The sequence below is a fragment of the Stenella coeruleoalba genome (genome assembly GCF_951394435.1).
Source record: "Stenella coeruleoalba genome assembly, chromosome: 4".
Lineage (NCBI taxonomy): Eukaryota > Metazoa > Chordata > Mammalia > Artiodactyla > Delphinidae > Stenella > Stenella coeruleoalba.
This window is the reverse complement of record NC_137149.1, coordinates 22787100-22859188: the sequence shown is the minus strand read 5'-3', so window position 1 is coordinate 22859188 and position 72089 is coordinate 22787100. Positions and strand designations below refer to the sequence as shown.

The 72089-nt window shown below is 36.4% G+C and overlaps 1 long non-coding RNA gene and 1 pseudogene across 2 annotated transcripts; one reads left to right on the top strand and one right to left on the bottom strand.

Moving 5' to 3' along the window:
• Nucleotides 1-19819: 19819 nt before the first annotated feature.
• On the top strand, nucleotides 19820-20946 carry LOC307185886 (SKA complex subunit 1-like; annotated as a pseudogene). Its single transcript has 2 exons — nucleotides 19820-20283; nucleotides 20672-20946. The product of its transcript is annotated as an SKA complex subunit 1-like (transcript).
• A 12432-nt stretch (nucleotides 20947-33378) lies between these two features.
• On the bottom strand, nucleotides 33379-43386 carry LOC307185639. Its single transcript, XR_013828129.1, has 4 exons — nucleotides 43218-43386; nucleotides 40661-40753; nucleotides 39560-39664; nucleotides 33379-33404 (listed from the first exon to the last, which is right to left on the bottom strand). It is a non-coding gene; the product is annotated as an uncharacterized lncRNA (long non-coding RNA).
• Nucleotides 43387-72089: the final 28703 nt, after the last annotated feature.

Sequence of the window (72089 nt, the reverse complement as noted above, 5' to 3'; positions counted from 1 at the left end):
GCTAATGATTCAGATTCCTAGAACACTGCCTTTTACCTCACCACCAACCAAAATGGAAGAAAATCACACACTCTGCAGTCCCCACCCCAAATTTTGCCTATAAAGCTTCTTCCCCACAAACCATTGGGGTGTTCGGGGTTTTTTTGAGCAGAAGCCACCTGTTCTCCTTTCTCAGCCCTGCAGTAAACCTTTCTCTGCTCCAGACTCCGATGTTTCAGTTTGTTTTGTCTCACTGTGCGTTGGGCACACGAACTTGTGTTCAGTAACAGTCCCTTATATAAAATGGCATAGTATTTGCATATAACCTGTGTAAATCCTCTCATATACTTTAAATCATCTCTAGATTACTTATAACACCTAACACAATATAATGCTGTGTAAATAGCAGTAAGTACAATGTAATGCTATATATAGTTGTAAGTGCAATGTAAATACCATGTAAATAGTTGCTAGCATGTGGAAAATTCAAATTTTGTTTTTTGAAATTTTCTGGAATTTATTTTTTAATATTTTCTATCCACAGCCAGTTAAATCCACTGTGGATATGGAGGGCCAACTGAAGTTTAAAAAATTAAATTATTAAATATTAATATTAAAATATTAATATTAAAAATATTAATAGAGCCTTTTTCTTCTGGCCAAGATGGAACTCGATTTACCCTTGCTGGGGGGGAAGAAATTTTCCTCTACCCTTCTAGGTTCTTCTGGATGATCTAGAATTAAAATTGACAGGAGACAGAGTAAAAGGAGAAAAATCACACAAAATTTAATAACATCTATACATGGGAGAGACCCAGGAATACTGGGTAGCTCACCAAAATGGCCAAAGCCCTCACCTTAAATACCAACCTCAGCTAAAGACAGAAGAGGATGTTGAGGGTGGGGAGAGTCAATTATGGGAAGTAACCAGGAAAAGCACAGTAAACAAAGGTAAGATTGTGATACAGGTTTAAGTCATGGCCTTCTCCAGTGATTAGAGTTTCTAGAGATTTGTTCATCCTCTCCTTTGAGATATGGCAGCGGAAACACCCTTACAAAGGGAGATTTCTCTTACAAATATAAATGTTTCACAACTCCTACTTGTTTTTCAGAGTTTTTCCCAAGTCTGCTGTATCTTAGAATAATAACTATGCCAGAGAGACATATTTTAGGGTGGCAGATTCTGATCCTCTACACCCTTCTACCTAAAACAAATAAAAAACAAGCAAAAATACCTGAAAAAACAACTTTCAAGGAAATGGACTCAGGCAATAAGAACAATGATCCCTGAGAGAAAGAAAACAACAGAGGCGAGCACCAAGATTGCCTAAATTTACTGCCTGAAGAAAATTTCCACGTTGAGTACAAGGAGGGGGAAACCAAAAATGGAAAAGACAGAAGTTTAGGGGAGTCAAAGCAGCTACAGTTCATAAGACAGAGCATCAGAGAGCAGAGAACAGCACAGAGAGGGAATACCAGAGGTCTGCAGAGGGCCGTTCTCAAGTCTTGGCTGAGTATTGCTCAGCACATACACTTAAAGAAATCACCTTATACTGGGAAAAGAACCACTGGAAAGGATAAGAGGGAACAAAGAACATTACTTGGAGATTGCACAAAGCTAAAAATATTTCCTACTCTCACCAGCCAGAGTAGAACTTAACTGATGGACTTAGGGAAGAGTACTTAGAAGGGTTTTATCTCAGTAGGGGGAAAATTAGACTAAATATTGTTCTGGGCTGCCTAACAAAGCTTAGAGTAAGACCTTAAAGGATAAAAGTTTTTATTCCAGAAATACAAGCTTTGTTTAAAACTTTAAAAGCAATCAAATGTAATTTATTAACACACTAAAGAAGGAAAACCATATGATCTTGTCAATAGATGCAGAAAAAGCGTTTGACAAAATCCAATATCTACTTCTTATAAGAACTCTAAACAAACTAAGAAAAGAAATTCCCCAACTTGATAAACAATATAATTTTTTAAAAAGTACAGCTAATATACTTAATGGTGAAAGACTGAATGCTTTCCCCCTAAGATTTGGAACAAGGCAACACCTCCAGTATCACCACTTTGATTCAGCTGTTCTAGGGCCCTAATTAGTGCACTAAATCAAGAAAATGAAATAAAAGTCAGACAGATTAGAAAGCAAAATAAAACTTTTACTCTCTGATAACATGATTGTCTATATAAAACAGCTACGGAATCTACAAAATGCTACAAGAACTAATAAGTTAATTTAGAAAGTTATGGAATACAAGATCAATATAAAAATCTATTGTATATCTATATAATAACAATAAATAATCAGAAATTTAAATTTTTAAATTTTCATTTACAAAGAATCAAAACTGATAAAAGACTGAGATAATTCTGACAAAAGCTATGTAAAATATGTGCACTGAAAACTACAAAGCTTTGCTGACAGAAATTAAAGAAGCCAGGAATAAACTGAAAAATATACTGTGTCCAAATTGATCAAAAGACTCAATTTTGTTAAGCTGTTACTCTCCTCAAAACTGAACTATAGATTCAAAGCAGTCCCAATCATAACCTCTGCAGGCTTTTCTTTGTAGAAATGACAAGCTGATTCTGAAATTCATATGGAAATGCAAAGGACCAAGAACAGCCAAAACAACTTTGAAAAAGAACAAAAAATTTGGAAGATTCACACTACCTTACTTCAAGACTCATTTTAAAGCTACAGTAATGAATATGATAGTGCTAAGATAAAGAGACTAATTGAACAGAAATGAGATTCCAGAAATATATTCAAACATATATTAACAATTGATTTTTGGCAGAGGCCACTCAATGGAGAAAGAATAGTGTTTTCAACAAAAAGTACTAGAAAAAAAAACCCATTACCATATGCAAAAACATAAAATGAAATTTAACCCATACTACACACCATGTACAAAAATGAACTCAAAGTGAGCCAGGGACCTATATGTACAGCCTAAAACTATAAACTTCTAGGAGAAAAGCAAAAGTATAACTTATTTTAAAAACTAATACACTTCATAAAAATGCAGGACTGTTTTTCTTTGAAAGATACTGTTAAAAGAATGAAAGGACAAGTCACAGACCAGAGAAAATATTTGCAAATCAAATACCTAATAAAGGACTTGTATTGACAATATATATAAGGAACCCTCTATGACCACATAATAAGAAAACAAACAACCTAATAAAAACTGAGCAAAATATTTGAAAAGATACTTCCCCAAAAATGATACACAGATAGAAAATAAGCACATGAAAAGATATTTGACATCATTATTCATTAGGTAAATGCAAATTAAAACCACAATGATATACCACTATGCATCTATTAAAATAGCTAAAATTAAAAGGACTGACCATACCAAGTGTTGGCAAGAATGTGGATCAACTGGGACTCTAATACACCGTATATTGGGAAATAAAATGGTGCAGTCACATTGGAAAATAATTTGTCAGTGTCTTAAAAATTCAAGTATACAACTACCACATGACCTAGCCACTCCTCTCCTAGGTCTCTCCTCAAGAGAAATGAAAACATATGTCAAACTTTATGTATTCTTATATTTAAGATGTGCCTCTTATAACTATTTCTTTAGTATGGTTTGATAACTTTCATCTTTCAATTGAAATATTTATTCCATTTTGCTTTAATATTACTGCTGATATAGTTCTGTTTAAATTTTCATGTAGTAACAGTCAAAACCTGGAAGCAATCCACAACCCAAATGCCTATGAACAGGGTGAATGGATAAAAAATTATTACATATACTACTCAGTGACAAAGAGATACTTCCAACAGCATGGATGAATCTGAAAATAATCATGCTGAATGAAAGAAGCCAGACAAAAAAGGATACATGTTGAGTAATTATATAAATTTCTAGAAAATGTTAATTAAATCTATAGTGACAGAAAGCAGATTGGTGGATGTCTGGGAAGGACTAGAATAAGAAGGAGGGATTATATGGGGCAGGAGAAAACTTTTGGGGGTGACAGTATGTTCGTTTTCTTTATTGTGGTACACACACAGGTATAAACATATTTCAAAATATTTAAAATTGTACACTTTCTATGCAGTTTATTGTACGGCAATTATAACTTAATAAAGTCATCAAAAAATTTTAAATGCTAAGCGTTAGAATTACATTCTATGTTTCAGTACTACAGAAAGTATAATTTTAAATAGCATATTTCTATATGTTTGAAATGAAAAAATTTCTGAGTTTTTATTTAGACTATACCTCTATATCTTGACTAACTAGAAAGATTTTATGCTAAGAATTAACAATAAACTTAGTAAATAAAGCCCTCTCAATCAAGTTTCAACCTAAAGCAAAGTTTTAGAAGATACCTTCCAAATTTTAAAAAAAAGTGTCTCTAACTGCAATTTGAGGCTGAAAATCACTCAAGTTGAAAATACCATAATTGTAATCATATTGTCCAAGTATATTTTCATCCCGAGGGAGAAGATAATGATCAGCCTGTGAAAGATGTTCATTCCCGTCACTTGGTCCACACTTGGTCCACTTTCTCTTGCTGTCCAGCAAGAGAAATATCATTTCTATCAACAGCTAAATATCATTCCCATCTACACCTGACACACAAAGCTGTATCATTTATTTTAAAAACACACAATTGCTTGATAATATCGGTTACATCCTCATCAGGTAGTTCTCATTTGCTCAGAGTAGTACTGAGTGGAAAGTCATAGCAACCTACCAATTATTACAAATAAAATACTGAAACAGGGGTCAGCTATCATTACCTATGCCCTCCAAAATGTGAAATGAGTATACTGAATACCTTTTGTTTTACTCTTCTGAATCATCACCTCCAATCTTAGAAACATCCTCTGTAATGTGGGTAGAGGTCAAGAAATTGAATGACTAATGCAGATGATGATAGTGTTCTTACATTTCTAAGATCGAGCAGGTTACTATGATTTTTAAGGTAGTAGTTAGCACTTAAGCTTTCAGCAACACTTTTCTATGAGTGGTCTCATAAAGGTGTCTTTGTGTCCTACATAATACTTTCTAACTCAGTGTGATTTAAAACAAAAAAACTCATGATAAAATTTTTTAATCACTTCTTTCAACTTTTAACATAATTGATATCATTTTTCCTTTCGTTTGCATTTCTATTTTCAGGAATGGATGTAGATAGATGGTTGAAGAAAAATCAAGGTCCTAAAATTTAGGCTATTTTCATCTAAAAATATTATCAATTGAGTTACAGTGAGTCTGAGGACAAACACAGTACACTAACATTAAGGTCACTGACCTAAGCCAAACTGTACTTTTCTCAAAATGTTTAGCACATTTGGAGCTTTCTTTACTAACACTAATAGTAATTGAAGTTATCTATGCAGAATTGACTAGATTGAGAAGAGAGTAACATTGAGTTCAGGACCTGAAGACAACATGTGGTTTCATTTTAGAGTACGATATTTTTAGACTATTTGAGAGAAATTCACATGCAAAGACCATTTGTGCAGGCTCAGAGAACAAAAAACTTAGGAGGGCTAGTGGAGTTAGGCAACACAATCCACTAAATATCTTCCCTATGTCCTAGACAGACCTACCATGCAACCCACTGACAAGGTTTGAGAAATGTCTACAAGTCACGAACTATTCAGGGACATTTAACACAAAATCTAGGCACACCTCTAGTTTGTACAGAGTTTAGAAAGTCAGTGGGAAACAAGTTAACCAAATTAACTATGGGGAGGGGGGTGCCCCATGGAAGGCTGAAATAAGAGAAGATGGCAAGTCTCCCTGTGAAGGCTCCTGGGGATGAAGAGAAAGAGGAGACCTGACTGAGCACCGGCCTTGATACCAGTGCGAACACTGACAAATGTACAGTGTGACACTAGGCTATGCTCAGCATCCTTGGCAAGGGGAGATGCCATGAAGGAATAAACCAAGACAGGAGGCCAGTACTGCAAGGTGCCTAACAGGTATCTGGGCAACATGTAAACGTGCATGGGAATTCTTAAAAATATTTTAAGAGGAGATCCTGAGAAAAGTCTAGAACTGCTGCCAATTAAATAGGTGAGGATAACTCAGATAAACAAGATTTGAGACGTTGCTGTAAAGTAGACACACTTATTAACAATAAAGGTAAAGCTGGAGGTGTATCAAATTATTTGGCTACGACCAGAAAAAAATGCACATGTTGTATGTTTTACAGAAGAAAATCTAAACACTTCACATGAATGTTTTAGCTGGGATTTATTGTGTCCATGGGAATTAGACGTTGCTCTAAAGTAGACACACTTATTAACAATAAAGGTAAAGCTGGAGGTGTATCAAATTATTTGGCTATGACCAGAAAAAAATGCACATGTTGTATGTTTTACAGAAGAAAATCTAAACACTTCACATGAATGTTTTAGCTGGGATTTATTGTGTCCATGGGAATTAGACGTTGAGGGAAAAAAATACCCCACAAAACTCTTTTTCTGTTGAAAAGGGCATACTGAAATGAAAGAAGTTGCCCAAGAGTTCCAGGTCCTTTGTAACTGCAACCTAATATCTCTATTAGATTGTGCTAGGCTATCCACCTGATTAATTGATTGTACTTTTACTTTGAATGAACTTTTCATAGTTTATTTCTTCTGAAAGCTACAATGTGGTGAATCGTATATGTGAAAGAATTTTGAAATCCTAAGGTGTGATAGATACAAAAAGTATCATTACTGACAAATAAAGAGTCTAATAGCAGGGCACTATGACTTATGCAGATTTTCTGGCTAGTAAAGTTTTGTTTAGTTTTTTTGGGGGGCAATAAAAATATTAATAATTTATGAGACTGCAAAATACAGTCAGAAAAAATATACCACCATTATTCTGATTCACTACTGCTCGAAATCAAAGCAGTGCAGCCTCTATTTATAAAAAAAACAGATAACTGATATAGTTTGTATTTTGTCAAGATTCATCAGTATTAATTTGAAAAGATTATATGCTGAAAACAATCTACATAGGGATTTTTTAAGAATAAAATATTTACTAGAAAATACTCTTATTTTTAAGCACAGCATAATTATGGATAAATTAAGCTGAATAAAATGATGATGTATAGTATTTTTCTGAGGTGTTTTAGCAGGAAATACTCGTGTTTCCAGTATTGTCCATTTGCTGACTATCTTTAGATAGTCATAATTTTTCAACAACACTTTTTGGTAATTGAATGAAACTATAAAATGGAAATCTGAAATCTTGTCACTGTACAACAAAGCTTTGGTTTATGATAAACAGCAGATTTGGGTTTCATTCAAAGAAGAGATGGAAGGAGAAAATATTTTGATTGTGTTGGTTTCACTAAGCATACGAATATTTCATTGAATACCTAGTAGTGTACACATAATCTCTACCATTAAATTTACTTTACACAGTATAAAATGTTATCATTCCCCCAGTCCTAATCACTTGACTAGATATACCTGGTTGACCTTTGGAGTTTTTTAAATTTTGGTTTGCTTTTCCCATCCCTACATATTAGGTACACATTATGCCCATAAAGGAGAAGAAAATTTAAAACTTACAAACTTCCACGCACAATTCTAGTCTTTGTGTTTGGCCTGAGAAAAAATTAACAGATACGTGATGAGTAATAATAAAAATAGCAAATCACACCTGAGAACACTGACTGATACGAATAAGCTGACTGCCAGCCTAATTGATGATAGGACTTTTTCTCAGTGCAAGTTTATCTTTTAATTTTTTTTTGAAGATAGCAAGCTGTGCTTAGGATCAGCTCTAATAAACCACCTTGTCAGCAGTCAGCTCTGCAAAGGATTAAGGACAAGCTGAAGTGTTCCAAGGGAAGGAAACAGCATGCCACTTCTCAGCAGCATATCAATCTTTGGGGACCTGTTCTCCATCAGCAGGTCTAAGATTGATTAGATCTTCAAACTATGTGTAATCAGTTGTGAGAGGCAGGCTTTACCAAGGCAGAGTAAGGAAGTATATATTGAAATTTAGGAAGGTAAGAAAAATGAAATGCAAAATATTATAGGAACTGTTAAAATTAATATATTCATATCCAGGCCTTATAAGTTTCATCTAATATGCCAATACTTAACATGCCACCAAATGCAAACTCCATAAGATCGGAGATTTTTGTCTACTTTGCTTACTACTGAGATGGAGAGGTGGAGAGGTAGAGGTCTTTTCTCAGAAATGCAGAAATAATCACATGATTTGACCTCAATGACATTGTGAGTACATTTACATATAAATTTCAAGAATAATTCAGAAATGCACATATACACCCCTTCAACAGCCAATTCTAATTATTGTGTATTCTGTATTTGTGAATTTGTCTACCCACTAAAATTTATCTATAACCCCAAAATAAATACTTGCAGCACTTTCATAGACATGTGTAGAGCTGTAAAATTTTGTCTTGACTGACCTGCTTGTTCCCAGCTGAGATCAAACAAGGTGACACTTCCATCTTGTTTCAGATCTCATATATAAACAAATATCTTTTTCATGGCTTATTTAGAACCACATTTTGGGGGGGATTGTACGTTTTGTTGAAGAGTTCTCTGTTTAAAATGACCGTAAAGCATAGTGCTGAAGTACTATATAGTGTTCCTAAGTGCAAGAAGGCTGTGATGTGCCTTACAGAGAAAATATATGTGTTGGATAAGCTTCATTCAGGCATGAATGATAGCACTGTAACCATGAGTTCAATGTTAATGAATCAACAATATAGAGCATTCAGAGAAAGGAAGAAAAAATTTGCCCATTTGTATGTAAAATGCTCCAGAAAGTGCTAAAATAACATCTATAGTGTGTGATGAAGCTATGGAAAAGCAGCTAAATATGTGGATTCATGAGATGATGACTAAATTAAAAAAAAAAAAAAAAAAGAACACATAGTGGACAGTACTGTTGTGAGGCTCAAAGCCAAAGAAAATCATAGTCATGTTACCCAGGAAAATGGTAAATCCTTCTCTGCTACTGCTGGCTGTCTCACATTTCAAGTGGTGATATGGTAAGGAAAATGTTAAATTTGCAAGCAAAACAGGTTCAGATCAGGAGATTGGCAGAAGAAATTTTAAAACATCTGCTAAGTGATCTACAGAAGAGTAGATTTTCAAAGCTGATGAGACTTACAAGGATTTTGGCAAATTAACCCGTATAACACAAATGGCTTCCAAAGCCTCTGGCTTTAAATCATTCAAAAAACATGGAATTAATTATTTGTAAGAAATGTATATTAAATAAGGTATCTATAAACAGAAGCACACATAAAACAAGGATATATGTTGTTTGGTTGATAAAAATTTTGTGACCAGAGGCTCACAGGAGCCTAACCCTCTGTTTCCCCTAAGGACAATAGTTTCATGCTGGCTAATTCAATGTTCATGAAAATTTTATAGAACTTAACTACCATAAATAACTAGAATTGACTCTGTGTGTGTATAGATATATATACATACATATCTACAACTGATACTATATGTAATTGTATACTATATATGTAGTGTCTGTGTGTGTGTCTTTATATATATAAAGAGATTATAATGAGGAATCTCAGTAAACAAGAGATTATTATACAAAATTAGCTGAGAATTCCCAAGATCTGTGGTTGGCAAGCTAGAGGCCCAGGAGAGCCAGTGGCATAAGTTCTAGTCCAAACAAAGGAGAAGACTGATGTCCCAGCTGAGGAGTAAGGCCAGAGAAGTTCCCTCTGACTCATCTTTCTTGTTCTATTCAGTTTTCAACTAATTGGATGAGGAACATCCACATTAGGAAGGGCAATCTGCTTTACTAAATCCACTGATTCAAATGTTAATCTCATCCAAAAGCTCTCTCACAGACACACACAAAATAATGTTCGACCACATGTCTGGGGACCCTGTGGCCCAGTCAAATTGACACATAAAATTAACCATCACAGATGTCCATGCCTAATACCTGGGACCTATGAATATGTTGCCTTACATGGAAAAACAGACTGTGCAGATATGATTAACTTAAGGATCTTGAGATGAGGAAATTACCTTGGATAATACAGGTGGAGTGAATGTAATCACAAGGGTCTTTATAAGAGAGAGGCAAGAGAGTCAGAGTCAGGAAAGATGGGACAGCAGAAGCAGAGGTCAGAGTGATGTAGCCACAAGTCAAGAAATGTGGACAGTGTGTAAAAGCTGGTAAGGACAAGGAATGGATTCTTCCCTAGAATCTCTAGAAGGGTCACTGCTCTGCTGACACCTTTATTTTAGTTCCATAAGACCCATTTTGGACTTCTGACTTCCAGAACTGTAAAATAATAAATGTGTGCTGTGTTAAGCCACTAAATTTGTGGTAATTTGTTATAGCAGCCATAGGAAACTAATAGTTGCATTTGACACAAACTCAAAGGCAGACGGGGAAGCTGGAAGGCTTTATAGTGAACAAAAAGGCTTTAGTTATATTTTGAGTAAAGGCTGTTGGCATGGGAAAGATGGAGGTAGGATGACTCAAAATGGGGCCTCTTATGTGATTGTTAGGGAATGTATTTGGCCCTCTGGCTGATCCTGACTTGGAAACAGGGAAGCTGGCACTCACTGGCAAAGTCCCGATTGCTCTGGGCTGATTATTGCAGAGGTTGTGTTTTGGCTCCTGGACTAGTTGCTGTAGAAATTGTTGGTCAAGGCTCCATTATACTTTTGATTATGAAAAGGTTTCCTCTGTAACCTCAAGAAATAGACCCTCTGGTATGCACTGTATATTACAATGTCACTGTTTCTGATGAGAAGTAAGCACCTATTGCTTTTCCATTGAAGGTAACATCTTTTTTATCTGGTTGCCTCTCATATTTTTTCTTCTGTTTTCTTTTTATCCTTCATCTTCACATGTCTGACATGATGTCTCTAAGTGCGGTTAAATTTGTATTTACCTTGCTTCAGGTTCACTAAGTTTTTTGGATATGTGGGTTAATATCTTTCAAAAATTTGGGGAAGTTTTCAGTTTTTATGTGATCAAATTACCTGTTTCTCTCTTCTGGAACTTCAATTACCCACATGTTAGATCCTCTGATGTTGTCCTACAGCCTCTAATGCTCTGATTTTCCTTCCTATTTATTTGCCTTCAAGTTTTATGAATGGATCCACTAGAAAAAAGAAAATCCAAATGGACAACTAACATATGAAAAAGTGTTCAACCTCATAAACAGCAGAGAAATGTAAACTGAAAGCAAAATTAGATTCCATTATACACCACCAGAATGGCTAAAATTTAAAAGGACACAAAATATCAACTCTTAGTTTTGATGTATAACAAACAAACTACCTTGATCCTGTATAATGCCAAGACTTCTCTTTGAGAACTGGATCCCAGTCTCTTATATGTTTCCAGCAATTGTCACTACTGCATGGTTTTTTTCCATCTCTACTGGATCATACTAATTATAAAGCAAACCCAAACCAAAATTCTTCTCTTAATCCTAAATCCCTCTCTGGTAACTACCTCACTTCTGTGCTTGCATTTACACTCCCTTGATGATATCATTTGGCATCATGGCTTTAAATATATCTGTATCTTGATGACTCACAAACATACTTCTAATTCTGATCTATCTTCTAAACTCCAAATTCATACATCTATCTCCATTCTGCATGGATGTCTTATAGACATCTGAAACTTAAACTCCTGATATCCACACAATCCTGAAAAAAAAACTTCTTTTGGTAGTAAATGGCAACTTCATCTATCCAACTGCTTAGTCCAAACACCTTGGAATGGTCCCTGACTCCTCTCTCATACCTCAGAGCTATCTTTCCAAAAAGAAAAAAAAAAAAAAAATGACAGCTTTACCTTAAAAATACATCTAAAATTAAGATCACTTCTTATCACCTCTAGTCTTTCTATCCCATGTCAAGTGATAACTGTTCACTCTGTTTTACACCTTACATTCCTATAGTCTGTTTACAACACAGCATGTAGAATGATCTTTTTAATACTTAAGATTCTGTCACTCTGCTTAAACTCTCCAATGACTTCCCATTGATTTCAGAATAAAAGCCAAAGTTCTCATAACTTCCCATAAATCTCTAATGATCTCATCCTCATCTCTCTGACTCCACCTCCTGTACTCTCTTTATGTCCTTCATGAGCATTAAGAATTTTATTGTATAAACCAAAACCACACAAATTTTATTATCCTGAAGTAATATCAGACAAGGGAAAAAAGCATTATTCTAATAAAAAATAGTGAAGAATTTCAATTATATATATATTTTTACTACTTTTTAAAAATAAGAAATAAGTTGTTATTGGCCTATATTTAATCTTGATGGTAAAAATTAAAACATTATAAAATGAATTAGCTCTTCATTATTTATTATATCTCTAAGCATCTCTCTGATGTGATTTAAATATAAAATCAGGGGCTTCCCTGGTGGCACAGTGGTTAAGCATCCGCTTGCCAATGCAGGGAACACGGGTTCAAACCCTGGTCCAGGAAGATCCCACATATCGCAGAGCAGCTAAGCTCGTGCACCACAACTACTGAGCCTGCGCTCTAGAGCCCGCAAGCCACAACTACTGAGCCCACGTGCCACAACTACTAAAGCCTGAGTGCCTAGAGCCTGTGCTCCGCAACAAGAGAAGCCACCGCAATGAGAAGCCCGCACACCGCAATGAAGAGTAGCCCCCGCTCGCCACAACTAGAGAAAGCCCACGTGCAACAACAAAGACCCAACGCAGACAAAAATAAATAAATAAAATAAATTAAATATATATATATATAATAATAATAAATAAATATAAAATCAGGTCTGAGACTGAAATCTTGCATCTTTAAGTGAACACTGAAATCTTCTTTTACAATATTCTCAAGTACTTAACCATATGCTATTTTATAAGGATTATAAATAATATTCACCAAGAGTCAAGATTATGTTTTCACTAATATCTGTGGGTAGAATATATAAATTGTTCTATTGGAGTGATTTCTCCATTAAAATAAAAGAATTCTAGTGATAGTATTTATAGTATTTCCTCTTAAATCAACTTGTAGAAAATGTTGCCATCTCTCAATGTCTCTTGTATGGGATCTTAACAATAGAGTGTTCATTATTCTATACTGAAATAAAAAGGTATGTGTGAAATAATAAGAAATATATACAGTGGTCCTTCCCCCAGTTCCTAACACAGAGTCCTGTAAAATCCTGGTCATCTCCTGAGTGACAGGGGTACTAAAAGCATCTTTTGTTCTAACATTTGGTCTTTTAAACTCAGTTCCTGATAAAATAACTTCTAAGGCCCTTGGAATCTCCAGAGTGATAAGTGTCTTTTTGCACACTAAGGAGATGTGTGGTGACTGGGGGTCCCTGTGTAGTTTGGAGATGGGGGATGGTCACCAGAAAGACCAAGCCATGATTAGAAGCTTAAAACTTTCAGCCCCAACTCCCATCCTCCACGGAGGGGAGAGAGGCTGGAGACTGAGTTAATAATCGATTATGCCTACATGATAAAGCCTCCACAAAAATTCCTAAATTATGAGGTTCAGAGAACCTGCAAGTTGATGAACAGACCCACGTTTCTGGAGGGTAGAACACTCTGCTCCAAAGGAACAGAAGCTGTGCTTAGGACCCTTCCAGACCTTGTCCTATGTACCTCTTCATCTGACTGCTCATCTGTATATTTTATTATATCCTTTGTAGTAAACCTGTAAACAGAAGTGTTTCCCTGAGTTCTGTGAGCAATTATAGCAAATTATCAAACCTGAGAAGGGGACTATGGGAATCCCTGATCTGCAGCCAAGTTGGACGCAGTGTAGATAACCTGGGGATGCACCACGTATGATTGGCATCTGAAGTGAGGTGTAGTCTTGTAGGACTGATCCCTCAACCTGTGGGATCTGCACTAACTCTAGGTAGTTAATGTAAGAAGTGCTTGGTGTGGAAAACCATACATTTGATGTCAGAAATGTTGTGACTAGTAGAGAAATAGTTTTCCTTTCAGTGTGATTATAAGATTTCAGTAGTGAAATTGATATATTTTTAATTTATTCAACTACTTTCTTATGGAGCAACTACTGTGAGCCAGACACCACACTCTACTCTGCACACACAGCAGTATGGCAAATAGACACAGGAACTGTCCTATCAGAGCTTACAGCAGAGAATGGTCTTACCCTTTTGTAACGTTCACATTGCTGATCCCGCCAATAGAAAAATCTGAAATATAGAAATATTATACTGAGAATTTCAACTAAGAAAGACATACCACATCTTATCCATCTAAGTTGTACTCCATGATTAGCACAGTACCTAGCGTGTGTTAGGCCCTCAGTGACTGTAAGACGAGGAAATTATATTTCTTAAGGGGAGATATATTGTCTTGTTTTATACCTCAACCACCTAGCAATTTACTTTTAAATTCAGACTCCTGTAACAGATCAAACACATATTATTATTGCCCAAACCCCACTGACAACCAACTTTACCATTCCTACTTAAACTTTCATTTTATTACTTTACCACATTTGACAAATAATGTCACTATTAGTAAGGAGAAAGAGGGAAAATGATATTTCTTGAGCACTTGCTCTGGGTCAGACACTATGTAAAAACTCCATGTGCATTATGTCATTCAATCATCATAACATCACAGTGAAATAATCACTTTTACTCCCCATTCTACAGATGGGGAACTAATGATGGTAAGTAGTGAACCCAGATTCTCAGGCTTTAAAGCTTGTACTTTTAAACACTACAATGTCTAATCCTAATATTCATTATTTACACATTCTTTTTAAGACATATTATTTTCCTTCAGTAAAGCTAGTCTCCTCAATTAGATGAATCATAGGTCCCAGTTTTCCTAGTTTCACCACTGTTATGCTTGTTACCTGGCTTAATTATTAATAGTGCCCCCTTTTACTTTCAAAGGTATCTGAGTGTGGATGATAAATCATATGGTCTCCTTAACTCTTATTTCATCTACACCTGAGTAACCAGTCCTCATTATTGTTTTGCCCAAGTGGAGCAACTTCTCCAGAGAATGACATTTAGAAGATCCTCTTTATCTCTTCACCAAGTCTCTTTCTTCACCTTTTTCAGAGAAGAGCTTGACTAAAGTTTTCATAGAGATGTCTTTGATTAACAATGCAGCATGATGGCATTTTTCTTACTTGTAAATCTCTCAGTTATCTAAAATAAGACTCTTGATTTATTAAGCAGCATTTTAAAATTGTTTGCCTTAGTACAACTTTTACATTTTATATGATCTGATCCTGGACAGTATGCTGCACTGTTTTGTTTGTTCATTTATTACCAGCATTATCTTTTTCTGGGGACGCATTTAAGTCAGTTAAAATAAAAGATGTAGGCAAAGTAGGTTAGAAAAGGAAAATCTGGAGCAAAGAGAAAGAAAAATGTAAATATGGTAAGAGCAATTGTCAAAATACTATTGCTGCTGTGGCAAATTATCACAAACTTAGTGACTTAAGATAACACAAATCTATTCCTATACAGTTCTAGAGATCAGAAGTCCATCACAGGTCTCATTCTGCTAAGAGACAACTACCAAAGTGTAACATAGACCTAAACGGAATTCCAGGAGGAGAAAAAAAGAACGAAAAGAAGAAATACTTGAGGAATCATGACAGAATATTCCAAAATTAATGTTAGACACCAAACTAAAAGATTAAAAAGAATCTACACCTAGGCATATATTCCAACTGCAAAAGAGCAAAGATAAAGAAAACATCTTGAAAGAAGCCAGAGGATAAGACATGTTATCTATACAAGAGTAAAGATAATAAGTACACCGGACTTCTGCAAAACAATGCCAAGAAAGGAGAGTTGAGTGAAATACTTAAAGCATAAGGAAAAGAACAAAGCAAAACAAAACATTTACCTAGAATTCCTTACCCTACAAAATTACCCTTTGAAAGTGAAGGAGAAATAGACTTTCTCAGACAAATGAAAATTAAGGGTATTTGTTGCCTGTAGACCTGCCTTGAAAGAAATGTGAAAGGAAGTTCTTCACAGAGAAGGAAAATGATATAGATCAGAAACCTGAATCTACATAAAGACAAAAAGAGCACTGGAGAAGGAATCAGTAAAGATATAAAAAAATTAAAACTTGTACTTCTCTTATTCTTAATTGATCTAACATTTGTTTAAAATAATAATAGCAACAAAGTATTCAAATATATATATACATACATATATGTGTGTGTGTGTGTGTATATATATATATATATATATATATATATATATATATATATATATATATATATGCACCTGTCTGCTTATGTGTAAGTAAATGAGTGACAGCAATAAAATAAGGGACAGGAGGGAAGAATTAAGATTATTTTGTTATTATAGGGCACTCACACTATCTGTGAGGTGGTTGTATAATACTATCAGAAAGTATACTTGGATTAGTTGTAAATTATTGCAAATTCTGGGCAACCACTGAAAAAATTTTTTTTCAAGTATAACTAATATGCTAAGGAAGAAGAGAAAATGAGATCATGTAAAAGTCTCAATTAAAACCACAAATGGCAGAAAAAGAGTGAAAGACAAAAATAGGGTCAAAGAATAAGGGCAATGAATAGAAAACAGTAACAAATATGGTAGATAATACTCCAATTATAGCAATACTCATTTTAAACATCAGTAGTCTCATCATATTGATTAAAAGACAGAGATTGTCTTTTAAGTGGAACAAAAACCAAGACCCAAATATATGTTGTCTATAGGAAACCCACTTTAAAAGTGAAGACACATAAAGATGAACAGTATATCAATGAGAAAGATATACCATGCTCCTACTAATCAAAAGAAAGCAGTAGCAGCTATGTTAATTTCAGACAGAGCAGACTTCAGAGCAAGAAAACTTGTCAGGGATAAACAGGGGCATTATGTAATGAAAAAGTGGTCAGTTCCTCAAGAAGACATAACAACTGTTAATGTGTTTGCACCTAACCAGAGAGTATCAAAATATGTGAGGCAAAAACTGATAAATTGCAAGGAGAAACAGATGATTCTGCCACGAGAGTTGGAGACTTCAACACCCCTCTATCAGAAAGGGACATATTGAGCAGGCAGAAAACCAGTGAGGACTTAGTTGAACTAAGTTGATATCACCATCAATCAACTCGATATAATTGACATTTACTGACTATTTCATCCAACCACAGCAGAACAGACATTCTTCTCAAACTCACTTGAGACCACATTCTGGACCATAAAACCCACCTTAACAAGTTTAAAAGAACAGAAATTATACAATGTCTGCTTTCAAATCACAATGGAATTATGCTAGAAATCAATAACAGAATAATAGCTGGAAAATCCCAGAATAGTTGGGGGTTGGACAACACACTTCTAAATAATACATGAGTCAAATAAGAAATCTCAAGAGAAATTTTAAAAATATTTTGAACAAAATGAAAATGGAAACACAACTTACTGTGAGATGCAAGGAAAGCAGAGCTTAGAGAGAAATGCATAGCATTGAATACATATACTAAGAAAGAAGACAGATCTAAAATCAGTAATCTAAGCTTCCACCTTAGGAAACTAAAAACCATTTAAAATAAAGAATAAAAATTAGAACAGAAACCAATAAAATTGAAAACAGGACATCAACAGAGAAAAGTCAACACAAACAAAGGCTAGTTCTTTGAAAAGATTAATAACTTTGATGAGACCTAGCCAGGATAACTAAGAGGAAAAGAGAGAAGATACAAATTACTAATATTGGAAATGAAAAAGGAGTCATCACTAGAGGTCCCATGGACATTAAAAGAATAATAAAAAGTATGAACAGCTCTGGCTCAAATATTTGATAACACAGATTAAATGGACCGATTCCTTGAAAGAAACAATCTGTCAATACTCACAAAAGAAAAAGTAAACAACAGGAGAAGACAAGACATAGACCAGGAGAACATATTTGCAGAAGATTTATCTGACAAAGGACTATTATCCAAAATATACAAAGAACTCTTAAAATTCAGCAATAAGGACTTCCCTGGTGGCGCAGTGGTTGAGAGTTCGCCTGCCGATGCAGGGGACACGGGTTCGTGCCCCGGTCCGGGAAGATCCCACATGCCGCAGAGCAGCTGGGCCCGTGAGCCATGGCCGCTGAGCCTGCGCATCCGGAGCCTGTGCTCCGCAACGGGAGAGGCCACAACAGTGAGAGGCCCGCGTACCGCAAAAAAAAAAAAAAAAATCAGCAATAAGAAAAACAACTAAATTAAACAATAGCCCCAAAATCTGAGCAGACATTTCACCAAAGGCAATATACAGGTGACAAAATAGCATATGAAAAGATGTTTAACATTATATGTCATTAAGAATTTATAAATTAAAACAATGAGATACCACTACACAACTATTAGAATGGCAAAAGTTTAGAAGATTAACACCACCAAATGCTGGCAAGTGTATGGAGCAACAGGAACTCCCATTCATTGCTAATGGGAATGCATAATTGTACAGCCACTTTGGTAAACACTTTGGCAGTTTTTCAAAGCTAAACATAATGGTGTGTCAATGTAGTTCATTGACTGTAACAAGTGTACCACTCTGGTATGTGATTTTGATAGTGGGGAGGCTGTTGTGCATGTGGGGACAAAGGATATACAGGAAATCTCTGTGTCTTCCACTCAATTTCTCTGTGAACCTAAAACTACCCTAAAAAATAGTCTATTAAAAGATTAAAGAAAAATAAATTTTAAAGAAAAGATTTCCGTGTTTGCTATAGATAGAAGTAATGTATCTGGATTAATTAATAGAATGTTTTAGCTTTCACATTTTCATTACTTAAATTTTCAGTATCTACACACTATTCTATAAAATAATAATTAAAAATAAGCATTGCTTCTGATTTTCATGATATTAGACTCTGCATTATTCATTATTTTTAGATACCTAGAATTTTATAAGATAAAAAATAACTAAGTAGGCATAATATATAAGAATAATTGTAGTAGCAATATAGGAGTAGGAGATTAAGAGGTACAAATTATTATGTATAAAATAAGCTACAAGGATATGTTGTACAACAAGGGGGGGATATAAAAAATATTTTATAATAACTATAAATGGAGTATAACCTTTAAAAATTGTGAATCACTATATTATACACCTATAACTTATATAATTTTAAAAATTTAAATAACTGAGTCAAAATAAAGATAGTAAAGGACTAAGGGGATATATAGGTCTCACCTCCCCCATCCCCCCAAAATCAGAATTTGCCAAAAAAGCACATTTTCTTCTATATACTCTTAGAGGATATTCTAGAACGTTCTCCAAAACCATAGAAGGACTTAAATAAATATTTTATTCATTAAATGCACATTGGGATTCACAAGTAAAAGAAATGTCATTGCTCCTGAAGACAACATGTCTAGATAAATACTGATGCCCCATCCCAGAAAAGTATAAGATCCATTATCAATTAATTATTAAGGACCTGCCTACCATGTGCTCACCTATCATAAACACTGAGTGTGATATAAAGACAAGACATGGCCCTGTTATCTTTCAGGGAAAGGGAAGAAATAAAGAAGGCTTTAATATGGAGATCGTATATGAATTGCAGAATGGGTGAAACAGGGAGCACAGATTTATTAATTTAAATATAATTGTTTATTTTGAAAAAGAGGCGGAAACGCGCGCGACCCCTGAGCAGTCTGCCTGGGGCGCTGATGTGCGCTTGCTCTGCACCGAGTCCCAGGGGCAGTTTGAATTTCGCTCCCTGAGTTAGGTCTCCTGATCCTGGGCTTGCGGCACAGACTGGAGGGGTCTCGGCACCTCGTGACTCCACTGAGTGGGCGCTTTGCTCCTGGACCCGCCCTAGAGGCTTAAAGGATGGCCTCCTCATTTCTGGTACAATTATGCTCTCATATTAATGAAAAGATTGGAAATATTTAAAAAAAAACCGTCATTGAGAAATTGTGGACTGTATTAAAATAGGAGATGAGATCATTGCAGTAAATGAACTTCTAAATAAATTGGAATTGGAAATTCAGTATCAAGAACAAACCAACAATTCACTCAAGGAACTCTTTAAACCTCTTGGAGAAGATTGTAAAGATGTGGAACATCTCAAAGAAAGCATTCCTTCCCATTTGCCTCAAGTAACCCAGAACTTTGTAATGGATCAGATCTTGACCCTGAACAACCAGTCAAAGATGAGGAACCTGCACCCACAAAGAAGCCCCCCAAAGAGCAAAGAAATATTAAAGAAATGTCATTTATAACTTCTGATGAGTTTAATGGCATTCTTGTGTACATGAAATCCCACCTAACCTATTGTCAAATTAACGACATACCCTAACCTATTGTCAAATTAATGATGTTATTAAAAAAATCAACAAGGCAGGGACTTCTCTGGTGGCGCAGTGGTTAGAATCCGCCTGCCGATGCAGGGGCCACAGGTTTGATCCCTGGTTCGGGAAGATCCCACATGCCATGGAGCAACTAAGCCCGTGTGCCACAACTACTGAGCCTGTGTTCTAGAGCCTGTGTGTCACAACTACCGAAGCTCACGTGCCTAGAGCCCGTGCTCTGCAACAAGAGAAGGCACTGCAATGAGAAGCCCACGCACTGCAACAAAGAGTAGCCCCTGCTCACCACAACTAGAAAAAGCCCACGCGCAGCAACGAAGACCCAACGATGAAGACCCAACGGAGACAAAAATAAACAAATAAATTTTTTAAAAAAAAGAAATCAACAAGGCAGTAGTTAGTAAATATAAGATGCTACATCAACGAAAAAAGTCTATGAGTTCTGTGGCCAGAAGTCTCTATCACAGATTTATTGATGAAGAAATGAAGGAAACCAAAGACCATTATTTTGTAGTGGAAGCTGACATAAAGGAGTTGACGGCTTTGAAAGTTGAAAAGAGGTTTCACGTAACGCTGAATATTTTACAACACTGCCGGAGGCTATCAGAGGTCCGAGGGGGAGGACTTACCCGATATGTTATAACATAAGGCCCTTTTGAGCTTCTGAACCAGCCAACGGTAGAGATAGAAGCTATTCCTATCGTTTCCTTACATGTAATTTCTTTATATATAATTTCTTTAGCTTTTTCATTTTCTTTTTTGTTTCTTGTAAAAATAAAACTTAAATAATGTATATTTTAAAATCCACTTTCTTACAGTAAATATTTAATCACCTACCATGTAAGCCTCTGTTCTAGGCATACAATGGAACTAAAAAATGTTCATATTTAGTTTTGGTGTTTAGTGACAGTGCTGCCAACCCCAGGAAGACAGGTGCAGATGTGATAATAAAAGTCAAAGTTCAAGAAGATGAGACCAAGGACATCCAGGCTCTTTAGAAGTAAAGGTCATTAGTGTCTAAATTCCACTAATGATATTTCAGTCTATAGGAAAAAGTTGGATTTGGAAGCAGCCCATCCACGTGGTTATTCTGCTTTCCCATATGTGGTTAAGGAATAGCTTACCTGAAATACATTCAGTGTAAATCAATCTGTAAACATCGACCTGTAATGAAATTGTAATAAGAGTATATTGAGATGAAAAAGATGATAAAATAAGATGTGTAAGCAGATTGATAGTGGTCATGGAAAACAAGTGGTTGGATTGTAAGAATTTAATGGAGTTTCTCTTCCGCACTTGGGGAGACTGTTAGTCTATCTGTGTCTCAGTGAGCATTCTCCAGAGAAACAGAACAGTAGGTTATCCATCTAACTATATCTGTCTCTATAGCTATCTGCCTATCAATCATCTATCTATCTATCATCTACCTGCAGAGGTTTATTATGAGGAATTGGCTGATGTGATTATGGAGGCTGAGAGGCCCCCAGATCTGCCGTCTGCAAGCTGGAGGCCCAGGAAAGCCGGTGGTGTGATTCAGTCTGAGTGTGACGGCCTGGAAACAGGGGAGCCGGGCCAGATCAGATGAGATGAGATGTTTCAGCTCAGCAGTGAGGCAGGAAGAAAAAGAGCAAATTCCTCCTGCCTTCCTCCACCTTTCGTTCTGTTCGGGTCTTGGATGGATGGGAGGATGCCCACACACACAAGGGAGGTCAGTCTGTTTCACTGAGTCCACTGATTCCAATGCTCATCTCATCTCGAAACATCCTCAAGGACACACCCAGAAACAATGTTTAATCTGGGTGCCCATGGCCAGTCAAGTCGGCACATAAAGTTAACCATCACAATCTACATCCATGCTGTCTGCTTGGCAGGCTGATCCTCGTAGCAGAGAAAAAATTGTCTCACCAGGCCCAGCTGCCTGGTTAACACTGTCACTGTGATGATCACAGAATACATTATGGGCACTGCTCATTTATTGTTATCCTTTCTTTCTCCCTAATTTAAATGCAGTTATATTTAATTTTTCATGTCTCAGTTTAATTAAAAATAGTGGCATTATCGTTTACGTTTTTAAAGTCTTGCTTGTTTTCTCTCTATGAATCATTTTTCCGTACGTTCTCTACCAAAAACATTTTCTCTGTTTAAGATTTCTTTTCCTGAAACTCGTATTGAACAACTGTGTTGGTAAGTTTAATTCTTGTGGAATGGATACTGAGTCTCTGTTTTGATTATTAGCGTGTAATCAATACAGTTGGTAAAACCGTATTCCTCAAACACTAATAAAGACATTAATTTTCAAACAATAAATAAATAAATATAATCGTTTATTTTGTTTTACTGTATTTATATGGAAAGGATTTTTTGTAAAGAATAAAATAAAAGGTTAAGCTAATGGCAGGGCTCCCTTCTCTACCTACTCATGAAGACTCAAATCATATTTCTTATTCCTAACTTCCATAAGCAAAGACTGGTTATAAAATTATCTGTGCTATAAATCTTTTCTGTAATATATAGGCACTTATGTTTACATGTAAATACATATATATAAATTACATGTCATTGAATATATGTGAATAAAAGAGTTATACTGATATTAATATATATCTAAAATATAGAGGTATATTAGAAAAGTCTGAATGTATATATGAAAACCTTCAACTGTGGTTATTCCTAGATGATAGATATAATTTTATTTGATTATGGGTCTTCCTTTATAGTTTTGTTTTTGTTTTCCAGTGACCATGCATTATGTTCATAATCATGAAAAATAACAAGTTCATAAAAATACTCATTTCTAACATTTTTAATTTATAGTGAAATAATCATAGTCCACCATGAAATTTACAGTAGTTTCTTTAAAAAAATAAAAGCAGACGGAGAGTAGTTAAAGTTAAAACAAAATATTTTTAACACAAGTCTCTAATTCTTTCAAGATCTGAATATACAAACTTGAACTAATTGTAATAATTTTGAAAACCCTGTTATTTAGAAGAAAGAAGAAAAGATGATTACATATATGATATGAATTCAATAACATTATTATTTGCAATAAAATTGCAATTAACTACTTAAGATGATGAATTAACTACTTAAGATTTTTCCTACATGTCTGTGAATACTAAAAATAAAAGGAAAACAGAGGAGAAAAAGTATTTTGTTTCATTCATATTCAACTACTATTTTATGCATAACTCTTCAATGATTAAAGAAATGGATTTTGACCAGAAGAGTTATAATGGATTATCCCACAGCAGGAAGTTAGTCAGCCCCTGTGATCCATTCTGCCCACTTTTGAAAAACAGTTAAGCAGTAACTTTCCTGTCCTTTATTAATTTAATATGACAAACCTAATACAGTGGCAACATTCGTGAACATGCAATGACTACCCAAAAGTTTATGATACAAATTTTTATGAACTGCATGTAAGTTATTTTTAAGAGTTTGATAATAGTGTCAACATTTGGAAAGTGTTCTCATCTTATTAATAAACACATTGCTTGTTCTCACAAGCAGGGCTAAATAACAAGGCATGTTAACAAAAGACCTCATCAATTTAAAACTCTAAATATTTTTGGTTGTTTTCTTGGTTGTGTGTGTGTGTGTGTGTGTGTGTGTGTGTGTGTGTGTGTGTGTGTGTATGTGTGAGTGTGAGTGAATTTAGAGACATGTTAATAGAACAGTTAGTCATTTTACTGAAAAATTAATTTAGAAACAAAACCTTATCCCTGATAAAAAGTGTGTGCATATATAATAATAACGGTGAAAGGTAAATACATTTAAATAAAACTTGCACACATGTACACTAGCTCTCTACAAACTGTTAGTTGCACTTTAAATTACATATAAAAATGTAGTTGTAACTCCAAAAGCTATTCTAAGTCACAGCAGAGATTTTTGTGTCTCATAAATCAGAACCTTTTTTTATCCCTCATACATTTTTATTACTTTATTAGGCATGTAACAGGGTGAAAGAGTATACAAGCCGTTAAGCCCTGTTAACAGGCCGTGGTACGCTTGTATTTCAGCTCCACGAGGCTTCTGTAGTTTTGGCTTTTTTCAAGCCTTCTGATATTCTGTGCATCACAGACCATATTTGATTAAGAAAAGCATGTTCCTGAAACATCTGTCTGTTTAGTTACGTTCAAACTGCCCCTTATGGATACAACATTTTCTTGGAATCTTTCTATTCCTGATGGGTGCCAAAGGGGGAAAAATATACTCTCAAGGTCACCAGAATTCATTAAATACAGCTGACAATGTTATGGTACAGGGAGGAAAAAATCTTCCCAAGTTTGTGTACAATATTATATTCACAAAATATTAGTTTACTCTTAAAGGAATCGAGAGAAATACCAAGGGAATGAAGCTATAAATGGTGACAGATGCTTCTCAGCTAGTGTGGCCCTCTGCATCACGTGGGTGCCAGAATGGAAAGCAGGTAATCCATCCCTCAGGGCACTGAGCAGAAGTCAGATCATGTGGCCAGGCCAAGCAGGATGGATTTAATTAGGAAGACTGCAGCAGAATATTCACATAATCACCTAAAATTTCATTTTGCCCAGTTAAGCACTAGTTGTTTTCAGAGCTCACTCTGAAGAGTGAGGAAGTTTCCAAAAGATTACCAGAACTTGTCTCATTAATTCAACCCCAAAGGAGGGCTGGGACTATGTGTCTGGTCACTAGTGTTGACACTAATCAGGGCTAAAGTAGGCAGAGGTAGCACTGGCTGAAAGAAAAATCCCCAAACATTCAGGCTTCTTGAAAAGTGTAATGGTACTTTACATACAGCTTTATGGGACTAGCAGGTAGTCTTTGAGTACAAGGATGACCTAACTTTTTTTTTTAATTAAATGTCAACTGCTCAGTGATATTTACCATGGAAACCCTATTTAAAATTATAATTCTGATGCCCTGTATCCTGATTTTTTCTATTAATTTATTACCTCATACTATATTACTTAAACATTATATTAATTTTTTATTGTCTATCTTTTCTCCACTAGAATTGGGAATTTTTTTGGCTTCATTTACTAATATATCTTAAGTGTTTAAAATAATACCTGACTCATAGAAGAGGATCAATAAAGAGCTGTTAAAGGAACGAAGCTTCTGAATTTTGAAGAATTTCCTTTGGACTCTCCCCTTTAGAAAGGGCTCTGCAGTGAAAAAAAATTCGGGAGATTTATCAAGTCCAAACGATGCTTTCACCAGCCAAGTATACTAAGCTCTGTGCGCTCATTACATAAGGAAACCCAGAGGTCAATGGCACATCACCTGGACACTAAGGACAATCATAGCTGGAAGGAACAGGTCTCCTGGGAAAAAAGCAAGCATGGGAGAGCAAAAAGCAAGCTTCACCACCTCGTAACTGTACATATTTAGGCACATTTCTTAATATGTTTTAGCCTCAATTTTCTCAAAATAAGGGTACTACCTACTTGGCAGATTTACTGTGAGAATGAAATGAGATTACATGTGTAAAGCATTTATTGAAGTGCTTGGCACATTCAGAAAATGATCATTCCCTTGCCCTCAAACTCAAGTCCACAAAAATTGAATTCCTAGCCTTTTCTACCACAATTAAGTCCTTGCTTAGAATCTCAACACACAAGACTGAAACCTTGACTTTTTAACTGGGTGTCAGTACCCATCCCCTACGTCCCTGCTACAGACCACACACTACCCTGAGCCTCTTCCCATTACTGACTGCAGGGCTCTCCATTAACTTGCTTGCTGGCCCTCTGCTCAGGTGGACACACTGCTCATTTCCTGAGCAGCTTAAAGAATCTCAGCCTCAGCTCTTGGGTCACCTGTCGTTCCCTCTAAAGGCTCATCCCTCAAGACACCAACCCTTAGCACTGCTCCATGTTTCCACACAAGATACCTGTTTAAAGAGAATGACACCTCACTTTCTTTCAGCCCTCCAGGTCACCCGGTCTTCCTCATCCCAGCCCAGTTTGCTACCTCAGGAACCCAGGGTCTAAAAGGACCTTCACTTCAACAAAATGCTCAATGTATTTTGAAGGAAAATAATTATTTTTGATTTAAGAAGTACATAGACAATAGTTCCTGAGATTGACATCTAAAAAATTAAATTTAGGAGGATAGCAGAGCCAACAATCACATGGAGTTGTTATAGTGAACCTGCGGATGGGGGATCATGGTCATGGGCCTAGACTAGCTGCATTTCCAAAGTGTTTCTCAAAACCATCTATCTCACTTGACATTGCTTCATCCACAGCCTCAGTGTAGGTTCTAATCATCTCTTGCCTGGACTACACTCATTGATTCATAATTGGGCTCACTGTAATCAGTCTTGACAGCCTCTAATCCACTCTTCACAGAGGCATCAATACCTAAAATGATCACCTGACCTTCTGTCTGGTTAGAAACCTTAATGACACCACAGTACAAAGTAAAACATGTAAACCAATGATCATCAAAATGTTATTCCACCAATTGTTTAATAATTCATGATTAGGAAAGCACAGAAATTGACAGTAAGCAGTTAAGAGGCTTTTATAGCAATTTAACATTACTTAATACCCAAGCATGTGGTTTTATATTTTATAAACATATCAGTCTACATCATTTTGGAAATTTTAAAACAATAATAAATAAAACTGATAACTCATTATAGATAGTTGAGAAACCCTAGTCTAATCTTCTTTACAAGACACACAAAATCAACACCGACCACCCATCAGTCTCTCCAGCTGTGTCTTCTGATTTCAAACTAAGACTTTTATCCAGCAATTTCAATCCACTTATAGTTCACTACACCCATCCGTTACAGAAAACTGTAGCAAGAGGCTGTATGGCAGAGTGGTTAAAATATGGATACTAGGGCTTCCCTGGTGGCGCAGTGGTTGAGAGTCTGCCTGCCGATGCAGGGGACACGGGTTCGTGCCCCGGTCCGGGAAGATCCCACATGCCGCGGAGCGGCTGGGCCCGTGAGCCATGGCCGCTGAGCCTGCGCGTCCGGAGCCTGTGCTCCGCAACGGGAGAGGCCACAACAGTGAGAGGCCCGCGTACCGCAAAAAAAAAAAAAAAAATATATATATATATATATATATATATATATATATATGGATACTGGAGCCAAACGGTATAGGTCTTAATCTTAGCTCTGTCACTTACTGGCTATGCGGCCTTGGAGAATTTACTTCAACATTCAGTGCCATAGTTTTTTCACATATAGAATTAAAATAGTAACAGCTGCCTCATATGTTCGTTGGGAAGATGAAACAGTTTAAAGCATCACTTAAAATAGTGACTGATTCAATAAATGTTGGGTTTCTTTTTTTTTTCTATTATTTTAGCCTCCATTCCTTCCTGGCATGTTCCCTCTGCCTTCCTCTAACTTTGTATCTGGCTAATTTCTAACCAACTTTAAAGACAAATCCGACTTCTTCTTCTCCATGAGGCCTTCCTTGGTTTCCCTAGGCTGATTTGTGTGCTTGTTTTGTGCTGCCCTACCACCCTAAACCAACACCTCATCGTGGCATTTACCACATGGTGTAATAACTATCTCCTTATGTGTCTGTTTCCTCTACCATAATGAGAACGTAACACAAATGAAGTGCTGAATCCATATTAACAGACCCCATAAATGTACATATTTAACCGATTCCACTTTGATCCTTAGATGGGTCCATGTTCACACTGTCTTACTATTTCAGTCAAGCATGGCTTCCCAAAAAAACCTGGATGGGAAGATGTACCTCTGGTGCTCAAGTAAGATAACTTGGCCTCAGAGCTTCTTGTTTTGACCTCCCTGCACTTAGCATTGGCCTTGGGAGTTGAGGCAGAATACATACAAATCCCAAAGAAACTTGCCTAACTATTGGATTCATACAACTTGGCCCACGCCGTGAAAACAGGCCTCTTCTCTCATCTGATTCTTCTATGGTATTATTAGTATAAATGGTGAAGAGAATGAGATTTACAATTTTCTTCATAATTAATCCATCATTACTTCTTATTATGCTTCTGACCATAAGTACAATTACTTGGGGAAGCAAAGAAAAGCTCTAGATTTTAAACTAAATTTTTAAAAAATGAGTCATCCATTAACAATGGTTATATCACTCTAATTAATCAGATTCAAAGGTGACAATGTTTTCAAAAACTTCTATTCTCATTATAAAATAGCTAAAAATCCTAATTATCAATGACCATATAAAAAAACCTGACATTCAAACACCATTAATAACCATAATGAAATCTCAAATGATCATGCTACTGCAAGCCTCTTCATAATTTTATTGAATAGAACCTAGAAGAAAAACAAAGATTAGTCTGGGTATAGATTTCTCAGAAATAGCTAAATACCATGCAAATTACAGTATATGAACAGTTGCAAGGTTATAAAGAAATTAGGCCTCTTGAGGAAAAAAATAAACAAATGGAAAATACAATCAGCTCAAACGATAGAGTACTTTTAATTATCCAGGATAAAGAAGGAAGGGTAACAGGACCAACTTAAAACTGCAGACAATCTAAAATATTTTAGCAATTTATTTCAAGCTTTCTTATACCACTAACTTACTTTTAAAAGGCATGAACAACTAATAGTGCATTTGAGTTTAAGCTCTTTCCTGTGGTCTTATTCAGTGTTTGATTATGTGACAAGAGCTAGAAGACAACAAAATGTGTGGGAAGAAAGGATGAAGAAAGCCCAAGTCTGGCAGAGCCACACTCTGAATCCTGAGACTGAAACGCATTTTCCTACCTACACACTCACAGGCTCAAGGTCACATATACAACATTCTGTAGGAAAGTTTAGAGGAAAGAAAAGTACAAGAATTTTGAAAATCACATCTAAAAGATCCTTAATACTATGCACAATTTTAGAAAACAGGCTTTTTTCATTGCTACTTAATTTGAGCAATTTCCATGAAATATTAAATGATGTCCATTTAAAGATGCAAACAGCAAAAACACAGGTAAAATAATTCTAACTTCTCACTCTGTAACATAATGGTGATGAAGAAGTGAAAACAGTCAAAAGAAAGGCATCTGAATAATAGGAGAATCTTACAGATGGTTCTTATTTCAGAAATTATTCTTCCCTATCTATATCTAGGGGTATTTATTAAACTCCTTCCAGGGCAGCAACACTAAAAAAGTGTTTTGCATGAGACACTCTTGCAGTCGACTGATGCAAATGTTAATCTGTGCTTCAGGATAATCACACCTCCAGGGTTTTAACATTATGTGTATCTGTGCAGATCCAAATCATATATCATTTAGAGAAATAATAATGTGGTAGTTGGAAGTTGATGAAACCAAAGGGAAAAAATGTGTACTTTAAAAACCAAATGCAGAAAATGTTCAGGTGAAGAGACCAGCCAGTTTACAAAATTAGTTCAGCAACCCTAATAGCAATAAGAAAGGATAAAATACCAACACAAATTATTGGTGTCGAAAAAGCCGTCATTAATGAGATAAATGAGATCCAACATAGGGAAAGAAGAAATCACCAACCAAAACAAGAATGGAAAGACACTTCAGGTCATTCCTGAATTTGGGTCATCCCAAAACCTGGGTAAGGAGGGCATGGTAATGAGAAGGGCATTGCCAGCCCATTCTCTTCTCAATTAACAAAACACCATGGTAACCCCCTAATTCAATACATCTAATGTATGATTTTTAACGGTTGTATGACAGACCATAAAAAAAAGTACCACATTTATTCAAGCCTTCAGTTATTGATAAACATTGAGAGTTTCTCTTTTTCTTTTTTGCTGCTACACTCAACGAGACATTTATAAATCTTGTACACATACACTAAGTCCTTTTACTTTTATTTGTATAAGTCTGATTACTCCAAATAGTTCACATGCTATGTGGGATCTTACTGCTCTTTTTTTTTTTTATCCTAAATGTATGTATGGAATGGAGGGAATCAAAAGAATTGAATTAGTAATGACTTGATTGTTGTAGGAAAGTTCAGCAATTTCATGAAATAGACCTGCAGAAAAGCATTAAATTCAGCAAATTCTGTTTACTTAGTGGGTCTCTCCTTATTAACTGGTGAGTGTGTTTTCACAAAAAAGAAAGAGATGTTCCTCAGATAAAGGTTGAAAGGTAATAGCTTTAATCTGACCCGTTTTAGGATGCCACACAAGAATTTTCATAAACTGGCTTCTTTCTAACTCTACTCCCATTTTTCTTCTCTTCCCCAGACTTGTTCTATGTACCAATCATAGGAATCCACTATACTTTTTTCACAAATCCACTTAGCCAGTGAAGAAATCATTTCCTCTTCCTGGAACATCAGGTCACTCAACCCCCCTCTTTGTTTCCACCTGGCCAACTCTTCCTTGGGCCTTTAAAACAAGGTTAAGGCATAAAATAATTCTATTACCAATTAAAACTTCAGATCACTCAGGATCCTGCACCCAGTTTCCAAAGGAGGAAGGGGGAGGTTACCACACCAAGCAATTTTCTGACACCAGCTGGGTATCCTACAATTTAACTCATTTCTGGTACTATTTACCCAGTGATAGCATCAGATGCACAGGTTAAGGGCTCAGTCCTACAAGACTGGGCCTCTCCTGCCCACACACTTCAGATGCCAATCACATATCCAGGTTGTGAGCTGTGATTCTGACTAACAAGCTGTAGATTGGAGGTTCCCACAACCTCCTCCTTGGTTTCTATTAATTTGCTAGAGCAGCCCACAGAACTCAGAGAAACATTTTACTTACTAGATTACCAGTTTATTATAGAAGGATGTAACTCAGGAACAACCAGATGGAAACCATGCATAGAGCAAGATACATGGGAAAGGACTTGGAACTCCCATGCCTTCTCTGAGTGGGCCACTCTTCCCAAATCCCCACCTGTGCCCCAACCCAGAAACTCTCAGAAACACATCCTTTTGGGGTTTTATGGAGGCATGACTGACCAAATCATTGTCCATTGGATATTGAACTCAATCTCCACCCCCTCTCCCCTCTCCAGAGGTTAGGAGGTGGGACTGAAAGTTTCAACCTTAAATCACCTGGTTGGTTCCCCTGGCAACTAGCTCCCATCCATAGGTGCTTTCCAAAAGACACCTCATTAACATAACAAAACATCTTTCTTGATCTCATCTCAGGAAATTTGTTTTAGGAGCTCTGTGCCAGGAACAGGATGAAAACTAAAAACACCTTTCTTCTTAAAAATCATAATATCGTGATATCATTCTTTTTAGAAGTCCACTGGAATACAGATGGGATAAAGGTCTCCTCCTGGATAGCCATACCTAAGTAAAGTTCTATCTTCCAGACAGAACAGTATTGCACTATATTATAATGCTTTAATGCCTTGTCTGTCTCCCTCACGGGATTGTGACTCTTGGAAGACAGGGTTATGTGAATTGTCTGCGATAACACAGTACTTAATATGATGTAGGCTTTCAGAAGTGTTTTTTGATTTAATTGGAAAGGAGAGTAATAAAGAAAGAGGGGCAAGAAAAGTAACTATTTAAACATGTACGTTTAGAGGACATGTACAGAAAAAAAAAAAAAAGGCTAAGTTGACTGAAAAAGAGTCCTTAAAGAAGTAAGTAGAGAAGCAGGAAAGAATACAACTGTGGGATATTAGAGTTTGAAAGTGGAGAAGTAAACATTGTCAAGTGCTACAGAAAAAAGGATGAAAGAAACAAAGAAAATCAAGAAAATAGGGAAATACTAAAGAAGGTCCGAAGTGGCGACACTGAGCATATTTAATAGCCTTAGTTTATTGTGAAGGGCAAAGGCAATAGGTGTTTGCAGCTCTGGTATCTTGGGACAGGAGAGCCAATTAAAAGAGTTTTAAAGAGGACACTTAGGGATAAGGATGAGGCAATTTATCTTAAGTAGGATATAAGAAATGAAAATAGAGGCTGATAAACAACTAGATGGGATGCAATGGAGATGCAAGCTGGTAATGAAAAGGGAAGTCTGGACAGGATTTCTGCATGCCCTCCTTTTCCTCACCCTCCACACCACCGCCTATCCCCCCACCTCCCTACCTGATTTACCCTTGGATCATAGGTATTCTAACAAGATTGAGCTTCAGTCTGTCTGGCAGTGTTCCTGGACATATTCCTTATAAATGGAGACGTCTATCCCAACAAAAGTTTATTCATCATCATTACTATTCACTAAACCCAGATTCATTTGTTATAAAATATAAAAATAAAATTAAAATTACTATTAATAATACAGTACACTACTGCAGCTACACCAGATATGTTATGTTTAGGAAAACAGGAATATTTATGAAGAGCTAACTGAAAGATACATTTATGTAAAACACTTCACGTATTTATTCGTAAGTCAAAAATATATACATGGTTACAAAAAATATTTTACAGAGGAAATGAGATCGTTTTCTTTAATGTGACAGCATTATAATCTCCCTGCAGGTGATAAGAAGTGGAAAAACCACAACATAAAGGGAAGTCCTCATAGGAAATGATCCCTGATCAGGAAAATTGGTTCTGCTAGATAAACATATAAAATTACTCTAATTATTAAGGTTCATACTTTGTAGACAAGAATGTCTTATTTAGAAATGCAGCTACATAAAAATTGGAGTACTACTATGTATGATATAGAAAACTGTATTGATATATTTTCCTTTACTGCAAACTCTAAAAACCAGAGCTTTCAGGCTTCCCTGGTGGCGCAGTGGTTGAGAGTCCTCCTGCCGATGCAGGGGCCACGGGTTCATGTCCCGGTCTGGGAAGATCTCACATGACGCGGAGCGGCTGGGCCCGTGAGCCATGGCCGCTGAGCCTGCGCGTCCGGAGCCTGTGCTCCGCAGCGGGAGAGGCCAGAGCAGTGAGAGGCCCGCGTACCGCAAAAAAAAAGCACAGAGCTTTCATGCTAAAGACTAGTACATTATTATTAAAATAATAATAGTTTTTACCCTCCTTTTGCAAAGAGCATAAGTCAGAGACCATCATTTAGTTTCTAATAAACACTACCACCCATGATTGAGATCTAAAGGTGAAAGCTTTTATATACCGTCTCCAGGCTCTTGAGCATTCTGGGCTCCCTTCATTTTCTGTAGAACAATTTGTTCTTCCTAAGTACAGCATAGCTTGGTGTGACTTGGTCATTTGACATCTATGGTAAGAAATATTAAAGTATCATTATGTTTTACACTTAGTGTCAGTCAGAAAAGCTTACTATAAATACAAATTAACTGGATCTTTGTATTCAATGTCTTAATAGTCCAACAATGGAAAAAAAGGACTGGTGGGTAAAAACTAAAAATCATTACAATTTCTCTGAAATCATCAAACCACACAAACACACTGCTAAGCAATACAGATTCAAAACGGTTTTGAGATTATAGATTTGTCTTATGCCTCTGTAATTTTCCCAATTTGCAAACAAAGAAAGAATTAAGAAAATGCATTTTAAGACAATCATCAGTTTTTTTCTGTGACACACTAGGTATTTTAAAAATTGACTGGGAATCTAATTGCTTCATTATTCCCTAAAGCATATTTTTCAGTTATAGTATCATTCTTTCGGTAGTTTCTGGTTATTTGTTTTTTAATAAACTTTAATTTTGGAGCAGTTTTAGGTTTGAAGCGAAACTGAGCAGAATTTTGTGAGACTGATGTGACCCGGATCTTTTTCTAGCTGGGAAGAGTTTTAAAATTGTGCTTTCCTGAAAGGAAATGAAAAAAAAGAAAGACCCATTTTGCCTTTTTTCTTATCCCCAGGTTTAGATCTTGCTTGAAGTGGTCAATTTTCTTAATGTCAACACTTTATATATGAGACAATTTCCTGGAATCAAAGAAAACCAGAGAACCTTAGAGAGCATTATCATGAAGCTTCCCTCTACGGTTTATCTTGCAGAGCTCAGACAACAATGCATATAGAGCAGTAACTCTCTTACCTTAGAGAACTAGGCTGCTATTGAAGAGTAACAATGCCACATCCTCCCAGAGTTTTGCTGAAATGACTTGTATCATAGAGCCGCTGGAAATAAAAATATGCTGACATCTCCCTATTCCTGGCCTTTTACTTAATTTAAAGGTTGTTGGAGAAAGGGGAACCAGCCAGAGAGACAAAAATGGAATGAAAAAGAAGTTTGAGAAAACATACAGACTTGGACCATGGACATCAAGGACAAAAGAAGTAATGGTGAAGAAAAGGAAGTTTGGTTGAGATAGGTTAAAATCAACTAAAAGTAAGCTGAAAGAGATTATTAGCTTTGTCGTTGATAACTTTTGTATGAAACAGTGAAAAAAGAAATGAGAAAGTAAGGTGAAAAGTAAAGGAAATAGATTGCCTATAAGTGTGGAGAACTGAATGTGCTTTTTTTTCTGCTTCCTCTAAAGAAATCTTTAAATGAATTAACTCAAAGACAAAGACAACGTTTTGGACAACAGAAAGCAAATGGTTGAGGGGTAACTGATGTAATGTAGAGAAAGCTGAGCCATAAGTGCCCATCGAGGAGGCTGACCAGACGAAGCAAGCTGTCCGGGCTGCAGAAAGCCTCCTGAAAGGCTCAGGGTTTGAGCCACAGAAACGGCAGGGGATGAATGTGGGTAGCCTCAGTTTGAAGTCTACATAGAAGTTAGGTTACCAAACTCCCTTCTCTCATCCTCCACAGACAACTACTACCACTCCCCAACCAGGCAAGAGATGAGTGGTTTATTCCTCAAGCAAAAATAAAGCAGAAAGTTCCAAGTCTCAGAAACACTAAGAAATATATATTAAAGCCACAATGTGTTTTTCAGGGCACATCAATTAGAACGAGTAAAAAGGACTGATGATAGCAAGTGTTGTTGAGGAACCCAGAACTCTCATACATTATGGGAGCATTTAGTGTTACAACTTTGAGAAACATTTTGATTGTTCCTATAAATTTAAACATATGGTATCTTGTTATGCTCCAGCAATTCTACTCCTATTTCCCCCAAAGAACTAAAAATACACATCCACAGAAACACTTGTATAAGAATATTTATAGCAGTTTTGTTCATAATAGCCCAACTTGGAAACAACCCAAATATACAACAACAATTCAACGGATAAACAAATTATGATATAACAATATAATGGAATAGCAGTAATAAAAGGGAGCATGTTAACTATACACACAACTGTATGGATGAATCTCAAAAATATTATACTAAGAAAAAGACATAAAACAGTATATATTATGTGACTCCATTTATGTGAAAATTTTAAAAAGGCAGGACTACTCTAGAGACAGAAGCTGATATTTGGTATTGTCTCTGGCAAAAGTTGAGATGAGAATCGACTGCAGATGGCCATAAATGACTTTTTGTGGTAATGTAAATCTTGAATATGGTGGTGGTTACACCATATATGCCTATAGGCATAAGTGTTTATCATAAAAATGAAGCTGTGCTTAAAATGAGTGCATTTTATTATGCATAAATTATACTTCACTAATGTGAATTTTTAAAAACAGGTCAGGAAAAAATACAGGTCAGACTGTTATATAAACATATATTATATATATTTATTATATATTTATGTATTACATATATTTCTTTTGTGACAGAGGAGATGTAAATATTTTTGAAGACTGAAGGAAAAATACTACTGGGAAACATGTTGGTATGAGCAAAAGGAGGGAAAACTGATGGACCATGGTCCTGGACTTGATGGGAAGATTCAAAACCATAGGTAGAGGGGTTCGCCTTACACCAGTAATCTCTTTAGTCACCATTCAGTTTATGTCAGAATCTGTTCTTAGCACCTACGTACATTATCTCAATTCATCATTATTATATCTTATGATATAGGCATTATGATTCCCATATTACGGGTAATAAAACTGGATTCATAAGATTAACAACACATCTACTAAGTAGGGTTATTTCAGTTACTTTAAGAATCACATTTTAATAGGAAAAAAAAAACACATGCTATTTGTTGCATTTCTCCTTCTTTTTCTACCCCCAGTAATGGTTCCCCATGACCTCATTTCTAATCAGCTCTAAATTGTACTCTCCATATAAACAGCATCTGGATTTACAAGTCCAACAATCTAATTGTTATTGACAGAGTAAAAGTGGGATCATTTTCATTAGCAAATATTGATACTAACAAAGTAAATGTAATTAATGTGCATCCAGGTACTTAAGCCCCAAATTTCAAGCAAAAATGTTTTGTTAACTAGTCTGATTGGAAAGATAATATAGAAAAGGGAAGACACCTAATTAGTAGAAAAACAGAAATCTGGAATTTGCAGACAGTGACTGCAAAAGACAGGTCTAATGTTACTCTATTAATTTGGGGATGACAAGTTCTGTCCAGTCCCAGCATAGATAAGTAAACAAATGTGAATGCCTAGAGATATAGTTGACTATAATTGTGTAATTATTGATTTAGAACCAACGCAAAAAGGAGAAATAGCCTACAGAATGGGTTTGTCCTCAAGACTTAAAACACTTAGAGCCATATATAATAAACACTGGATGTTTCTATACCTTTTAATGGGTGCCACGTAATAAGACTTTGGTACTAGCTAATGGCCCACACTACTTGACTATGAACTTGGTGGATATTTAGACAACTGCAATTTGCCCAGAGGTAGGTAGAGACAGTAGTGGAGATAATTAGAAAATTATGTCGCTTCTTTATTGTTATACAGGGAGGAGATTGTAAGAGCAAATACAAACTTTAAAAAAAGAAGTGAGAGACAGGCTTAATTTTTCTTTCTGAAAATAAGAGACTCTCTCCCCCCTTCTTTCCTTAGAGCATTTACTTTAGAAAACTTGTAATTCCTTTTTCTAGTTTTTTTTTTTTTTGGAAATATATGTAAAATCTCTTTAAAAGCTACATAAGCCTCTTGAGAGCACTAAGACCCAGGAATGAGTTTCTCAAGGACCTGGGAACCATCTTTGAAATGTAAACATCAAGGGACATAGCGCCCCTGCCTCCCAGTTTCTGTGGCTGTAGGAGCCTAACTCAGTGGGCACCTTGCTCCAAGCTTGTCATAAAGCTATGAGACATCTATTTTTCCTTTGATTCAAGTCAATTAGCTAACACAGATGGTCACCCCAGTTACCAGGTGAATCTAGGATGAATGATATGTGACAAATGGTGCTGTCAAGTCCTCTTCCTTGAGGACTAGTTATTGTTTATCTTGAAAGTACGTATGCAATAGCATGTATCTGCCTGGCTATGTAAAAGGGTAAAGTCTCTTTCCACCTGTAATCTCTTAGCCAGTTGCCTGTGATGCACATCAAGGTCTAGTTAAATGCTTACTCAATTAAAAAAAAAATTCCTTTCTTTCTCTTCTACCTTTGTGGAGAGTTTTTCTGGGTTGGGAAGAATTTTCCCTTGACAGGGGGTCATGGCTATTTCTGTTTTCTACATCTGGATACCAGTTTTAAAATATTTATTTCTGATTTTCCTGAATTTCCAGTCAGCTAGAGCAAGCATTTCTATTTAAATTCATTCTCTTAGAGAGAGGGAGAAAAGATGGAATAGAAATCCAGGGGGAAAACAAGCAAAATGCTGGACATCTTTTCTCCTTTGACAGCAACCAGAGGATACTTAAGCTTGTACCTCACCTGCCTGGCATTCATCTGACGTGCCTTTTAAAATACTCACCCGCATCATGCTCTTGCTATTTACACCAAATATTTAACAACCATTCACTTCCCCTTAATTTTTTTCTCAAGCACCAATACAACGAAGAAGGAACCTACACAATCCCTTAAAGAACAAAGCTATGTAAAACATTGCTAATAAGTTACTTGACATCTGAAATCAACTGCTTCTTTGCCCCTAACTCGTTTGGTGTGTAGATTGTATCTACCCTGTGTTGATGAATTAGCAGCTTTTATAAGTGAATGAAGGGATAAGAGAAGCTACATAGGCTAACAGGCCACATACACACACACATGCACGTGCACACACACAAAGCTAGCAAAGCCAGAATATTTTGTGCAATGAAGAAGTTTTTTTTATATAATTGAAAATAACAAACTAAATTATCCACATTATTGTAATAAGGTATTTGTTATCAGTTTGTCCATTCATTTAAATATGCAAAAACTACACTTTCCCAATGCGCTGCTTCTGAGATATCTGCCATATTAGCTCAGTTCAATTAAACAGTTGGCATCAGCTGCAGCTTTAGTAAACAGATTTGGTGTTTTCAGTACACAGTGACCATTTATTGATATTACAAAAATTATCAGAGAACCACAGGCATATGCAACTGGGATTAATTGTGAATCTAAATCCTAGCTTTTAATGAGGCCCCAGGAAATGACTCTTGGCTTTGGATTTATATCTGTAGCACCTCATAGTAGGAAACGAGAAATGTGTACAAAACGTAATTATACCTAAATATTAGGAGTTGCCATTCTATCTGAGCAGGAAGAGCCTGCCTTACTGAGCTGAGGTCACTAGTCTGTCTGGCAACATAAAATCAGTAACCTCAGGGGAAGTTAGAACCAACTCAACATGGTGCTTCCTATGGAAAAGAGTCTGAGCTGGAACATCTGATGGCTCTGTGTCAGCTTTTCACTTTACTAAATTACACATTATTCCTTTCCTCTAACATGCTGAAGGAAATGAAAGACTTGTAGAGTTGTCAGGCATCTGGGACTCGGCCATTCATTAGGCAAGAAGTGTTACGTCACATCAGTGATTTTGCCTGCCTGAAATGACCTGCAGCCTGCAATCACCAAGGAGGGTACCACCTATCCCTGTCCTACACCATTTAACATGAGGCCAGGTTTCATTGCTATGACTATTGACTCCTGCACTCAGGAGTGTGCGTGTGTGTGTTTTCATTACCTATGTTTAAAAGTTCACTTCCAAACAAAATTCACAAGAAAATTGTCCCATATCTCAGCAGCGGGAACATATCTATTAAAAAACACTGTATAAGGCAAAAAGTTGTCTTTGGCAGAGAAACAACTCATTGTCCTTTTTGTTCATGATTCACAGTCATTTACTTGGACTTCCAGGAACAAATGGGTGAATGCCCTCTACCAGGAAAAAGCAATAAAAGGTGTTGGCAAAGCTACCTTCCATATGGTCATGAAATGGACAAGTATAAATGCCTATTAAAAATATACTTTGTAAAATTAAAATATGGTTTACTAGATATTTCCAATCATGCTTTCTTCTAAGATATCTCAAAAAATAAGAACTGAATTTTTATTTATATTCAAACATGAGCAACTCACGTTTAAACTGAATCTTCATTTTCGTACACAAAAAGCTAATGTACTGTTGGGACAGATAAAACAATTAAGCTAACTTACCGATTTTTCTCCTTTACTGATTTCCTTCATAGGAGTCATCCCTTGATTCACCATTGGAATGAGTAAGAAACAGGATTTCTAGTGACCTTTTCACATGTTCAAGAACTGCAGACCAAGAATTGAAGATCATTTGGTCAACAAATTTCTATTTTTTTTAAACAGGCTTTATTTTTTAGAGTACTTTTAGGTTCACAGCAAAATTAAGCAGAAGGTCAGAGATTTCCCATAAACCTCTCCCCACACTTGTATAGCCTCCCCCATTATCTACATCTCCCACCAGGCTGATATATTTATCACAGTTGATGGACCTATTTTAACACATCTTTATCACCCAGAGTCCATAGTTTTCATTGCCGTTCACTCGTAAGTGTTGTACATGCTATGGGTTTGAACAAATTTGCCTTTTGCTATTTTTGAAGAGGGAAGGTTGGTTCGTAATGAAAAAAATTACTCCCATGGCCTTCTCAGTGGGACTCCCTCTGACACTTCCCTAACATAGCTCAATCAGCCATTCATTTGGGGACCACAAAACCAGTATGCATAGTACTGTGCAGGATCTTGCCTAGGAGACAAGAATACCAATGACTCTTCTCTCTTGTGTGAAGTTGTATGTGCATTCAGTGCAGCGAAGGGGAATTAGGTCTCATGCAGATTTTTTTCACCCAATATTTATTGAAAATCTATTATGTGCAAAGATGGTCATTTTGTGAGCACCTTTGCACATAATAGTCACCTGTGAATGACTGTGACACAAAGATAAAGAAAACAATTATTATAATATGCTATGATAAGTGTTTTGATAGATGTAAGCCTAGGGATAATAAAGCAGTCCCTTCCTCTCAGAAACCACATGATTTCTAGCCATAGTCTCCACTCTAGACCCTGCTTTGATCCAAACAAGTGCTTGAAATGTAACAAACTTACTTCTCTTAGGCTCCATAACCTCACTGTAACCTTGAGAATGTGACTTCATAAAAGGCTGTGTCCACCTTTCTGCCCATAAGTCATTGCCTGTATGCAAATGTAGTCACACCGTACTCACTTCACAAATATCGTCAGAAATCTAACACCAAAAATGCCATCTTGACGTTACATATTTACCTTCATTAAGACTTTCCATTTTGGTTTTCTTTTTCAACCTCAACCCAGGACTAATTCAAGCTGTGATCGCCTAGGTTCTTACATCAGCAACATCTGTCACCAAAAATAAATATTCTGCAATCAAAACTTAACTGGCCTAGCAATTTTCTTGGTGATGCATGAGGCAGAACAGAATTCAGCTTCATTCTTCCTCTGCTAAATTGGTTTTACAGCACTAAGTGTAGGAAAGATTTATGTTTTAGTAAATTAAGCAGAGACAGCCCAGAGAAAACAAAAGACGCAAATACATGCAAGCCCACAGTATTCTTCAATATTCAGTTTTGTTCCCATATAATGTAATATATTTTAACAAGATGAAAAACATAAAGAGACAATGCTTCTAGTTAAAATGAAATTTGAATTTCAGCTGTAAACTGTCTTAACAGCTGAACAATGTGATTTGTAGTCTTATTAAATCAAGAAAAACTTGAATACCCTTGTTAAACATTGGTAAAAGTAGTAATTATAAAATCCCTAGCATATTTTCCACTCCTTAAGTAAATTATACTTACTGCTCCTGTTACAGCATTTCAGTTTACAAAGCAATATCATACATATTACCTCATTTAATCTTTAAAACATTTTTCAGACAAGAATTATCATTCTTATTAAACAAATGGAGAAACTGTATCCTAGAAGTTAAATCCAATACAACAAACCTAAGAATTGCAATGAGTGGCTGGATAAAAGTTAATTATTTTTTTCTTCTTATTCTGGACCCTGTATAGTCAATTCTCATTATTCATGGTAATTATGTTCTATAAAGTTGCCATGAACATGGAATTCACAAATACTGAACCACTACTCTTAGGGGAAATACAGGATTAGTTTCCTGTGAGCCTCTAGTAACAACGCTTTCATCAACCAACCTTGTTTTATGTGAGTTTCTGTTTAAAAACACCTTATTTAATATATATATATACATATGTATGCACATATATGTATGTGTGTATATATATATATATATATATATATATATATATATATATATATACAGTTGATTGAACCCATGACCAACAGGAGTAGGACTCAGGCCTGAATAAAATTTATGTAACACACTGACATTCTCCATAAGGTACATCACAGCCTTCCTGTACTTAAAAATGCTAGATAGTACTTCAGAACTATGCTTGGGGGCCATTTTAAACAGTGAAATCAACAAAAAGCACAAAAATGCAAAAGAAAAGACAAAACATGGCACTAAACAGACCACAAAAGAACATTTGTTTACAATACTGTTACTGAACCTAACTCAGGTTCACTCACCAGACATTCAACAAAGCCAATCTACTGATAACAAGTTGTGGTGAAGGAAAATACGGTGTTTATTTGCAGAGGCCAAGCAAGAAGAATAGGCAGCTAATGTTCAAAAGACCCAAACTCTCCAATGGCTTTCAGGCAGGGTTTTTAAAGGCAACATTAGGGGTGAGGATTTCAGGGTGTGTGATCAGCTCATGGACATTCTTCTGACTGGCTGGCAGTGAGGTAACAGGGTGATGTTTTGGGAATCTTATTATTAATCTTCTGGTTCCAACCAGTCTGGGATCTATGTGCTTGTGGTCAGCATGTAGTCAACATTCCCCACTGGATGGGGATCTTAGTTTCTGCAGAACAACTCAAAGGTATGCATCAGATTGTTATCCTTATCCCTTCAGGAAGAACTAGGAGTCCTGTGATGCTATTGTTCAAGCTATTATTACTTTTCTTACTTGACTGATTTCCTTTGTTCATGCATTTTCCACTTCTCTAATCATTAACTCTTTGAGTCTGCTCTTTGAAACTTGGGGAAGGCCTAGGATATAAAAGCTCTTTCTAGAAACAAGAAGCAAGGATATGGAGGGGCTGGTACCCGGGAGGGCCCCACAAGATGCTGCTCAGTTTCAATATGAGAATGAAACAAGGCAGAGCATCTGTTTGTTCAACCTCAGCCAGGAACATGTGCATTTGTTGGGTGACCCAAATTGTTTGCCACTCTCCACATATCCACACCTGTCTTCAAATGATCAAGAAAGTGCTGTGAGTACTGATTTGGGGGTTACAAATATATTTTAGTGAGTAGGCAAATTTGCAAATATAAAAAATCCATGGATTATGAGAATTGATTGTGTATTACCAATTCATGTCTTCTAAAGATGTTTATATATCCATCTTAAACAAGTAACTTAGAAAAGGGGCGGGGGAAGGGGTGAAAATATGTTTAGTTGTGTACACTTTAAATGTTGATAGAAATGTTCCAGTGATGATTTGGAGTGTAGATGAGGGATCAGGACCGCCCATGAAGATGCTGTATGTCTTTAACCCTTCTCTTGACATGTGACATATCATGTGACATGTTCTATACTGAGGGAAACCTGGTGATAAAAGATGTGCAAATGGATGTAGGGAGATGGAAGTGTTTGGATTTAGGTTTACCTAACTGTACTCTGACTAAACTGTTTAGGAACATAGTCTAAAGAAAATGATTATATGTCAGTCTGGGTTCTCCAGAGAAACAGAACCAATAGGAGAGTGAATATACCTATTCCAGGAACTGCAGTCAGCAAGCTGGAAACTCAGGAAAGCCAATGGTATAGTGTGAATCTGAAGGCCTGAGAGGCAGGACAACCAATGGTGTAATCTCCAATATGAATCTAAAGGGGAGCAAAGTATACCACCCAAAAATATACCTCTTTGGCATAAGGTTTATCTTGAGCTGATTATTTTCAAGAAATAGCACACAGGAGAAACTCTGAAAACTGGAATAGAAGTTACCCTCTGTAAGGGACATTTATATTTATAAGGGAAATCTCCATTGTAAGAGTGTCTCTCTCTCGGTCCCAGAAAGAGGAGGATGACTAAAACTCTAGAAACTCTTACCAATGGAGAAGGCATGGACTTAAATCTACAAAACAACTATGCCGCTGTTTACTTTGCTTTATCTGATAACCTCCAATAACTGGCTCCACACTCCTCCCCCCAACATTTTCTTTTGTCTTTAGATGGAGATGGTTTTTAAGGTGGTGGCTTGGAACATTTTGGAGAGTAACTCAGTTTTCTTCTGTTTCTCCCATGTATACAGGAGGTATATATATGGTATACAAGTACATGTTATTAAACTTCTTTTGTTTTTCTCCTGTTAATCTGTCTTTTACGATAGGGGACTGTGATAAAATCATAAGAGACTAAACAGACGTTTAACTGCAGAAATCAAATATGATTCATACGGAAAGGTGCTGTAATGATTAAAATTCAACCAACAAGCCTTGGGATAATCAAGAAACAAGTCACTGTGACCATTGTTGTGACTGGTTAAGATTTAACATGTCTTATTTAAATACCTTTAATCCATGTGTTTATAAAAGTAATTATCCCTATCTCAGGACTGCAACTTACCTAATAAGTATTAACTATAAAAAATTGGTGAGATGGTTTGCATTTTAATATGTTAATATTTTGGATAAGAAATATAACTTAAATAGAAAAAAATTATCTATGCTTTTTAGAAGTCTCAAAAGTAGAATTAAATAGGATTTCTATTTAAGCACATACATGAGGTTACCCAGGTCACAACACGGAACAGCCAAGTAGTGACAGATTTTAAACAAATATTCTCATCCCAGTACAAGTGAAAGAAAGGGAAACAGATCAATGTTCAACCCTCATGATTTTATCTTATGAAAATATCAATAAGTTACTGCTTCCCTCTCTGGAAAGTGTAATAAATAGAAATCCTTTAAGGAGCTTTGAAAATTTTTCTGTTACCAAAAATTATAAAGTTTCTGTATGAACATTCAAAGAGTTTTTCAAAATTTTTGTTTGGAATATCAAGGAAGCAAGGTTTTCAGGATTTTCTTAGGAATAATGGCAGAGAGCATTACAAATAGAAAAATCACTGGAATTACAATTTAAAGTGTAAAACTGCAATGAAGATTCATTTTTTGACAATTACTATGAAAGCAAATAAGCACTAGACTGAAAAGCAAAGACTTTTAAAACAAATAACAATATTCAGATGACATTTGTCTAAATGACAGCGTGAAACTATATATAAAGTAAGAAAATAAAAGCAGAGTACACAGGTTCCCAGGATAAGTAACTCATTATTGAAAACTTGACTGTCAACTACTAGGGCATTTTGCAGATTATAGAGGTAGATAGACTTCACATATCAGTAGAGATATTATAACGACACAAGAGAAAAAAGGGTGCTATACTTTAGCTTTATCTTTTTTAAAAAAAAAAATTTTAACATCTTTATTAGAGTATAATTGCTTTAAAATGGTCTGTCAGTTTCTGTTTATAACAAAGTGAATCAGTTATACGTATACATATGTCCCCATATCTCTTCCCTCTTGCATCTCGCTCCCTCCCGCCCTCCCAATCCCACCACTCTAGGTGGTCACAAAGCACCTAGCTACTCTCCCTGTGCTATGCGGCTACTTCCCACTAGCTATTTATTTTATTTTTGGTAGTGTATATATGTCCATGTCACTCTCTCACTTTGTCCCAGCTTACCCTTCCCCCTCTCCGGATCCGCAAGTCCATTCTCTAGGTCTGCATCTTTATTGCCGTCTTGCGCCTAGGTTCTTCTGACCATTTTCTTTCTTTTTGTTTTAGATTCCATATATATGTGTTAGCATACGGTATTTGTTTTTTTTCTTCTGAATTACTTCACTCTATATGACAGTATCTAGATCCATCCACGTCTCAACAAATGACTCAATTTCGTTCCTTTTTATGGCTGAGTAATATTCCATTGTATGCATGTGCCACATCTTCTTTATCCATTCATCTGTTGATGGACACGTAGGTTGCTTCCATGTCCTGGCTATGGTAAATAGAGCTGCAATGAACAATTTGGTGCATGACTCTTTTTGAATTATGGTTTTCTCACGGTATATGCCCAGTAGTGGGATTGCTGGGTTGCATGGTAGTTCTATTTTTAGTTTTTTAAGGAACCTCCATACTCTTCTCCATAGTGGCTGTATCAATTTATCAATTCCCACCAACAGTGCAAGAGGGTTCCCTTTTCTCCACACCCTCTCCAGCATTTATTGTTTGTAGATTTTCTGATGATGGCCATTCTGACCAGTGTCAGATATCTCATTGTAGTTCTGATTTGCATTTCTCTAATGATTAATGACGCTGAGCATTCTTTCACGTGTTTGTTGGAAATCTGTATATCTTCTTTGGAGAAATATCTGTTTAGGTCTTCTGCCCATTTTTGGATTGCAATGTTTGTTTTTTTGATATTGAGCTGCATGAGTTGCTTGTATGCTTTGGAGATTAATCCTTCATTTGCAAATATTTTCTCCCATTCTGAGGGTTGTCTTTTCATCCTGTTTGCGGCTTCCTTTGCTGTGCAAAAGCTTTTAAGTTTCGTTAGGTCCCATTTGTTTATTTTTGTTTTTATTTCCATTTCTCTAGGAGGTGAGCCAAAAAGGATCTTGCTGTGATTTATGTCATAGACTGTTCTGCCTATGTTTTCCTCTAAGACTTTGATGGTGTCTGGCCTTACATTGAAGTCTTTAATCCATTTTGAGTTTATTTTTGTGTATGGTGTTAGGGAGTGTTCCAATTTCATACTTTTACATGTAACTGTCCAGTTTTCCCAGCATCACTTATTGAAGAGGCTGTCTTTTCTCCACTGTATATTCTTGCCTCCTTTATCAAAGATAAGGTGACCATATGTGCATGGGTTAATCTCTGGGCTTTCTATCCTGTTCCATTGATCTATATTTTTGTGCCAGTACCATACTGTCTTGATTACTGTAGCTTTGTAGTATAGTGTGAAGTCACAGAGCCTGACTCCTCCAGCTCCATTTTTCTTTCTCAACATTGCTTTGGCTATTCGGGGTCTTTTGTGTATCCATACAAATTGTGAAATTTTTTGTTCTAGTTCTGTGAAAAATACCATTGGTAGTTTGATAGGGATTGCATTGAATCTGTAGATTGCTTTGGGTAGTAGAGTCATTTTCACAATGTTGATGCTTCCAATCCTAGAACAAGGTATATCTCTCCATCTGTTGGTAATATCTTTATTTTCTTTCACCAGTGTCTTATAATTTTCTGCATACAGGTCTTTTGTCTCCTTAGGTAGGTTTATTCCTAGATATTTTATTCTTTTTGTTCCAATGGTAAATGGGAGTGTTTTAATTTCTCTTTCAGAATTTTCATCATTAGTATATACGAATGCAAGAGATTTCTGTGCATTAATTTTGTATCCTGCTACTTTACCAAATGCACTGATTAGCTCTACAAGTTTTCTGGTAGCATCTTTAGGATTCTCTATGTATAGCGTCATGTCATCTGCAAACAGTGACAGCTTTACTTCTTCTTTTCTGATTTATATTCCTTTTTTTTCTTTTTCTTCTCTGATGGCTGTGGCTAAAACTTCCAAAACTATGTTTAATAATAGTGGTGAAAGTGGGCAACCTTGTCTTGTTCCTGATCTTAGTGGAAATGGTTTCAGTTTTTCACCATTGAGGACGATGTTGGCTGTGGGTTTGTCATATATGGCCTTTATTATGTTGAGAAAATTTCCCTCTATGCCTACTTTCTGGAGGGTTTTTATCATAAATGGGTGTTGAATTTTGTCAAAAGCTTTCTCTGCATCTATTGAGACGATCATATGGTTTTTATTTTTCAATTTGTTAATATGGTGTATCACATTGATTGATTTGCGTATATTGAAGAATCCTTGCATTCCTGGGATAAAACCCACTTGATCATAATGTATGATCTTTTTAATGTGCTGTTGGATTATGTTTGCTAGTATTTTGTTGAGAATTTTTGCATCTTTGTTTATCAGTGATATTGACCTGTAATTTTCTTTTGTTGTGACATCTTTGTCTGGTTTTGGTAGCAAAGTGATGGTGGCCTCGTAGAATGAGTTTGGGAGTGTTCCTCCCTCTGCTATATTTTAGAACAGTTTGAGAAGGATAGGTGTTAGCTCTTCTCTAAATGTTTGATAGAATTGGCAGGTGAAGCCATCTGGTCCTGGGCTTTTGTTTGTTGGAAGATTTTATTTATTTTTTAATTTTTTTGCTGTACGCGGGTCTTTCAATGTTGTGGCCTCTGCCGTTGCAGAGCACAGGCTCTGGATGCACAGGCTTAGCGGCCATGGCTCATGGGCCCAGCTGCTCTGCGGCATGTGGGATATTCCTGGACCGGGGCATGAGCCCGTGTCCCCTGCATCGGGAGGCAGACTCTCAACCACTACGCCACCAGAGAAGCCCTTGTTGGAAGATTTTTAATCACAGTTTCAATTTCACTGCTTGTGATTGGTCTGTTCATATTTTCTATTTCTTCCTGATTCAGTCTTGGCAGGTTGTGCATTTCTAAGAATTTGTCCATTTCTTCCAGGTTGTCCATTTTATTGGCATAGAGTTGCTTGTAGTAATCTCTCATGATCCTTTGTATTTCTGCAGTGTCAGTTGTTACTACTTCTTTTTCATTTCTAATTCTATTGATTTGAGTCTTCTCCCTTTTTCTCTTGATGAATCTGGCTAATGGTTTATCAATTTTGTTTATCTTCTCAAAGAACCAGCTTTTAGTTTTATTGATCTTTGCTATCATTTCCTTCATTTCTTTTTCATTTATTTCTGATCTGATCTTTGTGATTTCCTTCCTTCTGCTAACTTTGGGGGTTTTTTGTTCTTCTTTCTCTAATTGCTTTAGGTGTAAGGTTAGGTTGTTTGAGATGTTTCTTGTTTCTTAAGATAGGCTTGTAGAGCTATAAACTTCCCTCTTAGAACTGCTTTTACTGCATCCCATAGGTTTTGGGTCATTGTGTTTTCATTGTCATTTGTTTCTAGGTATTTTTTGATGTCCTCTTTGATTTTTTCGGTGATCTCTTGGTTATTAAGTAGTGTGTTGTTTAGCCTCCATGTGTTTGTATATTTTACAGATTTTTTCCTGTAATTGATATCTAGTCTCATAGCATTGTGGTTGGAAAAGATACTTGATACGATTTCCATTTTCTTAAATCTACCAAGGCTTGATTTGTTACCCAAGATGTGTTCTATCCTGGAGAAGGTTCCATGAGCACTGGAGAAGAATGTGTATTCTTTTGTTTCTGGATGGAATGTCCTACAAATATCAATTAAGTCAATCTTGTTTAACGTATCATTTAAAGCTTGTGTTCCCTTATTAATTTTCATTTTGGATGGTCTGTCCATTGGTGAAAGTGGGGTGTTAAAGTCCCCTACTATGATTGTGTTGCTGTTGATTTCCCTTTTTATGTCTCTTAATATTTGCCTTATGTATTGAGGTGCTCCTATGTTGGGTGCATAAATATTTACAATTGTTATATCTTCTTTTTGGATTGATCCCTTAATCATTAAGTAGTGTCCTTCTTTGTCTCTTGTAATAGACTTTGTTTTAAAGTCTATTTTGTCTGTTATGAGAATTGCTGCTCCAACTTTCTTTTGATTTCCATTTGCATGGAATATCTTTTTCCATCACCTCACTTTCAGTCTGTATGTGTCCCTAGGTCTGAAGTGGGTCTTTTGTAGACAGCATATAGATGGATCTTGTTTTTGTATCCTTTCAGCCAGTCTATGTGTTTTGGTTGGAGCATTTAATCCATTTACATTTAAGGTAATTATCTATATGTATGTTCCTATTACCATTTTCTTAATTGTTTTGGATTTATTATTGTAGGTCTTTTCCTTCTCTTGGGTTTCCTGGTTAGAGCAGTTCCTTTAGCATTTGTTGTAAAGCTGCTTTGGTGGTGCTAAATTCTCTTAGCTTTTGCTTGTCTGTAAAGGTTTTAATTTCTCTGTCAAATCTGAATGAGATCCTTGCTGGGTAGAGTAATCTTGGTTGCAGGTTTTTCTCCTTCATCACCTTAAATATGTCCTGCCACTCCCTTCTGGCTTGCAGAGTTTCTGATGAAAGATCAGCTGTCAATCTTATGGGGATTCCCTTGTGTGTTATTTTTTGTTTTTCCCTTGCTGCTTTTAATATTTGTTCTTTGTATTTAATTTTTGATAGCTTAATTAATATGTGTCTTGGCATGTTTCTCCTTGGATTTATCCTGTATGGGACTCTCTGTGCTTCCTGGACTTGATTAACTATTTCCTTTCCCATACTAGGGAAATTTTCAACTATAATCTCTTCAAATATTTTCTCAGTCCCTTTCTTTTTCTCTTCTTCTTCTGGGACCCCTATAATTCAAATGTTGGTGTGCTTAATGTTGTCCCAGAGGTCTCTGAGATTGTCCTCAGTTCTTTTCATTCTTTTTTCTTTATTCTGCTCTGCAGTAGTTATTTCCACTATTTTATCTTCCAGGTCACTTATCCATTCTTCTGTCTCAGTTATTCTGCTATTGATCCCTTCTAGAGAATTTTTAACTACATTTATTGTGTTGTTCATCTCTGTTTGTTTGCTCTTTAGTTGTTCTAGGTCCTTGTTAAACGTTTCTTGTATTTTCTCCATTCTGTTTCCAAGATTTTGGATCATCTTTACTATCATTATTCTGAATTCTTTTTCAGGTAGACTGCCTATTTCCTATTCATTTGTTAGGTCTGGTGGGCTTTTGCCTTGCTCCTTCATCTGCTGTGTGTTTTTCTGTCTCCTCATTTTGCTTAACTTACTGTGTTTGGGGTCTCCTTTTCATAGGCTGCAGGTTCATAGTTTCCGTTGTTTTTGGTGTGTGTCCTCAGTGGCTAAGGTTGGTTCAGTGGGTTGTGTAGGCTTCCTGGTGGAGGGTACTAGTGCCTGTGTTCTGGTGGATGAGGCTGGATCTTGTCTTTCTGGTGGACAGGTCCACTTCTGGTGGTGTGTTTTGGTGTGTCTGTGGCCTTATTATGACTTTAGACAGCCTCTGTGCTAATGGATGGGATTGTGTTCCTGTCTTGCTAGTTGTTTGGCATAGGGTGTCCTGCACTGTAGCTTGCTGGTCGTTGAGTGCATGCTGGCATGGCACTGAGATGGAGATCTCTGGGAGATTTTCGCCGTTTGATATTACGTGGAGCTGGGAGGTCTCTTGTGGACCAGTGTCCTGAACTTGGCTCTCCCACCTCAGTGGCACAGCCGTGACGCCTGGTTGGAGCACCAAGAGCCTGTCTTCCACACAGCTTGGAATAAAAGGGAGAAAAGAAAGAAAGAAAGAAAGAAAGAAAGAAAGAAAGAAAGAAGAAGATAAAATAAAATAAAGTAAAATAAAATAAAATAAAGTTATTAAAATAAAAAAGAATTATTACAAAATATAATTTTTTTAAGTAAGGAACAAACAAAAAAAAACGGACAGAACCCTAGGACAAATGGTAAAAGCAAAGCTATACAGACAAAATCACACACAGAAGCACACATACACATTCACAAAAAGAGCAAAAGGGGAAAAAAAATATATATATCGTTGCTCCCAAAGTCCACCTCCTCAATTTGGGATGATTCGTTGTCTATTCAGGTATTCCACAGATGCAGGGTACATCAAGTTGATTGTGGAGCTTTAATCTGCTGCTCCTGAGGCTGCTGGGAGAGATTTCCTTTCTCTTCTTTGTTCTCACAGCTCCAGGTGCTCAGCTTTGGATTAGGACCCGCCTCTGCGTGTAGGTCACCTGAGGGCGTCTGTTCTTCGCTCAGACAGGACGGGGTTAAAGGAGCCGCTGATTCGGGGACTCCGGCTCACTCAGGCGGGGGGGGGGGGGGGGGGGGGGGGGAGGGAGGGGCATGGAGTGCAGGGTGGGCCTGCGTGACGTTGTACCAGCCTGAGGCGCACCGTTCGTTCTCCCGGGGAAGTTGTCCCTGGATCCCGCGACCCTGGCCGTGACGGGCTGCACAGGCTCCCCGGAAGGGAGGTGTGGAGAGTGACCTGTGCTCGCACACAGGCTTATTGGTGGCGGTGCAGCCTTAGCATCTCATGCCCGTCTCTGGGGTCCGCGCTTTAGCCCGGCTTGCGCCCGTCTCTGGAGCTCTTTTAAGCAGCACTCTTAATCCCCTCTCCTCGCGCACCAGGAAACAAAAAGGCAAGAAAAAGCCTCTTGCCACTTCAGCAGGTCCACACTTTTCCCGGATTCCCTCCCGGCTAGCTGTGGTGCACTAGCCCCCTTCAGGCTGTGTTCAGGCAGCCAACCCCAGTCCTCTCCCTGCGATCCGACCAAAGCCCGAGCCTCAGCTCCCAGCCCCGCCCGCCCTGGCGGCTGAGCAGACAAGCCTCTCGGGCTGGTGAGTGCCGGTCGGCACTGATCCTCTGTGCGGGAATCTCTCCACTTTGTCCTCCGCAGCCCTGTGGCTGTGCTCTCCTCCGCAGCTCCGAAGCTCCCCCCTTCTGCCACCCACAGTCTCCGCCTGCCAAGGGGCTTCCTAGTGTGTGGAAACCTTTCTTCCTTCACAGCTCCCTCCCACTGGTGCAGGTCTTGTCCCTACTCTTTTGTCTCTGTTTTTTCTTTTGCCCTACACAGGTACGTGGGCATTTTCTTGCCTCTTGGGAGGTCTGAGGTCCTCTGCCAGCGTTCAGTAGGTGTTCTGTAGGACTTGTTCCACGTGTAGATGTTTTTCTGATGTATCTGTGGAGAGAAAGGTGATCTCCGTGTCTTACTCTTCCGCCATCTTGAATCTTCTCCCTGTCCTTTAGCTTTAAATAGCAAAAATTCCACCAGAGATTCCCAAGTTCAATGGCAATTAATGCAAGAATGTTAAAGACATTTTCCATCATTCCCTGCAAAATGAACAGCATCCACCTCTTCAGTAAACTTTTTGAAATTCTATCCAACCTTCTCATGCTCTCCTTAGCTCTCATGTCATTCTAGTTCTCTTTTACCTCTTGTTAAATATTATCTACTCATAAAAACAAACAAGCAACCAAAAAGAATGTCTTTCTTTTTTACATGATTCTATTGTCTATTTAAAACAGACTGACTAGTTCCAGCACTATATTGGCAACTACAATGTGTGCCTCTCTCACCTGATGTTCTTCAGTAATCAGAGACAGTCTGGGGGGAGTTAGAAAATTGCATTGCTAACTGACCTTGCCTTCAACATACTTTATAAGGCAATCATGAAACATCATACTAATTAACTGTGAAGAATCCTTTGCTCCTGAAACTACACAACATACTACAGCAACCATACAAAAACTCTTTAAAAAAATATTTTAGGTAGAAACTTGGAGAGTCTTCAAAAATTAAAAGGTATTCTTATAGGCTTTCCCCTGCCTTACTGAAATACCTAGACAATGTCTTCCTGGTATCTCCATCCCTCATAAGTGAAGGGGGAAGATTATTGACATGCTATTACATACATGATTATCTTACAAATTTTATTTATAGAAAAGTTTGCTTATGAAATAAGAATTGGGATTTAAATATTTAAGGAATATTGGCCGTTAAATATTTAAGGAATCTCTGTTAAGTTGCCAAGTTCTGAAATCCAAAGGAGAGCCATAGAGTTTTAAACCATGAGTTGTAAACTTGTGATCCTACTTGTGTATGTTAAAAAAAGAAAAAAAACAGAAGAAAAGTTAAATGTAAGCTACTTGAAGAAAACACACACACACACACACACACACACACAAACACACATACAATACATATAATGTCCAGGAAAAAATTCAGCACAATTTGTTAAATAGAAACATGTTAACCTCTTATGTGCCCCATACTTGGATAAGAAAACTCTATAAATCATGGAATACAGGGTATGGAACTTGGTAGACATGTAATCTCTTCCTCAACATTTCCTCTCTCCTTCTCTCTTCTTTTTCACTCTCTCCCTCTTCTCCTGTTTCCTATGTGTTTATATGCATATGGCATCCCTTCCAAAATTAGAACCTCACTTGCTTCTGCAAAGCCTTCCCTTGATCTCCAAGCCCCTATGTCTTACTCAGTGCCTCAAGCACTTATGTGATTTGAACCAGATTGTCCAGTTTGTATCTAGGTACTTGTCTTTGTATGTTATCTCTAAGTGAACTTGTAAGTTCTTTCAAGGCAGAAACTATAGATGTATGCCTTCTTTAACATCTATTTGTTTATGTACACGTAAAGACACATATACCCATACACAATGCTTAATCGATGAGTGGCATTTTGACTATTCATTCTAGCACTATAACAAAGGGGCAGGACTGATGGATCAAAAAGAAGTAATAGATTTTATCTTTTTTTTTTTACTAGTACAATTTATGATTCTATTACACACAACACACACGAACAAACTGGGGAAGTTACCCCTTGAAAATCAAACAAGAAGAAATGAGTTTGAATTATAACAAAGAAGATTTCTGTCATCAGTTTTTTAAGAGTAAAGTTATTCTTACGTGATCTTAAAAAACTATATCATGCACCATTAGTCTGGTGATTTCCTTCATTGGTGTGGTCAACTTGATATGTTACAGCAATCAGAATCAATATGAACTAAAAAATTTAATGCAAACATATTTATACACATTTATCAGTATCTTGAATGGAGACATCAATATTTTGATAGAGAATCTCTCCTTTGTTGTTGTTTATTGGTACTAGATTCTCATGTGACTGATTTCTAAGTCAGAAAAAGTAAATAATCCTACAAGTTCTATCACAGTTTTAAGAGTCTATGAAATTCTGTTTCTAGGCACATAATTTGATATCCATCTCAAAATCAAACAGCATGAGGAGCACTAATATGGAAATTTTCCACATATGCAAAAACGCAGGGCTGGATCGAAAAACAACATCTTTAAATGTGTTAAAATTTGGTTTTGAAATGCATTTTGTTGCTTTTAAACAAAATGTTAGTATGTGATTATAACGTTCTAAATGCAGTGTTTCAATCAAGTACAGAAATAAATCATGAAGGACTTTAGGGAAAAATGTTATTTCATCCAATGTAACTAGAAAACAAACAAGTCCCAGCAGAGAAAACAAATACTGCAAGCTTGAGGTAGAAACCAAATCTCAATGTATCCAAAGAAAATAAGCAAAATTAACATTTCCCCTCAGCAGTCCCTCTTGACAGATGGTCCTTTACTCTCATGCATAGAAAATCACTTCAAGACTCAGGAAGAATTATAGTATGTCTCTAGATGAATTCTCAGACAACCATTAAAACAGTAATTACAATGACAAAACATGGGGAATTATGAACATAAAAACATAAAATCAGATAATAAAATACTAATAAATGTATAAATTTATTTTTACATATTTATATTCTTTTAACAACTTAATATACAAATAAGAGAGCAATTAAAAATTATGTTAGAATGACATACCTATAGCTTAAATTTTATTTAAATTGCCTTAATATTAAACATTGTCTATAATTAAAGGTGATGTTTAATGATTATTTTCTAGAAATGTGTCCATTTTCAATTCCACATTTAATAGAATATTCTTTTCCTTTTCAGAAAATTAAGTCTGTACCATCTTGAGATTTTTGACATATCTTCTGTTCCATGATTTACAAGAGATTACAGCTTTGTAATCACACCAAAGCTACCTTTTAATTCCTAATCCAGTAAACTTCTCTTTCTTCTCGTGTATACATTTCCCTGCAATCTTTGATGTTGTCGAACACACCAGCCCTATTTAAAAAAAAAAAAAAAACTATCTTCCCTAGAAATGCATCTTCTCCCTTGGTTCTTTACATTATTATACTTTTCTCCTTACTTAGACCCTTAAACCAAAACCTGCTCCATAAATGGAAATGGTCTTCACAAATTTGCCTTCTTCCCTCAGTTATTTTTTCTTTACGTAACTCTATCCTAGCTTTACCTACTACGTTTATTGTAAGAACTTACAAATTTGCATTTCCAGCCACAATCTCACTTCGGGGTTCCAATGCTAAAATTTTAATTTTCTGCCAGATTGTTCTATTTTATTATTCACCATCGGCCCAACTTTATGTCATCAGAATCAGTTTTTTCACATTTTCCTCAAAATAATTTTATGAAACCAAACAACATGTTTCTATTACTTAAACTACTATTCTACCTGTTTAACAAGTCTGAAATGTGAGAGCTATCTTTTCCACGTTTCTCCTTTATGCCCAAAATCCAGTTGGTCAAATATCAAAACCTTTACATTGTCCCCATCCTGGACATTTCTACCCCCGCAATTATAGTGAAGATCCTTGTCATCTTCTCTCTACACCAGCAGTATTCAAAATGCACTGAGTATACTCAAGGGTTAACATGGCAATACACTTGGGCATTTGTATTTCTATTTTTGTTAATATTTTATAATGTCTATAAGTTATTAATATATATAATTTATTTAAAAAAACATGTGGTAGTATGTGCTCCAATTTTTTAATGAAAGGAATGAACAGTCAAAAAAGTTTGGATACTTCTGAAAGAATATTTTAATAGCCCCCTAAAAGGTAATTAGCTTTCCTATTTTCAGCGTGTACCCTCCACCTCATGAGCACATAACTGCCAGATGAATGCTTCCTAGGCCTAACAATGTTCACCTCACTATCTGAACAGAGTTCTTCAGTGGCTCTCTATTGCCTCCTCAAGGAAACGCAGTCTTGGTATTGCGGCACTCAGGGTCAACCACACGCTGACCAGATCCCTTCTCCAAACAAACACACATAAACACACATTATTTTTCCAGCCATAACTTTCATTCTTCATTTTCATAATCTCATCATTCCAATAAAATTAAACCATCTGTAATTATCTAAAATATACCAAGTGCCTCTCTAGGTCTATGAATGCATAAGCCTAATAAAAGCCAGGCCCTCGTGCAAAAAGCTAAATAATAAAAATAAATATACAGAGTCATATTTATGGAAGCTCATTCCAACAACCAAAAATAAGTCTTAATGGAAATCCACTCTACTTGCATGTCTTTAGGATTATTAGAGGAAGTCCAATTTCTAATCCATAAAAACCCATCTCTACTTCTCTCATTAATACCCGGTTTTCTTGTACTCACAACTGCTCTGGAGTTTCCTATATGCCAAACTCCAACAACCCTCTCCACTTTAGTCCATGAAGCATATCTTTCTCTCTCTACTCTCCATTGTTCCTCAGCTTCTTATTATGTAGCATCTCTAAATAAGATAAGCTATGTAATAGCAAGATATTTTTCTGGTGTTGTCCAGCATTTTCTTCAGAAAAAAACAAACCAAAAAAACCCCAAAGACAGGACTTCCCTGGTGGCTCAGTGGTTAAGAATCCGCCTGCCAATGCAGGGAACACGGGCTCGATCCCTGGTCCAGGAAGATCCCACATGCCGCACAGCAGCTGAGCCCGTGCGCCACAACTACTGAGCCTGCGCTCTAGAGGCCGCGAACCACAACTACTGAAGCCCGCACGTTCTAGGGCCCGCAAGCTGCAACTACTAAAGTCCGCGGGTCTAGAGCCCGTGCTCCGCAACAAGGGAAGCCACCGCAATGAGAAGCCTGCGCACCGCAACGAAGAGCAGTCCCTGCTCACAGCAACTAGAAAAAGCCCACACGCAGCAACGAAGACCCAACGCAGCCAAAAATAAATTTAAAAAAATAATAATAATAAAAATTAAAAAGGACTATACAGGCTTATTAAAAAAAAAAAAAAAACCCAAAAAACAAAAACAGAACTTCTCTTAGGAGATGTGAGTCAGAAGAGAGGAGAAATATGTACATAATCTGGGTGATGGTTTGGGGGGTTGGGTGTGATGGACACAAGACCCTCATACATTAACAGAAAGCATCTCTATACTCTGGGCAGTCACAATATACCTTCAGCCATGAAAACCTGTTTATATCCAAAAATTGAAATCCTATTTGGTTTTCAAGATATGATCAAATTTCAATGCCACCATGATTTCCTACCACAAAAATTAGTTTCTTTGCTCTCACTGGCCATTATCCTTGATTTATCTTCTAATACATGTTTAACATACAGCCTTTCAAAATAGTCACCATCCTATCCAAATTTTCCTAATACATTGGTAATTTTTGAAAGTCAGAGACTAAACCCTTATCTTCGAATCCACCATGGCATCTATCGGAAAACATTGCAAACAATAGGTATATGTTAAAATATGTAAGGAAACATCAAATATTGTCATGATGTTTTCAGCAGAGACCTTTTGAACACAAATTGTTAGATTTTCTTGTCTTTTTTGGGGGGGGTATTATTATTCAGTAGTCTTTGATAGTCTTGTAGAGTTTTCCCATGTAGAGAATATATCTCTAAATCAAATTACGTATTATAATATTCACTGTAATAATACTTATGATAACTTCAAGTTGGGAAAAAGAATTTATATCCTGACTTTAAATCTGTTCCTCTTCAAAAGGTAAAAATTAGAAAAGAGCAAGAGCTGAATAGTAACAGCTTTTGACATTAAAATAGTATATTTGTTTGAGGTCAGTGCAGCTTATTCAAAAGATACAGTAATTAAATCAGTAAAACATGATTTTACAAAACTTGTATAAGATTCTTAAAAGTTATTAAATCCACAAGGAATGGTACAAGAGAAATAGTCACAAAAGGAGAAATCTAACAGGGTTCTTTTGCTTGCAGGGTTCTGAAACCACATTTAGTAATTCATTCATTTAAAAAATATTTATTTATTATTTAGTGTTTGTCAGGTATTATATAGTAAGGACCTACAGTAGATTAAAGATTACTGAGAAGTTCATCCATTTCTTGAAGAATTAAAAAATTAGAGCCATGAAACAGCTTAGTGATTTAAAGTAGGCTATGAGTATATAATCATTCACTATTCAAAAATCAAATGACTTATTGAGTGTTGTGTGACAAGTAATTTGCTAGGCTGGAACTGGTAATATAAAGAAAACTCAGTCCAGTTGTTAAAGGAACTTGTAGTCCTGTGCCATAAGAGATGCATTTGCAACATGCAAGGAAAGCAGAAAGAAGCCCCTAACTCTGCCCACAGATGACAAAGAAGAACTCACTCAGGAGTTAACCTTTAGACAGCGTCATGATGGATAAGCAGTGCCTCACCTGGTAAAGGAATAGAAGAAAGAAATTGCAGCCAGAGGTAACTGCATGTGTTGAGGTGTAGAGGAATCAGAAAGTATGACATGTTTTATGAACAAAAGGTCATTAAACTGAAACAAAGCATGAATGTAGATGAGGGGCAGGGACCAGACTGTGAAGGGTTTTACATGCCACATAAGGATTTTGGTCTTTAATATATTCTGAATAGAATGGAACTCTTCATGTGTCTTAAGCGAGTGAGTAGCCTATCCACATTTATAATTTAGACAAAAAAATTTTTGCTGCGACATGGAGAGATGTAGGGAATAGAGACCAGCAAATTAGATTATATATATATATATATATATATATATATATATATATATATATATATGATACTAAATAGACTGAATAGTCTATTCAGTAATGATAAGAATTTTCCCTGAAGTCAAGGGGGATAAATAAAAGGACAAAGCAATGTTTGGATATTAAATCAGCAGAACTTAGTGGCAAATAGTATGGTATAGGATGAAGGAGATGGAGGAGAAAGTAAAGTGAAAATTGGTTTCCAGGTGGCAGATTTGGGTGACCAAGTGCTTGGTGGGTCTATTTATAGAAACAGGTAATACATCATGGTCATATCTATAAAATATCTGCCATCAACCTGAAACTCAAGTGTCCAAGTCTAAATCATTTATTCAGGCTTACCCTGGGGATACATATATTGGCAAGCAAAGAAAAATTAAGGCAGAAGATTCAAGGTCATAAGGTATGGTTTAAATTTTACTTTTGTTTGTTGTTATATATATATATTAACAAAAAGTTTCCTTGCTTTAAGCAAACCTCTTACAATAAAATTGGCATTTATATAAATGAATAGTGTTACTATTTCCTTTTTTAAAGAATGAATTACTTGCTTCAATAAGAAATTTTCTTTAGCATTATCTTAAATAGAGCATTGCTTAATGATTTTAAAGTAAGATTACACTGGGGTGAAAAACATAGATATAGATATAGATATAGATATAGATATAGATATATACACATACACATATACATATCTAGCACTAAGACAGTTAGCTGTTTTTCACCAGAACACGAGCACTGGCTGTTCACGGATCATGGCTGTTGTGATGGGTTGGTGGCCACACTGCCCTGGTTGTAGGTACCATGAATATCACCACTGCATTTTGCAGAAACTAGGAAAGAGCTGACGTGAGTTAATGTGGCAATTGAATTTAACAAAAAGCTTTTGAAGGATCAAACAGCACTCTGCAAATGAGTTCCTAATAAACCAGAACAATGTCTTTTCTATTAACTATACATAATATCATATCTAAATGTTTTCCTATAAGAAAAGGAAAAGAAAAACGCAGTTTTTGAAGAAACACCCGTGCGTTTGTGAAAAACTGGTAAGTAGAATTGCAATGTCCCTATTTTGTGGCCCTGTGATATTTAATTTCATTAGTTTTTTAAGATAATCATGTAACTTCTGTAATTCAAACTGCAACAATATGATATGAAAAATCAGGAGTTTCCCTAAGTACCCAAAAGCCAGGTTGACTTATCGAGGAGTATTTCAGGAGAATTGGGATGTGTGAAGCAGAACAGGCCAAGGAAAGAAAGCTCAGCAAGGACGGGGTCCAGGCTGGAGTCTCAGTTCAGCCTGATACCATGAGGCACTCTGGAGGACATTCTGCACTGAGTTGGTTCTTGTTTGAGACAAGGAAGCAGCCCTTTGTACACCCATGTTATTCAGTCACTGATGTTTCCCCTCAAAGCACATTAGCTCTCATTGGGCCAGAGGGATGAGTGCACTTGAGGGGACTGGATGAAACAACATCTACTTCAGAGGCATGATACAGAAATATTTTTTAAAAAAGAAGTGTTCTATCTTGCATGAAGTCCAAGTAAGCAGTTCATAAACACAATGTTTAATGGGGGCCGCGAGGTGCTGAGAAGAGAAAATAAATACTAAAACTAGATGTACACATTCCATTCAAAGTTATTGTACACAGAAGTGAAAATTAATCGTAGATTCCCCTGAAGTTAATGTAGTACTTATGACTTAAGGAGCTGTGGTAGACAGATTCTAAGATGGCTCTATGATCTCCATTCCCTACCATAATGCCCTGTATAATCTCCTCCCCTCGAGTATGGGAGGACCAGTGATTTGCTTCTAGCCAATAGAATATGGCAAAGGTGATGGGATGGTACTCCCGCTCCGCTGACGTTTTGTTATGTAGGAGTCTATCTTAGCCAGCTAGAGAGACTATCCTGCCTGCCAGGACAGAAGCAGACACCCATACTATGAATTGCCAATCAAGAGGGCCACATGGCAGCGAACTGCAAGTGGTCTCTAGGACTTGAGAGCAGCTTCCAGCCAGCAGCCAGCAAAATACCAGGGCCCTCAGTCATGCGGCCACCAGGAAATGAATTCTGTCAAAGATGTGAGGGTCTTGGAAGAGGACCCATCCCTAGTCAGACCTCCAGGTAAGAAAAAAGCCTGTCCAACACGTTGATTTCTAACTATGAACTCCTAAGCAGAGAATTCAGCTAAGCCACAACCTGATTTCTAAACTACAAAAACTGCAAAGTGTTAATAATAAATGCATGCTGTTTTAAAACATTAATTTTGCAGTAATAATTTGTTTTACAGTTAAAAACGAATACACCAAGTAAGTAGAAAAATGTGGAAAACTGGATCTCTAATATATTGTTTGAGGGACTGTAAAGTGATACAACCTCTCTGGAAAACTATTTGGCAGTATCTCCCAATGGCAAGCATACATACCCATGCTATGACTTAGCAATGTAACTCCAAAGTATATATCAAACTCAAATGTCTGCACACCTTTACCACAAAACATGTTCCACAATGTTCCTAAAAGTATTTTCATAAAGCCCAAACTGGACCCTACCAATTTTCTCTGCTCTACATAATGGATAAATAAATGTGTCAGAGTAACCCAGTGGAGTGCTATACAGCGATAAAAATAAAAGAACTATGACGCTATGGAAGAACATGGATGAAACTTGCATTCATAGTACAAAATGAAAGAAACCTGACACAAAAGATTACATACTGATTCTATTTATGCAAAGCTTAAAAACAGGAAAACCAGTTTTCAGTGTCATAAACCAGGATAGTAGTGACTCCTTGGGGATAGTGACTGGAAGAGGCACCAGTGAGGCTTCTAAGACTCAGAAAAATGTGAAAGGTGCTTTTTCTTAATGTGGATGACACCTTATTTTAGGAAAATTTACCAATTAGTACACTAATTATTTGTGCACATAAAAATATGTATATTATTTTCAATAAAAATTTACTTTAAAAAACTAGTATAGGGGGCTTCCCTGGTGGCGCAGTGGTTGAGAGTCCGCCTGCCGATGCAGGGAACACGGGTTCGTGCCCCGGTCCGGGAGGATCCCACAGGCCGCGGAGCGGCTGGGCCCGTGAGCCATGGCCGCTGAGCCTGCGCGTCCGGAGCCTGTGCTCCGCAACGGGAGAGGCCACAACAGTGAGAGGCCCGCGTACCGCAAAAAAGAAAAAAAAAAAGCAGCTGGAAATCTGGAAAAAGTATTTGCAACATATGTGACAGGCAAAAGAGTTTGTGTCCTTAATATGCATGTGAATGTGTGAGTGTGAATATGTGTGTGTGTGTGTATAAATTTCAAGTCAGACATAGATGTTCAAGAGAAAAATGGGAAAATACCACAAAAGAGCAATTTACAAATATAAATGAGCACAAAATATAAATTCTAAATAAGTAAATATCATTTCTAATCCACCAGTTGGAAAATGTTTAAATAAATATTAACCAGTGTTAATCAGGGTGTGAGCTCCACCCTGTTTAACACTAGCATTAATGTGTTAATAATATCAGTGTATTACCACCTCTCCTCCACCTCTGCTACTGGTGATGTAAATTGATTCAACTTTTCCAAAGAGGCTTACTCATATTTTTGCATGCCATTAACCTGCTAATTCAAATTCTAGAATTTTGAATCGAATCAGAGACATATTTGAAGCTGCATATAATAGATGAATACTACTGATGCATTAGTAGTTTAAAATATTAGAAAATATCATGGAGAACATATTATCTTTTCAACAGCTGATACAAACTTTCCTTTGTAGAGAGAGAGCTACCTTTGTTGAAAAGAGGCAAGTGAAATAATGGAGTAGATTGTAGATATCTAAATCATCCAGCACAATTTATCAAAAATATTATTTTTAAGCTCAGCATCCAGAATCAGCATACTCTATTCAAACATTGGAAACGAATTCAAAAATTAGTAAGATGAGTTATACAGAAAAGAAAATAAATTCCCTGGAAACCTTTTGGCAAGTAGAGACAAAATGTTATGAGAAAAATATTGATTTAATATTTTTGAGAAATGTGTTTATTTCATTTATCTTGATTCATTTAATTGACTTAGTTTTGGTGGGGGGGGGGCTTGTTGTTTGGTTTTTTTTTTGCAGTACGCGGGCCTCTCACTGTTGTGGCCTCTCCCGTTGCGGAGCACAGGCTCCGGACGCGCAGGCTCAGTGGCCATGGCTCACGGGCCCAGCCACTCCGCGGCATGTGGGATCTTCCCGGACCGGGGCACGAACCCGTGTCCCCTGCATCGGCAGGCGGACTCTCAACCACTGCGCCACCAGGGAAGCCCAAATTGACTTAGTTTTAAACATTAACATTTAAAACTCTGAAATTTTAACCTATATCTTTACCTAGTGGTGCAAGCAACATCTATGAAAACCTCTCGCATTGTAGTCACATTTAAATACATTTAAAGCTACTTTTACTACAATGCAGTAAAGTTGACATATTTTAAAAAACATATTGAGACAGCTCGTGGAATAGTTTTAAGAAAAATCTATATAGGAAGATGATTCTCTCTAGATGTAAAGCTAGAACATTTTCATTTTTCAGAAGCTATATATAAGATGTGGTATCATTAAAGTTTTCCAAGTTGACTCTATAAAACAAAGAGTTTGAAAAACACATTCCTCTTAGTATTTCCTTGCAGATGTATGTGTGTGAGTGATATGTGAGGCATCATTTATTGTTAAGGAGTTACTGTGATCTACTAAGGAATTTAAATTATTCATAGCCTCAGTTTACGAAAAAGTAACTTAAGAAGACTGTTGTTACATAAAACTACTCAATCAGTCCTTGTTTTCACTGACAATGGAACACTTTATCTGACTGAGGAACCACTGAACACATCACTGGAAGTCATAACTAATGTTTTGAAAGCATGAGCTCTAAGGAGGAGGAATTCCTATTCTGTTTTTCTCCTTCTAGGACCTCAGTTTCTTTTTAAATGAAATATACGTATACAATGCTTTTATCACTTGCTTGACAAAGACATTTTATTATACTACACTATGAATATTGTTAAACACTTTGCACTGTGTAGTGTAATGAAAAAAGCAGTCTCCCTTAGAATGGGAAAAATTTCAAGACATATACGGTCAAGTTGGAAGAGATAAATGGTCACTGACTTCATCTTATGCCATTTTATAGTTCTGCCCAGAGACAAAATATAGACAAATAGTCATGAAATCTTGTTTAAAAATTAGATAAAGAAGATGTGGCACATATATACAATGGAATATTACTCAGCCATAAAAAGAAACGAAATTGAACTCTTTGTAATGAGGTGAATGGACCTAGAGTCTGTCATACAGAGTGAAGCAAGTCAGAAAGAGAAAGACAAATACTGTATGCTAACACATATATATGGAATTTAAGAAAAAAAAATGTCAAGAAGAACCTAGGGGTAAGACAGGAATAAAGACAGAGACCTACTAGAGAATGGACTTGAGGATATGGGGAGGGGGAAGGGTAAGCTGTGACAAAGTGAGAGAGTGGCATGGACATATATACACTACCAAATGTAAAATAGACAGCTAGTGGGAAGCAGCCGCATAGCACAGGGAGATCAGCTCGGTGCTTTGTGACCACCTAGAGGGGTGGGAATAGGGAGGGTGGGAGGGAGGGAGACGCAAGAGGGAAGAGATATGGGAACATATGTATATGTATAACTGATTCACTTTGTGATAAAGCAGAAACTAACACACCACTGTAAAGCAATTATACTCCAATAAAGATGTTAAAAAAATTTTTTTAATAAAAATAAAAATTAGAGATTGTTAATCACTCTGAGCCAGCATCAATTATCTTTCCTCCTAGGTTTTAAAACTATGAATACTTTAAAAGAAGGTGAAGTGCTGAATTCCTAAATTTGATAAACTTGGTCTAGAAAGCAAATATCTGCCAAGATTTTAAGGAAATGTATATAAATAAACAATATGTGTGCAAAAGTAAATGAAGGTGAGAGAGATGTACTTCTATTACAAAGAATTTACAGTGAAAAATATCTTGCTTACCAAGTGAAAAAGAACACAAACACAACTTCACTGTTTTTTCTTCTTTTTCTCTTTTGTATTCCAAATAAGCTGATTTCCAAGAAAGGTAATGGACTAGTAAATGTCACCACAATTCCACGGGGCCAGTGTACTGATTAATTGAAGCTGCTAGTTGGAAAGATAGTTATTTTACCAGGCAAGGTGGAGAGCTCTGTTTTTCACTCTCCTTCCTATTTTGTAAGAAAACAAAATGAATTGACTGTGGTTCAGTATATTCTAGTTACAATCTGTTATATTTAATGACAAGAACACATTAAATCATTTCCTGATTGTATCAGAAATTAGAAAGATAATGGTAGATTGAGATAACATTATTTTTCAAGTTTTGTAAAGTTCTTGGCCCTTTGAACCACATCTTGACTTTAAGAGGTAGTTTAAGATTCCCTCTTTAACTAAGAAAAAAAGAGTAAGAAAGAAGAAAAGGAAAAGCTTGGGTTTCATTAAATCTTCTCTTTATTCAACTACACCCTTTGTAAATTGTAAGGATAAAATTTTTCCAAAACACATTTCAAAATTGAAGAATGTTTTTGTTAAAGATTTAGAACTCTCGAAATTTTTTTCATTAAATCTAGCTTTTGCCTTTGAAAACAAATATAGCTTTTCTTAAGTTAGAAATCAAAATGTAATGCAGTCATGATTTGCTAAATATAACCTGTGTTTTGGTTGCTGGGCAGTGTTTCATCACTAATTAATCACAAAACATTTTTAAACATCATTGTTTTAGTTCCTGTAGAAGATATCATAAAAAAATATAAAGACTGTAAGATATTAAAATATTCAAAAGTTCTGAAGTCTCAGAAAGCAGAAAGAAAAGAGACAGCAGATGTGTGAATTGTAAAAAGTATAACTGACTCTATCCTATGCTATTTTATCATTCTGCAGAAACAAAGTAAAGCTAGACAAATAGTCGTTAAATCTTGTTAACAAATTTTTATCTTTAGATAATAAATAATAAATTTTTACACAAAGCCAACAGTCTAGTTTTTCTTAACTTCTTGGCATTTTAAATCCACTTTCATGTTTCAACTTTCCAAAGACTTCTAAATGTATTTTGCATATGGATGTTTATACTGGAATCTTTAATTATAAATATGCTCAGGTACCATTACACAGAGATTCATACAGGGGAACACAATTTAAATTTCTCTCTCTTCCCCAACCTTTTTCTAAGTTTTACAGATACTTTTTACTTTTTTAATGTTTAAAAAATATAAGTTAAACTTCAACTATGAGGCTAAGAGAGTGCCTATGTGTAAACAGATTCTTTGCAATAACTAAACTTAGTAGAGTTTTAGTCTGGATTTGACCTTGAGTTAAGAAAAGTATGCTATAATGCCTTCCAATGTCTGAGGGGCTTTCTCATGGAAAGCATGAATAGGTATAAGCTAAACAGAGAGGCAGACTTTTATACAACAAAAGTAATGACTTTCTAGTAAAGTGAGTTTTTCAGTAAAGCAATAGACTATTTTATTTTATTTTTTAATTTTTTTTGCGGTACGCGGGCCTCTCACTGTTGTGGCCTCTCCCGTTGCGGAGCACAGGCTCCGGATGCGCAGGCTCAGCGGCCATGGCTCACGGGCCCAGCCACTCCGCGTTATGTGGGATCTTCGCGGACCGGGGCACGAACCCACATCCCCTGCATCGGCAGGCAGACTCTCAACCACTGCGCCACCAGGGAAGTCCAGCAATAGACTATTTTAAAAAGCTTCTCATTACTGAGTTTATAAAGCAAAGGCCTGCTTGAAATATTTTAGCAAAAGAGTCAAGGATGTCAGAGAAAGCCTTACAGAGATGTGAAAACAGTTGAATGCCTCCTCCATCAGATTTTATTATTCTAATCTTAACAGGTTTACGGGAAAGGTCCTTGAATAGAATTTGGAATGAATAAAATAGTAAAGAGACATGCTGTCTGTTCTATAAGTGTTAATGACCAACTAACCAAATGATCAAAAGGCAACAGGAAAAGTAGAACCACAGGATAAACACCCAACCATCCTTTAAAGAGACATGTAGGGTATACAATGGAATATTACTCAGCCATAAAAAGAAATGAAATTGAGTTATTTGTAGTGAGATGGATGGACCTAGAGTCTGTCATACAGAGTGAAGTAAGTCAGAAAGAGAAAAACAAATATGGTATGCTAACACATATATATGGAATCTAAGAAAGAAAAAATGGTTATGAAGAACTAGAGGCAGGACAGGAATAAAGACACAGATGTAGAGAATGGACTTGAGGACACGGGGAAGAGGAAGGGGAAGCTGGGACGAAGTGAGAGAGTGGCATGTACATATATACACTACCAAATGTAAAATAGATAGCTAGTGGGAAGCAGCCGCATAGCACAGGGAGATCAACTCAGTGCTTTGTGTCCACCTAGGGGGTGGGATAGGGAGGGTAGGAGGGAGACGCAAGAGGAAGGGGATATGGGGATATATGTATACGTATAAATGATTCACTTTGTTACACAGCAGAAACTAACACAACACTGTAAAGCAGTTATACTCCAATAAAGATGTTAAAAAAAAAAAAAGAGGGACATGTAGGGAAGTCAAATCTAAGATCAAGAGTTTCATTCAGAAGTAGCCACTAAAGGATATGCATGCAGCAGAGACTCAATAGATATATATACCAAAGAGAGACAAAACCCTTGCTCTCAAAAAAATGACCATGACCCTGAGCAGACACAGAAATGCCAGCATTGTCACTATGGTTGAAATTAACATGTGTCAGCTCAGAGGCTACATGTACTAAAGCTCTGTCCACAGAGTGAGCGCAATGGTCAAAAGTCAATTTATGGACCTGCCAATATACCCTATCGAGATTTCAGAAAGAAAGCACAGAAATCAAAACCTTATTTGTGTTTTCTGCTGTGCAATCAGTAACTACACGTACAACTGTTAGGAATCAGTCAGTTGGGCTAACTGTGCCTAAAGAAGGTGAGAGAGTGACATCCTTCTCTGGACTGACGTTCCCAGTGGAATCATGGGTCTCTGGGCACAGAATCTGTCCTATTTTTTTTTTAATGTTTCCCCTATCAATTTTCAAATCTTTGGAAGGATTTTTGAAAACATCTACTTACCAATCACCTCAGGACTTAAGAACTGAAATCCTGCTGTGTGCTGTGTTTCACACCTGCATTTGCTAGAGCCATCACTGCAATATTTATAACTGGAAGACAAGAAAGCTCTATCTATCATATAGGGGATTTAGCAATATAGAATTTCAAATCCTCTAAAAGATTTCTCATAAATAGTGCAGTTAGCATGATAAGCTATCCCCAACCCTTAATGTCATTACGATAACAAAACAAGTTACCCTAGGTTACCAGAGAATATGGAAGAATATTATACTATCTTACATTTTGGATACCTGCAACGACAGTGGAAGCAAAAGTCCTTATCTGTTAAAACCTTTACTGAACTATTTAAGGGAGAAATGGTATGATGTCTGGGTTTTGCATTAAAATACTTCAAGATCAAAAAACAGGTAAAGTAGAGGGAGATAAATGAAATAAAAATTATTCATGTTGATGACTACTGAAGCTGAGTGATGACAACAGAAGAATTCATTATAATATTCTCTCTACTTTCTGTATGTTTGAAGTTTGAATACTTCCATAATAAACAAGAAATAAAAGCAAAAACTAAAATGTTAATATTAATCTGCCTACATTTTCTGTTCAATTCCCTTCCTTTTAGCTTCCTCATTGGAACCCTGAAGGTAATTCCAGTTCATACAAAAGTAAAAATAAAATCTCAGAAAAAATTTTGGAGTGACTACAGCACAGAAATATTCTGATTCTGCTTGCAGATTTATTTTCCACCTCAAATATTAGGTAACAATGGAAATGGAAAGAAGAAAAAAACAAAATGGGGGAGAAACTGAGAGAGAACTATGTGAAGGAAGCAGTGTCTTCAAAGTAAAACAGGAAAGAAGAACCTAAGCTCTAAACTGCCCTTGAAAGTTCAGTCTCTCTTCACCCCAACTCCATTGACCTACTTCTTGTGGGCAACTTTGCTATCCAATAGTCCGGATGGAAAAGAAGGCACTTGGATATCTTTGTGTGGCTGGTGTCACAAAAAGACATCGTTAGCCCCAAAGTGCAATAAACGAATCAGTGGAAGTCCATTCAGCTCAGGATATGCTCAAATGGCATAAAAACTGTGCACAGGAGCTTTGCACAGTTAGACTGGTTTCTGTTTCTTTTAGATATCTGAAAATGAATTTGCTTTGAGAAAACTTAGGAGCTTAACTCTCCAAATTCTTTTTCAGCACTACTGAGGTATAATTGACAAATAAAATTGCAATATATTTAAAGTGTACAACATGACGATATACGTATACACTGTGAAAGGATTCCCATCACTGAGTTAACTGACATATCCATTACCTCACATTTTTCCTTTTTTTGGTGAGAACACTTAAGTTCTACTCTCAGCAAATTTCGATTATACAGTACAGTATTATCAACTACAGTCATCATTTAACTCTCCGAATTTGAATACAATGGGGAAAAGGTACATTTTAAAAGCCATAAAATATTCAAGTGAGAGGCAAATCTTATATTTCTCAATACATTCATTTTAAAGGAGAAGTACTAAGTATTTTCAAATTCTGCTACGAGAATAATCACTAAAAGAAATTTCACATGTCCTGATTTGAGAGCTAGAGAATTCCAGGTACCATCTCATCTTCAGCCTGGCTTTTAGGTAGAACCACCTCTAGACTGACAGTTTGCCATATTATAATGCACTCATTCATCTTCTTTTACTAAAATAGTTGAAATCTGCATAAATTAAAGATATACACATTACAGGTTTATATACTTATAAGCAAGAGTAAAAAAAGAAAAACTTCAGTGCAAATCTAGAACTTGAATAAATAACATAGCAAACTCACATTTTCAGCTTAGTTTATTTAATTTCCTGATTTATAGCAGATATGTTATAATTTAAGGGTATTTGAAGAAGGAAATCTGGATCAGAGATAATGGATAAATAACAAGGCCCTACTGTATAGCATAGGGAACTATGTTCAATATCCGGTAATAAACCATAATGGAAAAGAATATAAAAAAGAATGTGTATATATATGTATAACTGAACCACTTTGCTGTACAGCACAAACTAACACAACATTGTAAATCAATTATACTTCAATTTAAAAAAATTTGGATCAGAGAAAACCAAATTTTTATCTTCAGAAACTTTGAGCTATAACATATAATAATAGTAACTAACATTTATTAAGGACTTTCTCTGCATAAGAATTATTTAAATACTCTATGTAGATCATCATGCAACCATTATCACAACTCTCTGAGTAGATTTATTAAGAATAGATATTTCCAAATAGAACCTAAGACTTAAAGGATTCCTTAACTTGCCTGAAGTCACAAAACCAGTAAATGGTGGAGTAAGAATTACCAGATTGTATAACTTTAGAGACACCACTCTATAGTACCCATCAGGCATTGGTGTAACTCTTATAAGCTTACAGCTGTAGAACTGTACATGCTAACTTCTCTGGGATGATGTACAACTTAGCCCACCAATTCCTCATGATGGGAAAATGTATGTCTTCCTATCCTGGACCTTCAGGAGAAAGAGACACTGGTTGAAAAATTAGCTAGCTGTAAAGGTAGTGGCAGTCTAGAACTGCTGAGTGTAGAAAAGGATCATTAGATTTAAGGATACCATTTAAAAGGAACTTGGCAGAAAAATTACACTGGGGACTAACAGGCTAGTGTTAAGAGTATAAACTGGATTAGCTGGAAATATGGTTCCCAATAGGGAAGGCACTTAGGTGAGGCTTGGGCAAAAAGGGATATTGACTCTGAAGTTCAAACGGGGAAAATCTCAGTAGATTGTTCAAATAATTCTAGAGGTAATTACAGAACTTTTATTGTGCCCATCATGGCCATCTTTGACTATATAAATCATCTATAGAGAATTTCAGGAGTACTGTTGTATATTCCTTTAAGAAATCTTAATCTTTTATACAAAATTCACTTTTATAGAAGTAGACAATTATTGGAAGACAGATATACTGATGAAGACTGGATTCAAATTCATTGATACATCTTTAGTTATAAAATATCTATGGGTCTTTAGATCATTAGGCTAACACTGAAAACACCTAGAGAGAGTAGTGTTTTGAGATATGAACACATCTTCAATATAAGTGCTTGGCCTCCCAGGTCAACTACTTTAAGCACATATCAGCTCAAGTCCTTGGGAGAAGCAGATGCCAAGATGGAATCAGATGTTGAAGAGATTTATCAGAGGACACACCTATCACGGATAAACAAGAGGAGGTAGAGTAGACAGGGAAAGTCTTTAGACCACAATTGTAGGTCTCATACCAGCGAGAGGAGAGGGGAAAGAAAGGAGGATTGGTTAGGAAGAGCCTCAAAGCAGTTCTAAGAACGTGTCAACCAGGTCGATGGGGAGCTAAAGCCATGACTTAGAGGAGTCCCATGTCTTAGAGGAATAGACCTGCACTAGTGCCCCCTCAGTGCCCACTTATCGATTGAGAGCACCCAGAGGAAATGTGGCTTCAGCAGGAACGAAGCGGTGAATACAGAGGGGCGGCAGCCAAGGCTGTCAGTCAAGCAGGATCTGAGCAGCACATTTCCATGGCCATTTCAAAACACAACATTTATATACATATATATAAATGTTACATATATATTATATATATATATATTACAATCATTAAGAGCAGTTCTGTTCGTAGGGCTCAAACCATCATGACACTCTTTCTCTCATTTTCATGGTTTTGACTAATTTTCAACTCTCTGCCACAGAATGTCAGGTACAGGTGATATCAGAGATGAAGAGGCAAATCAGTCACTGCCATTTTCATGGAGAAAACGGCCATCTTCACTCTCCATGCTTGGGCAGGCCTTTCTAGGCACGAACTCAGAGATCTAGATTCCCCTCCCCACTTCTTTCTATTCCTTCCCTTTCACTCTTTGATAGAAATAAGAGTACAGTAAGCCTATATCCCCCCGCAAAAAAAGTAGAAGAAAATTTTAAAGCGAACTCCTTTTTAATCCATTTGTAGCCTGCTTTAATTTACCTGTCACAGAGAGATGGGATTT